Genomic DNA, 72,089 nt, shown 5'->3' on the forward strand with positions numbered 1-72,089 from the left:
TACCCTTTACATGTATCCTTTACCATTGAGAAATCTGCAGACTGCTTCTATGTTCATTTTCAGTTTCTCCTTTTCAGATGAAATACCAATTCCTTCAGTCTTTTCTTAGGTATAAAGTATAAAGATGATTCAGCCCATTTGCTCTTATAATATTTGTTCTATAAAGTGTCTTAATTGTCTCTTAAAGAAATTCATTTGCTTCTAGGACATGGCACATATCTTCTAAACTTTCAAAGTACAGTATGATGTTTCTGAGAAAATATTATTTTTCCAAGCTGGCAGGTACCTTATAATTCGGAGCATCACCCAGAACAGATCGGTGCAAATTCCCCATTGATTTCAAACAATGCCTCCCTCCTTCTTGACATCAGGCAAATGAGCAAGACCAAAACAATAACCTAATCAAGGAACTATAAGGAGAAAAATGGGCAAGCAACTGCATATAAACAGGGAAAAATCCCACACTCACTACAATTATTAAATTACCTTGTGGGGTGCTGAATTATCCTGCAAACAAGCAAACAAGTTCAAGATAGCATCTAGGATTCCATAGTTCAACCTATATTGGAAGAAAGGTTATTGTTAGGACACTGTATGTGAAAGCATATTAAGTATTTTAGTTATAATAGGTCTATGTACTAAGTAACCCACATTAATAAATCTATACTGTATATTCTACTTAAACAATTTTATATAGATAGGTGTACATATACCTATAGATAAAATGTTTTATTTTGATTTTACTATTTGGGGAACTTGTTAAAGAGCAGGTGTCAATTATGATGCTATTTTTAAATGTAGAATTAACGTGGCCTACCTCAATTTCTGAGGAATGCCATTTGATGTTCTCTTAAAAATCTGCCTGAACACAAACATTTATTTGAACACAAATAAAAGATTGCTGTGTTTTTTTCCTGTAGAAACCATCTTTACCTGCTTTCAGATGCATTAAAGAGATGTATTTACCAGCCAATTAAATATTGATTCCATCTTCATTTTAAGATATAAGGCAGCATCTTTCATAGATTTTGCAAAGAAACATGAATATGTATTTACTAAATATTTAATAGTCTTAAAAGCTGCAATATCCACTCACAAAACAGATTTGAAATTTGACAGACTTGAATTACAGTAGTCCCATGTATTTTTGGTATGTTCTACAAACTAGCAGAATTGCACTTATATCCACAGTTACTAAAATATGTATAGTTTGACTTTACTTTCAAGTTAGAAGTCAATATAGAAAGGAAGGTCAGCGTTTTCTCCTTTCACTGTTTTCTGCAGCTGCTGGCCAATAATAGAGAATACAACAATGGATATTATGGTAATAACATGTTTTATTATATATACCATTGTGTGTGATATGTAGTAATTAGGTCATCACAAAAGACATGTTATATTTCATGTTAATTGTGAAAGTGCTTTTAATGGAGTAAGTGGTTGAATGTGTGCTAATACAACAAGTGGTGGGATTCAGCCAGTTCGCACCACTTCGAGAGAACTGATTGTTAAGTTTCTGAGCAGTTTGGAGAACTGGTTGTTGGAAGAAATCATTAGGCAGAGAACCAGTTGTTAAATTATTTGATTCCCATCACCGAGTTCCATTTTCCATATTCCATTTTTCTCACTATGGATTATAACTATGCCTTAAATTACTATCCGAGGGGCATTCCAGAAGCAATTTTTAAAGTTCTGTGCACGATCTTCTGGCATTATGATGTCACACTCTTCTACTGTGCTTTATTCTGTCATTTCTGACTTAAAAACCACTTTCTAATTCTAGTAACTAATCTTTAGAGCAGCATCAACCTTTTCTACTGCAACATCTCTCAGGTAACATTGTTATGGCTATTCTTTCTATATTGAAAATAATCAGAATGTAATTATTACATTTATATAATATATAACACTACATAATTTTTCTAATTTATATAGCAAAAAACAAATGGCATATTGATAATGTATGGTATATACAATCTTGGATGAATAGCTACATAAACATCAAATGTCACAAATTATTAGTTTTGCAAGAGTAGTATCAAAATAAATAGGAAGGCAGAATTAACTTTGGAATTTGTCACAAAATCTGGTTCCTATTCTGAATTACTGTGTGGCATGACGTATTGTTGTTAATTAGTCATTCTTTAAAGTTTAGTTATTATTTGTATATAAATCCAAACCTACCATTCAGATCTACCAGGGTGGAAATTGAGGGTATGCTGGTGTTGTTGAAGAGAAATGTCCAGAAGAACTGGACTAGGTTTTGAATGAAGGCAAGGTGAAAAATATTCACATGCTGATCAAATTTAATCAGACCCTCATTTTCATACTAAAGATGTGAATGTATCTCATATAAAAAAGAGCATTTGGGGGACAGAAACTATGAGTTTAAGTGCCGTAGCTAATTTAAATATGTATGTTAACCTTCACACCAAAAGTACTACTGTACTTGTGGATGAGTACAAAGTAATGTAACCAGAGGAGGGCTGCACATACTTTAACAACCGGTTTGCCAAAAATGTGAGCGCAGGAACCTTCTGCACGGGCACAACACCTAAAACAAGGCTTTTTCGATGATGGCGTCTTCCTGCATAGGTCAGCCATGGTTAGTAGAATGAGAGAGGTGTGCAAATCAGCTTGGCTGCAGGTGGGGTGAGCGAGCTGGAAAGTGAGATATCTAGGACTGGATATAGAAAATGAGATATCTAGGACCAGTTCTCGGATAGCGTCGGGGTGGGTGAGTGGGGCCAACCAATGCTCAGAACTACTGGTTCGAATGAACCAGTCCGAACCGGCAGCAGCCTACCACTGAGTGTACCTTAATCACTAAACAGAATTTAACAATAACATAATATTAATTGGAACTGTACATTTACACTTTTTTTAGTATTCACTCAAAACTTTCTAAATTATTGTAGCCCGATTAACCTATTGCAAGAGTGTCAAACTCAAGGCCTGCGGGGTGCTTAGATCTGACCCGCAGAGCCGCCCTGGAAACAGCAAAGGCCCACAAAGCCTTTGTTAGTGAAAATGAGGCCTGGGGGAAAACCGTATGAGGCCCTCCTGGGGTCCGTTTTGCTGGCAGAGGGCTAGCAAAGCAAAGCAAAACCAAAACCAAAGGAGAATATTGTATTGTATTGTATTTGTATTTTTGTATTGGTATTCTCATTTATCAGATCAATATTATCTATAATCAATATCTGCACTATCTGCTGCTTAGTTTCTGAGTCCAAAGTTATGGTCAAATATTTAAAGCTAGAAATCAGTAATTAATAATTTTATTTGGGGTTAAGGGCCCATAATTGGCCTCTGAAGATATGCTATGAGCCAAACTCCAAAACGTTGTAGGGCTAAACCCATAAATTTGATTAAATACACTTAATATGATATTTTAAAATGTCACATTAAACATTGGTGTGGTAACACCTTTTGGAAAGCCTGTGTGGGCCCCATTCAAGGTTAAGGGGCACTAATGTATATAGCCTTGGAATTGCAAGCTGTGTTATCTCAAACATGGACTATCTCAGCAGCCTTGTAAATACTGTCAGAAGAATAATTTGGGGTTTCAACTTGAGTCAGGGTTGTGCAAGAATAAAAGAGATCCAGACAGCTGTGAAAAAAGAATATTTATTCCTAAAGGCGAAGACTTTGCCTTTAATTAAATGTCTATGGAGATTCTTAGTCATCCAAGAAAAAGTACCTTTGGGACAGTTTGCCTTTAGGGGCAGCTGCAGAGAAATGAGGTACAGCGATACAATTTTATAGGGGAGCTTGTCCTGGATATGGAAGTGTCTATGCTTATTCTAGGGTGATACTTGAAGGGTATGTGTATGTAGATATGTCATCTACAATGTTTTTGTGAACATGCATTTCTGCTGGGAGACCCAATTTAATTAACTCTACTTGTGTTAACAGACTTTATCCTTTGATATGTGGATTAGGTCTCTGTAACTTATATTGGGGTTTGAGGAAGTTTAAGTAAAAGATTTCCCATTTGCTATTTTTATTTGATTAACTTAGTTTCAGTTTCACTGTCAATTATTTAGTGGAACCGCTGATTCTCAGTCCATTGTGGATTCTGTTAATGTTTTGATGGAAACACTATAAAGAATAAAAGATATTTTTATTAAATATCTTAAAATTTCTCACAATACTGATCATAAATGACTAGAATGGCCAAGTGTATCTTGGGGGCCTTTTTGCTCATTCCTGATCAGAGGGGTCATTTTCCTCTGTATTAATTCACTCCTACTTTTGAATGATATACAAATGTTAAAATAATGAACAAAACATCAAGATATTAAACAATAACATTAACAAAAATGTTTTGCAAAATCAGCTTTAATTTTAAGAAAAATTAAACGGCATAGGGTTTCCTGCCTAGGCAGGGGCTTGGACTAGAAGACCCCCAAGGTCCCTTCCAACTCTATTGTATTGTATTGTATTGTATTGTATTGTATTGTATTGTATTGTATTGTATTGTATTGAAAAGTACTGTGCACTTTTTAATGATTTCTGTTCCTAATCCAGTTTGTGGTTTCTCATCTACTTAAATGAGGCCATCTCTATTTATAGTATATAAAATATGCAAGGCATTACAGCAGTCTTCAATTGAGCTGGTGTACCCGGACTAAAATTATGTTTTGATTTAAAATTTGAGAACATTTTATAACATAAAATTGACTATGCTGAAGTTGACTTTTATACCCTTCTACCGCTGCCTCAAATGTTCCTCATGATTCATTTCCTCATATTGCACCTTTCTAAGAAACTATAGTTGCATTTGAGAAAGATGCTACTTTGAATATGAATCTTTCTTTGCAAGAAAGTTTTTAACTCTAGCTACAGTACAATATATAATAAAAGCTTTTCAGGAATTTTATTGAAGGGCAATGGGAGACGCAGTCACAGCTTTTTTCCGCAGCTTCACATCTCAGGATTTTATTTTATTTTTTTGTTTCCTGATACCAAGAGATTCTCCATGACAAACAAGGCAGCCTCTCCAGATTAATTCAGACCTGAGTTTCACAGGGTTCGGAAGCTTTCAATTACGTGCTTAATATTGAAAATAGTGTAAAATGATAAAACAAAAGAAGGCGTTTTAGACATGGGGGACGTTGTGAAAAGAATGAAGCAGCACAACTGACACCGCGTCGGCAAACCCTACTCCGTACGCGTCACTAACGCTGCCAAATGTCGTTTTTGCCGACTCAGGTGCGCCAACAGGGCGGCAGCAACCGCCTCACAAGCGGCGCGCGGACACTCGCTAAGTATCGCGATAACCCGCGCGCGGGAAAGCTAGTTGGACTCCCTCCCCCACTCCCTTCTTACCGTCTTCGTTATACCAGTAACAGCCCCTCCCCTCGCCTTGGGACGAAAAGTACTGGAGGATATTCCGGTAGGCGGACACCTCCCCCTTTTCCACGGTGCCGATTGGCCAGTACTACCTCTGTCGTCGATGGCCTACGCGAAGGCATTCGCGGGTTGCCATTGGCCCCGCGCTCGGGATAGAGCCGTGCGCAGATCGGCAGGGCGGGTGTGTGGGGTCGTGTGCAAACCGCGTGTGGCGCAGCCAGCAGGGACTCAACGGTAGCGGGTGGCTGGTCGTCTCTCGCGCGTGGATTAAGACGGGAGGGGGGAAATCCTTTATAGCCCAGCCGGCCATTCCGGATCGAGCCGTCGACGGGAACGAAAGTCCGCGAAAGGTAACCGAAGTGACGGAATGGTTTGCGAGTGAGTTCGTCGGTTAGTGGGGCCTCTGTGGGCGGAGTGAGTTGAGGGAAGGAGGGCGCTGGCTCGTTCCGGCCTACTGCGCGGGGAAAAAAAAGCGCCCAGCTTTAACCCGCGTTTCTTTCCAAGTAAGCGCGGGATATCGACGACCCATTGTGGCTCGGCGGTAGGTAATCGCTCCTCGTGTGGCGGGACATCCTGGAGTTGCGGGAAAAGGGAACAGGCAAGTCCCGCTCGCGGCAAGGCTCTCCTATCTACTGGGATCCCCCCGCCCGGCCCGGGCCTGTATGCGCGTCAAGGGCGACGGGATGTGAAGTTTTACGGGCCGCGTGCGCGTTGGGAGGAGAGGCCTCCTCCTGCGGCGGTATAATAGTGCGTGTGACTTGAAAAGAAAGCGAGGTGGGAAAACATGGTAGGCTGAGGCCTGCATCCAAAGCTTGATTTTCGGACTCGCTTGTCGGGGGGAAGCTGGCGCTCTGGTGGCGCCACGGCCACCACGTGACCTGCGGCCTCCACGTGTTTGCCTGCCTAATTTTTCAGCAGCGTTTTCCCAGGGCATTATGGTTCGGGGTTGGCGTGTGTAGTAGCCCATTTAGCTCACCTCGTCCTTTTCTGGAGCCGATAGATATTGGTATGTTACTGAGAGAGAAAGAAATACGGGTCTCTCGATCCTAAACGTCTTTGTCTCCAATCCAGCCCCATTTGGTTCGTATCTCTCTGCTGCGCCTTTTTAAGGTCCAGGCCGCAGGCAGATTTTGGGAGATTTTTGCATGATTTGGGTGGTACGTTCTCTATTCTAAAATTAAGTGTAGGATCGGTCAGAGATAAGAATTTTGTCGTAGCATTCTATATAACCTGGATTGGTTAGGGCTTTCAAATAGAATGCAGAAAAATTTAGATGAGTCAAGATTAATCGGTTTCAAAAATATTATCAGATAATAAAGTCTGAAATAGAAGTGATAGTGGAATATTAATTAATGTAGGAACCTAGATAGCCACAACTGGGCAGTGGTAGTAAGAATATCATGTCCAATTAAATACTGGATAAAGTATTTAATGTTGGCCTAAAAACAGCTGGTGTTTATCTGTTTAGCAGTGACTGCAGATCCTTTGATAACAAGATGATGGCATACTTGTGTATGCTAGCTATAATAGCTTTATGCTAGAAAATGTCACAGAATTAAACATTTGAGAATTCAATGAATTTGCAAATATGGGATTTTTTAATAAAGCAAATAATAGAAGTAACATAAATTGCATTCTCTCCCACCCTCATACATTACAATAGTCCTTAAGACGTTTAAAATGGATCAACTAAAACGTCTATACATATGAAGCTAACTTTCCCTATACATATGAAACTAACATATGTTACTGCTTCACTTTGAAAGAGGCAAAATATGTTATTGATGGATAATTTGTTGCTTCTTTAATTATGATTTAATTATAAAGTGACCAGCTCTGATGTATGCTTAATGTGCAGTTAGTGCAGTTATTTGAATAAATCCTCAATACTAAAAGTTGCCCTACAGGCTTAGCAAGTTAAACTGTACAAAAATTGAATTATTTTTAGTAGCAATTATAATGCTTCATTGGTTTCCCTAGTAAACTTGTGACAAGTTGTTTTTCTTGCTGCAAAACAAGCAAAGTCCTTTATAAGGGAGACTGACAGGGCCATAACTACACCTGCTCAGTACAGTGTTGATGTAAAAGTGGTATAAAACAATTGCTGTGCCTTTGCACTGAAAGCAAACAAGTTCTGTGTATATTTTGAAAGAATGACTGTTGAGTGTTAAAATTACCTGGGAAACCTTTGAAGAACCTGCCTGATTTGTCAGATTTGTGCAGTTTCACCTGGGCTGGCATTTTTAATAGCCATTACTGTGAAAATTGTTGGAAACAATCATCTTGAAAAACAACATACCTTTTGTAAGGAAGATCACTGATGCATCAAAAGAATGATTAGGACATTGTTATAGATATACATGGGTATATCTGTAGATCCTCTGAATTGTGAGGACATAGGTTTCAGATGCAGAGAGGAAGGATTGCTGGTTTGCTACTGTGAAAAATGTGTAAATATTCTTGGTTGGCTGTGTATAGTAGCAGTAAAAAAATCCCAAAAGTTAATATAAGTACTATCAGTAGTCAAAGTAAATGTCTACAAAATATATATTTCTGATTTCTCTCAAATCAGCTCATTGGTAAGGTAATAAAATATGGTTTGGAAATTGAGACAAAGATATTATTTGGAGAAATTACATGTGTAGAAATAGGGAGAAAAACAAAAGGGTTTATTAATATATTGTCAAGGGTTTACAATATGGGAATGTTATTTGTTTTCTAAACAGCAGAGATTTTTATTTATCATCTAAATTATCTTAATTTCATACTTAGAATTCATACCAAAACACAAGGAAAACTTTTATTTAATAGTTATTGATGTATATGTGTATGTATTTTCTTAGCTGGTCTTGTTTCAGATCCAGTGAGCATCTATACTGGAAAATAATTATAATTACTGGTATAACAATGAGCCTGAAGGAAGAAATTAGATTAAATGAAAGTAAGGAAAAATTAGGAACCAAAAAATAAATGAGAATGAAGCAGCAAATAAAAAGAACAGGATGAGTTGAACATTGGCAGTAGTAGTAACCAAAGAAGAGATGCAGAAGAGATCATTGATTGTGCTTTATTTTAGATAGCTGTCAAATGGATTGCAAACATTTTTTTATCCATTATTTCTGTTGACTGTAAAAAAGAGCTTTATCTTACCTTCATTCTAAAAAATCGCTCTCTAAAAGTGGGACTTGGGTAGGGATTACTTTAAGCATTCTTAAAGTAAAATAACAATAGTAAATCAAGGTCTTTGAACAGTATGAAAGTGTGAAGATATGTGTACCTATTCATATGGAGGCCCTGCAGTTTGGTATTTTGAGTAATTGACTGTAGAAGATACATAGCTAGTTTCATCAACCATTTGTGGGGCTTAGAGAGGCAAACCAGTTAAACGAGAACATTCTTTTAAATCTGAATACATTTCAGGTTTGTGATGGTAGAAATAGACAAAACACCCATTTTGTATTCATTTGTTAACATTTGTTGCTATGGCTATTATAGATTTAGTAATTTAGAAATTATGAAAGTAGGAACTGGAATATTTTTGGATCAGTTATACTTGTAAACCATCTTGCTCTTTAGATTATATTTTAAAAAATATGATTTTGGTAGTCATCTTTCAAGATTAAAAAGATGCTTAGGTGGCAATACCAGATTTTTTTAGTGTGGTTTTTCCCAGTCTGTCTCAAGTCACTGCAAAGCTTAGACTGCAACGAGTCATATTCAAGGGAAGAATTTAGAGTCCAGCATTCTTTATATTTATTTTTAAGTGGGCCTCCACCTGTTTTATCTATCCATGTCCTTGCTGTCTGATTTACTTTAAATCATAGTAGTACAGCACCGTGTTAAACTGACACCTCTGAAATATAGAATCAATGTTAGTCAATGCAATTTGAGACAAGACTTTTAAAAACTATGAAATAAGTATGTAAGTATTTAAGCTTTTTATTTAATGGTGGGCATATGTCTTCTGACACAATTTTTTGAAAACGGAAATGGTTCTTCCCTAGAAAATCTTAGTAAAAATATGAAGTGAGTTATATTCTTCCAAATACTGCTTTTTTCAGTAGTTATTCTGTATGCTTTTTTCTACTCCGGGGAACAATTAAATATTCACAGAGATGATTATTTGATCTGAACATCAACAGTAAGATTGTATATGTCACAATTTTATACTGGACTGTATTAAGCAAAAATACAAATTTTGTTGCAGTAGAAGCGGAAGGGTGTGTGTGTGTGTGTGTGTGTGTGTGACAGATATGACAGGCCAGATGGAATGAAGCAAGAGCTCTCATTTACTACCAGCAAAGGCGTGAATAAAGAACCAGGTCTTCCTGGCCCCTCTAAAAATAGCAGATTGGGGATCATCCAGATCTTGGGAAATACATGTTTTGGAATTGCATGTGTCAGTATATCTTATATGTGCTTGTATGTGTATTCTATACAATTCATTTCCCGTTTGAAAGTTGCATTGTGGATTAAAAGCCCATTAAAACTATGGATGTGTAGAATATTTAACTGTAATTTGAGATAACAAATGGTTAATAGGAAAATACTAGGGAGGGGGGAATTGAAACTTTACAGCTCAGTTTTAAAATAGTTTTAAATGATAATTGAATAACAATTGCAGTTGTTGCAATCCCTTATTTTTAATCTGCAGATTTTAACTAAGCATTGTTTGACATTTTACATATTGATGACACTTGACGTTTTACATATTGTCATAAATGTGTAGTGTTAATTATTCTCATAATCTATGTGGCAAAAATAAGCATTTTTACACAAATAAACTGTTCTTATCAATGTTTTTCTCTTGCTTAGAGAAGCTAATTGGAGCAATGAGCAGTAACGAGTGCTTCAAGTGTGGGCGTACTGGCCATTGGGCTCGAGAATGCCCTACCGGAATTGGTCGTGGCCGTGGAATGCGAAGCCGTGGTAGAGGTATCTTTCCTAACAATATTTTTTTCATGAGTTTGAATTCATAAATCTACCTTAATTGTTCTCTTCCTTTTTGCTGTATGCAAGATTGAGTAGCAGTAAAGTAGAATTGTAGCCTTATTATAGGGATTTGAATTGATTGAACTGCTAATATTGTCTTTCTCAACAGGCTTCCAATTTATGTCATCATCACTTCCAGACATCTGTTACCGCTGTGGTGAGTCTGGCCATCTTGCCAAGGACTGTGATCTTCAGGAGGATGGTAAGTATTAATAAACAATGGAGAATAAATGCATTGTAACAGTTAAACTTGGTTAAGTACATGTCCCACAGCGCTATCAAGGTTTTATAGTCTTGTTTATATTCTTTTTCTTATTGTGGAAGCCTGCTATAACTGCGGTAGAGGTGGCCATATTGCTAAGGACTGCAAGGAACCCAAGAGAGAGCGAGAGCAGTGCTGCTACAACTGTGGCAAGCCTGGCCACTTGGCTCGTGACTGTGATCATGCAGATGAGCAAAAGTGCTATTCTTGTGGGGAATTTGGACACATCCAGAAGGACTGCACCAAAGTCAAATGCTATAGGTAAAAATTGGTCTTGATACTAAGATGGGCATTAATCCTATACTAATATTTCAGCTCGAAAGGACTGATTAACACACTAATATGCAAGAGCTTTTTCAGTTGCTTGTTTCTGCAAGCATCCCATGAATTTAATTTGGATACTTTATTGTAATCTCTACCCAGAACTTTATGAATACTAAAATTGCTATGTTGTACTTTAATGTTCAGTATGTGTTAATACTGCAGATGTATGGGACATTTTGTCTCTTGACAGGATTTAAACTACTTTTGTCAGAAATGCTGCAAGTGGTTCCTGTACATGTATATTTCATGAGGCTAATGTTGGTTTTGTCTCATTTCAGGTGTGGTGAAACTGGCCATGTAGCCATCAACTGCAGCAAGACTAGTGAAGTCAACTGCTATCGTTGTGGGGAGTCGGGACACCTTGCACGGGAATGCACAATTGAGGCTACAGCTTAACTGTTTTCCTTTGTCGCCCCTCCTTTTTCTGATTGATGGTTGTATTATTTTTCTCTGAATCCTCTTCACTGGCCAAAGGTTGGCAGATAGAGGCTACTCCCAGGCCAGTGAGCTTTACTTGCCGTGTTAAAGGAAGAAAGGGGTGGAAAAATCAACTTTCTGCATTTAACTACAAAAAATGTTTATGTTTAGTTTGGTAGAGGTGTTATGTATAATGCTTTGTTAAAGAACCCCCTTTCTGTGCCACTGGTGAATAGGGATGGATGAGTGGAAAGAGTTAAGTCAGACCAGCAAAGCCTCCCTGGGTTCCATGGAAGTGATCGCATGCAGGAGGAAATATGCTGGAAGTGTCTGAACTTCCACAGTAATTAATTCTATTACAATAATGGCCTTGGATTGTCTGACCTCAGTAACAGTTATAACACCCAAGTATTTATATCAGGCCTTACCAAAAGCATATAGCGAAGTGGGATAAACAAAACAATGCACATGCCTGTTAATGGCCACAAGAGTGAGGGAGAAATTGAAGTAACTGTAATACAATAAATGAATGTCTAATGCGAGGTAACAAGGGAATGGGAAACATTAAATATTTCAAACTAAATCAAACCCAGAACATCAGTGCTTGAGTATACACAATTTGGAGCTATTCAGGACTTGAAAAGAACTGCATTTTCACAGAAATCAAGATGTTATTTTTGTATACTATATCACTTAGACAATTGTTGAGTTTCATTTGCTTGTAATCAGTTTTTAAAGTCAGATGGTAAAAGCAATTGAAGTCCTAGAATATAGAAATGTAATTTTAAACTATCAATAAAGCTGGAGGAGGAAGGGGAGTTTGACTGAAGTTTTTTTTGGTTTGGAGTTTATTTTTCAGGTACATGATAATATTACATAGATAAATGTAGAAAATGCTGAACAATTGACTATTGTACTACTAATGTATAAACAAAGTTAATTCCTGTATCATTTAAACTGTAGAATTTGTTAAATATATCACTTCAGAAGCAGTATTTGCATTTTTTTCTCAGGTGACAAATGTGATATAATTAGGGTGCTTATTTACTCCTGTAAGTAAAGTAAACTACAGCTCACAATATTTAGACAAAAAAGTGCATTTGGGAGGATTAAAGCTTGCAGTTTTAACACTGGTGGAGTGGTGGAAGGAATACTGATATCATAGAAAAGATAACACTGTTGAGGAGGACATAGAAAGTATCTTTATATTCTTCCCTGCTTTTCAGTACCTGACTCACTTAAATCAAACAAGCTATCAGTCACAAAAAATAACACTGCATAACACTGAAAGTATAGGTGCAGCATATAATTTGTATAATTTATTGTTTTACATAGGTGACAAATCAATCTTTTAGAACTGACTAAACTAGCTGTACTGTTTCTTAATATCAGAACTTAATTTGTGACATTAATAGACATAAAATTTTTGATATTTGACAAACACATTGAGTTGAGTTAACCCTGTCTTTGTTGGGAAGAGAGTCTGCAGAGCCTTAAGATAAACAGTTCTAAAGGTTGAAGTTCACTCAGATGATTTTATGTTCTATAAAACTTTGGTTGCCATCATCTGTTTCCCCAGGATGCAGATGTGAAAGGGCATCGCCTGATCAAGAGACCTCAACCTCAGAAAAATGGTTATTGAGGATGATATAGATCAGTGATGGCGAACCTATGGCATGTGTGCCACAGGTGGCACACAGAGCCATTTGTCAGGGCACGTGAGGCACTGCCCTGTCAGCTGGCCAGCGCACATGTGCGTGCTGGCCAGCTGAGTTCACCCTTTTTTAAAGCCATTTTTCGCCCTCCCCAGGCTCCAGAGGCTCTATAGGAGCCTGGGGAGGACGAAAAGAGCCTCTCCCGCCCCCTCTGGAAGCTTCATGAGCTTCCCTGAAGCCCCCGGAGAGCAAAAAAATGGCCCCACGGGCAAACCGAAACTTTGGGAACGGACTTCATGTTTGCTCGGAGGGTTGTTTTGACTGCCCCGGAGGCTTCAGGGGAGCCTCTTGAAGGTCCGTGAAGCCTTTGGAGCACTTAAGACGACCCTCCGAGCTCCGGTTTGCTCGGAGGGTCATTTTGACTGCTTCGGAGGTTTCAGGGAAGCCTCTGGAGGGCTTCCAGGGGTGCGGGGGAGGCTGTTTTCACCCACCCCATGCTCCTATAAAGCCTCTGGAGCCTGAGGAGGGCGATTAAAGCATGCAAAAACGGGGTTGTGCCTGTAGTGCATGCATGCGCACTGGGGGGGGTGTCACACATTGCATTATGGGTGTGGCACGCCTGCACATGGCCCCCCTGCGCTACCCCCACTTATGGCACGCGAGCCAAAAAAGGTTCGCCATCGCTGATATAGATGAAGGCTATAAAGTCATTGCCAAAGAATTTGGCCTCCATCAATTCAGTCACACAAACATTAAGAAAGTGCAACACTATCACATTCTTTAAAAATGGTATGTCCAACAAAAGGTACCCCAATAAGATACTGTGGAAATTCACAACCTCAATAAGAGCAAATGATTTGCATGTTATTCATATGGCCTCATGTCAGTGGTAATAAGTTCCCATCAGCATATTTTCCAGGAGAATGTTAGGGAAGTCAATGATCTGAAGTTTAAATGACTTGGTGATTGCAATAGAGAGATCCAAACAGCTACATCTTATGGTTGAAGCATTTTTGGAATGACCAAGTCGCCCTGACCTTTATCCAATTTATGGTATGATCTGAAACAAGAAGTTGATGTGAAGCAGCCCAGTACTGTAAAGTGAGAAAACCTACTAAATCCAAAATCTTACGTATGTTTTCTAGCAAATACATGATATAGTACTCTTACCTTGATTAATAGTGCTTAAATTCAGATTACATACCATATAGCACAGTGCCGCGTGGTTAGATACTTGGAAGGATTTCCAATACATCTCACCGCTATATAGTGGGGTCACCCAGAGTATGACAAATGCTGCACATTTAAAGGTTGAGGGCAACACCAAAATTAGATTACATTAGTGACAAGGACCAGGAAATGAATCAGTTGGAAAAATAGTGCATCTATAAGAGTAGGATCCAGTTTCATATCCTGCCAGTTAAGCTTACAGCCAGTTATTACTGAACTGTTTAAAAGTACTTTCTACCTATTAATCCATTAATTATAGTGTTACCTTTATTTCAGTGATCCATGATTAGAAGCTGGACTAAATGACTAGTAAAGAATTCTTGGAAACTCAAAAATTGCACTTGTTAGTAAAACTTCAAAAAATAGAGATATTAAAAGCAGTGACACTGCATTTTTATGCTGCTTTTTACACGAAATTATCTCTGATTTACACAAATAATACAAATAAGAGTTTATAAAATACAGTAAATTTAATTTTATTTTTAAAAGGGAAAGGAAAAACAGTTAATCCAGCCTCAGGTTTTCAACAGGCAAAGGTTTTCCTTTTTCCTTGAGTTTTCTCCTAACTTCCTTTTTCACGGGGCGGATAGTTCTGTAGACCTCAGCCCGCCAATTCCGCCAAGTTTTAGTTTTGGCTTCGCTACGCCTAGCAATCACCGTCAGTGTTCACTCTTAGGCATGATGGCATTTAAGGAATTGGTCGAAAAGCAAATATTGAAAAAATGCACCAGTCGCTCTGTCGAGGCTAGAATGAGAGGCGAACACGACGAAATCGCTAAGCTAAGCATATCGGGGCTCTGATATAAAAGCCTATGTACGCTGTTAGCGCTTTTGCCTGTTCATGGCCGCCTACGCAAACTGCAATAGACGACCGGAAGTCGCTCTAAAGGAGTACGAGGCAGAAGGAACTGCTATCAGTTACAGGTTAAATCTCTTCCGGGTTATCTTGGGGTGTTTTTTTTTTTTGAACATACATTTCCGGTCGGGTGTCGGGGCAACATCGTGTTCTGCAGCGGCTGCAACTATGGTGAGTGGGTGGGAGTTCGTGTCGGATGGTGGGCTCCAGTGTAGCTTGTCATATGCTTGTTCTTCACGGCTCTTTGGGTTTTCTGCCAGTTTTTTATACGGCCGGGGTTAGGCACGCACACGTGAAGAAGGAAGGCTCCCCTGGGAGTTAGGCAAGGGAGAGAATCGAACAGAAGACCTCGCCCTTCGCTGTCTTATACAATTATTATACCACTGTATAATGGAATTAGATTTGGAGATGATTCAAATGTATTATAAGAATGAGTCTGTAGGGCTAAAGGAAAATACAAGGCTTACAATTGAAAATTGCATGTAAAAATATTGTGCAGCAACTCAGAATAATATTTGATTTGCCAGCAAAATAAATACATTAAAAAAAAAACTAGTATGGTTATGAGTGCATAGTTTATTACTAATGTCCAGCACTGTTTTCTTTAAGCCCTCGGATTCTTTAAAAAAATGTGTATAACTGGATTTTTCATAGCAATTTTACTTCACTATTCTGTAGATCACACACACTCATTACATTGTTTTCATTTGGGAACCAGGCTATTGCTCTTTTAAAATTGCAGGAATGAAACTCATTTTGAATCCTCCAATTTATTTCCTATCAACTGTCTTGTTTCTAGATTTTAAAAAGAAATAGTTCTGTCATGACTATCACAAAAACAGTTAGTTGCTTGGTTCTGTATGTTTTTTTTTTCTTATTCCTAGTTGTTGATTTCTAGTTCTGTAGACTATTATGTTCTGTTGGATACCTGATCATGTGTGATTGACTGCTAGAATGGCATCAATCCAGTTTTCCCATTAGTGTCTTTAATTATTTAGTTATTTTTATTCATGCATTTATATTCTACCCTTATTTTAAAAAATAACCCAAGGTGATGAACATATCCCACACAGCTTCTTTCTATTTTTCCCACAACAACCCTGTGAGGTGAATTGGGCTGAGACAGAGTGACTAGACCAAGATCACCCAGCTGGCTTTCATGGATAATGCAGGAGTTGAACTCATGGTCTCTTATTTTCTAGCTGATGCCTTAGCCACTAGACCAAACTCTGAAACTCCTTAGTTTCACATCAAATGTGACACTATGAATGGCTGGAACATCAACTCACAATTAATTCTCAGTGATGACCAAATCTATTTCTCAAGAGCCACATATGTGAAATTATAATTGCAGCTCTTAGCACTGGAAACATTGGATGTTCATACTGAATTGATCTAACAGGATTTTTAATTTCTTGTAAAATTTCTCCAAACTTCATGTTATTAGTATTCCTTTAAAACAAACAACAATTCTCTCTCTTCTTTAAGGCTCGAAATGCAGAAAAGGCTATGTAAGTACAATTTGAATTTTGCTTTTTTTAATTCTGAAAAATTGTCAGCCTGTTTTTTTCACAGTTGAACTAGTTGCTATATTTGTTCTACATATAAAATCATTTTAATGATAGAAATAACCACTTTATATCTTAATGAAAATCCCACTTCCTTTCAAATACTAGTGGAGAAAAGCAGGATATCATTCACATGCACTATAGTTTCAGTGTCCTTTGATTAAGAAAATATGACTGGTTTGTAGACCAAGTAGACCAACATGTCTTTGCTTTTAATCTCCATCTCCAAAGAATAAAATAAACTCTTACAGCATAAAAAAATACAGTTCCAAAGATGAATTGAAAGCTTTTTCTTCAGGCTTAAATGTGTTGGATAATCTAGCACAGAACATAAGTGTGAAAGGATTAGTCCAAAAGATTGTGGCATTCTTTCATTTTCTATATTAATAAGGCTTAATCACATTGTGAGTTTTGTTTTTCTTTCCTCATATAATAGGACTTACTTGATATTTGTTTGGTTTGTTTATTTAGAATTTTATATTTAAAATATTTTTAAGGAACAAGGACACTTTTTAAAAACTTAAAACAATGATGTTCTATCTTAAAAGGTTCAGACTATAATCATAGTCATTTTTCTATGTTTAGTAACTAAAGTGGTTACAATTTTTAAGATAACTAATGCAAACTGCTTTACATAAATACGTTGAACTTTTTATTTACCCAGTACTAATAATCTAAATTGATGTTTGTAAATCATTTAAAAAAACAGATGTTGAACTAAGCTTTCTTCCTTTTAGGACTGCTTTGGCAAGGTTTCGCCAAGCTCAGCTAGAAGAAGGAAAACTTAAGGTAACAACATAGTTAAACATACATAAACAACTATGCATTTAAATACAGAGACCACTCTCCACTGGGAAGGCAAACATGCAAATTGGCTCTTGAAAATAACATTAGCAATTAAGGCCTAGAAATCCAGACATTGGTCTTGGCTGATTGATATGAAATGCTTTAACTTAATTTCACCAAAAAAGCTGGGATTACTAGCAAAATATTTTTCTGTATAAATAGCCTTTCAACATCTTCACAATATACACCACAAAATTATTGATTAAACTCTGGTAATGATTAATATGGTTAATATTCTAGCTGTTTGGACAAACCATTTGAAAGAATACTTCACAAAGCACTTGTCCCAACTTGCTCAGTTTATCAACATGGCCATCCTCTTTAAAAGGCTCATGGTGTTGTTTTTTCCATCAGGATTATTTGTGAAATATTGCTTGTACTGACATTAGTTTTGAAACTGGTTATTTAGAGACTTCTTGCTTTGTTTGTATGCATGTGGAGAACATTGCCTGGATTAATAATGTGATGTCTGAACATCAAACTGAGTTCAATAATGCTCTAATATATACATTTATCTTATCTTCCGTGCTTTGTTGCTAAACACAGAGTAACATTTTATCACAAAACAGACAAATTTAGGATTTATGTAAAATTGGTTCTAAAAAGTACTTCAGAACAAAGAGGATATGCAAGGCTGCTTGTATTTGAACTGTTTTTCTGTTATCTGTGAGTGTTTAAAACTTCTTTTGTATGAACTGCTACTTGAATTGATTTCAATAGAAATGAAAATAAATAAATAAGATCTCACATAAATCACGGGACAGGTCTGAAATAAGTAATCTCCCTGACTATAACATAAAATATGAACAATTTTTTTTTAAAATGCTCAAGTAAAAAGAATGGAATGGAGAATGGAGGCACAGGCAGTTTCTAATAATACATACTAGTCTCTTGTATACTACTATACTAGTCTTTGTTTCGGTACTATAAGTCATGTGCTTTATAGAAATCAAGCTTCTCTGAAACACTCAACATTCTGACAAATTTAATTTTACAAAACAGCTAGAGATATTCATATGTTCTCACTTGTTATCAATAAAGGATCTCTAATCTTTCAGCCCAATAATTTTCTTAGTAGCTATTTGACATTTTGATCTGTGCATAAACATTAAAATAGAGAATCACATGGTTGTCCATTGATACAGTATGCTGTCATGGGTTGAAATGTCATACCCACATCATTGGATAGCCATGTGATCCTTAATTTTAACTTTCGTGCAACAATGTTTCCTTTCAATTGGTTGGTAAATTAATATAACTATTATGTTTGTATCCGACCTATTGTGGATGTAAGAAAGCATGTACATTAGCTATGTAAGTAAACAAAAATAAGTCATCGGAAAGTACATAGCTTAATGCTAGGATAATGGTAATTAATACATTTGCTTGTTTCAATAGGAACGAAGACCTTTTCTTGCATCAGAATGTAATGAATTGCCCAAAGCTGAGAAATGGAGAAGACAGGTATTTCTCTTTTGAGATTGTGTATCAAATTTAAATCTGAATTAAGTTTGATTGCATATTTCTATAGATAGTCCTTCAGTTACAATTAATTGTTCAGTGACCATTCAAAATTATACTGATGCTGAATGAAGAGATTTACAGTTCAACTGGTCCTCAAAGTTCTGGCTGTTGTAGTGTCCCCGCAGTTACATAAACAAAATTCAAGCACTTCTCATCTAGCTTGCACTTGTGATTGGTTGCAGCATCCATGCTTCTTAAAAACCTCCAGTGTTGAAGCCCCTACAAGTTGTGAGGGCAAGCTGTTCCGCTGGTTAATTGTCCTCGCTGTTAAGCTCCTTAATTCCAGATTGCTTCTCTCCTTGAGTAGTTTCCATGCATTGTTTCTTGTCCTGCCCTCTGGTGCTTTGGAAAATAAGTTGATCCTTTCTTCTTTGTGGTAGCCTCTCAAATACTGGAATACTGCTAATACGTCCTCCCTAGCCCTTCTTTTCTCTAGACTAGCCATACTCAAATCCTGAAATTATTTTTGCGCAACTGCAGAGTTTGAAGCCTTGTGTAGTATTATATGTAGCTCTGTGTTTGCAGTGTTCCTGATTTAATGAGCTGTACTGTTTGCCTTGGCCCTCAGCTCAATCATTGCAAGACAGAACAGATACTTCAGACATGACATAAAGACAAGTGATGTAAGAAAGCCATGTTATTTTATACATAGGGAAACTGGACAGATCTTCTAGTGAATTAAAGAACTTAATTTATGGGAGAGAGTGGTTTTATGGCCAAAGTACAGTGAGATAATGAACATATTAATCAGTTATAGTAACAACAACAAAATATTCAGGTCTGACAGATGGCATAAGCTTTTATGAGCAACTGCTTGATCAATGAGGTAAAATACAGATATTTTGTTTATGAAGGAAAATCAGAATAATTATTAAAAGGCAGTGGCTTTGATCCAGAACATTTTTTAATTCAAAAGAAATAATTAATAAATGAATACTTGTGTTGCATTCTTGGACATATATATAGTATTCAAGTGTCACTTAACTGTTCAAGAACACTAAAAGCACAAATGGCTAAAACCAGGTTGGATTTGATTTAAATCAACTCTATTTAAATCATAATTTTTAAAGAGCAACTGTCATCTTCATCCTGCAGCAACTCCTCCTCTGACCTGCTGTTGACTCACTGACAGTCCCATTCACTTTTATGGGACAGCTGATGATGTGACAGGGACACAAGGTGTGGGATGTAGCAGGTAGCACGTGAGTGGATGCCCGCTAACAGGCGCTGCCATGATGGATCTGAAATGGCAGGTGCTCTTTAAATGTAAGGACTCATTCTGGCTAGTAGTTAAAATCTTTAATATTATTTGCAAACAAAGTGAAGGTTTCCTATTTAGCTTGCAGAGCTTGCATTCATTGAATGAGTTTACCAAAAATGTAAATATTGCAGAATACACCGCCTCATGCTACATAACTAAGTTCCATTTCATGCTGAATAAACTAAATTACTAGTGTATCTTAAAAATAGAAAACTATTTTTAGATAGATTTTTATTCCAAAAGCATTTCATTAAAATAAATATGATTAAAAAAAAATCCAATTTTAATTTTAAAAAATCCAATTTTAAAAAAAATCATCAATTTTTTTATCCACTCTGGCTAAAACTAAGACTGATGTGATATTAGAGGTATTGTTTATATTTACTCTTTCAGAAAATTCTTTTTCAGAGATTCAAATGGAGCAACAAAATTATAAAGATATAAGTTTGTATAGTTAGCGCTTTAAACCAATCAGCATACATAGGTTGAGGAAATCTTTCTAATTAATGTTTAATATTTACAATCATCCCATTTGGGTGTTTTGCCCCACGTGGTCACCAAAATAATTGGCCTCCCATCTATCAAACTTTACAGACTTTTAACAAAGTAGAATAATGGTGCAGATGTTAACCAGTATAAGAGGAAAACTATGTCTATGATATCTTATAGTGCATCTGATGAAATGAGCTGAAGCTCACAAATAACATTTTAATAAAATTTGCAAGGTGGAAAAGATGTTACCACACTCAGATGTTAACCAAAATCTTACATTTCTAAACATGAGATGTCCAAGTGTAAAACAGGCTACTTTTTCAAAGAAAAGAATTAACATTGTATATTGTCTCTTTTCCAAAGATTATTGGTGAAATTTCTAAGAAAGTGGCCCAAATTCAAAATGGTAAGTTCCTAATGATGGGAGTAATCTTAATATCCTTCTGCAACTGCAAAAGCTAGTTTTCAATAATATTTAAATTTGCACTTTTTCCTAGTTGATAATTAAGGAGTATGGTACCAAATTTATGAGGGAAATTGATGCCAGTATTCAAAAACATTTATAAAATGTGTTATTTTGACCTTTTCTCCCTCTACTCTCCTTGGCCTGATACTGTTCTTGTGTTCAGCAAACCTATATAAATATTTAAATTGGATTTGCCTTTTTATTGAAAACATACTATTTTTAAAAGATAATTTGAAGGCCATTAAAGTTATCACAAAGCAAAGAGAAGTTATTGAAAGGAATAAAGCAAAATGAGAGATCTTTTATAATTCCCACAGATTTTCAGGATAGAAAAAGTATTGTTTCAGTTTTAAAAGACTACATGATAAACTGTATTTTCTTCTTTAAAAATAGCTGGTTTAGGTGAATTCAGAATTCGTGATTTGAATGATGAAATTAACAAACTCCTAAGAGAGAAGGGCCATTGGGAGGTCCGAATAAAGGAGCTGGGAGGACCTGATTATGCAGTGAGTATACATTAATATGTAAGAAAATGCAAAAGTATAGACATATTATTCCTAAGTTGTTGGTAAAATATTTGATAAAGAAAACCATTCAGATGCATAAATTGCTAGTTCAAGTATTTTAGTCTCGCTATTGAAATAATTTCTTTGAATACTTCCTGCACAATTTGGGCAGGTCCTGGTCACACCAGTTGGTTAAAAATATCTGAAGTCATGTGAACTCTTGTCTGCAGAGATAAAAACAAAAACAAAAACACTTTTAAACTTACGGCTCATGTTCCTTTAAAAAAAAACTATTTTATAGAGAATTGGCCCTAAAATGCTTGACCATGAAGGAAAAGAGGTTCCAGGAAACAGAGGTTATAAATACTTTGGAGCAGCTAAAGACCTACCCGGTGTTCGAGAGCTTTTTGAAAAAGAGCGTAAGTATTTGCACGTTGATTGGGCTATTACTGTAATGCCAACCAATTGCATGTAAAACGTCTGTGTGTGTTTAAAGTTCTTTTAAGATAAAATGGTTTTGTTTCTGTTTTTTGATCTTGTGAAACCAGAGTAGTTTTGGAGTTGGGTGACCTAGAAAACAAACAAGCAAACAAATAAATAAATTCTTTGCATTCCTTGGCCCACCATAAGTGTGATTAAATTTACCTGCTCCAATACAGTCCCTGCGTTGACCCATGATAACCCATGCTTATGAACAGGCTGCCTGTTGCTAAAAATGGCAGGCAGTGTGTTTACTTGAGCTGATGAACCATTGAAGCCGCACAATTTTTTTGTTTGCTTGTTTGTTTTTGCATTTCTGAACCGCCCATTTTCCCCAAAGAGGAACTATGCAATAAAATGTCAAACTATAAAAATATTAAGCTAGACTTAAAATTTCAAAATTAAATTTTTTAGAAGGAGGCAAGAATAATTAAGTCCTGTTAAAAGTTAATGTAAAAGGTGAAGAGAGGATTCTCAGGGCACCAAACAGCCCCGTGGCTATGTATTCCTTTGGGATTCCCATATTAGGGATTCCCACTGACACATGTTTTAACTCTTTTTCGGAAGTCCGGGAGAGTGGAGGCCTGTCTCACCTCCAGGGGGAGGGAATATTCCACAGGGCAGGAGCAATGGCAGAGAAGGCTCTTTTCCTAGATCCCGCCAGTTGGAGTGCTCGTTTCCTAGACCCCGCCAGTTGGAGTTTGTTAATGCAATATACCTTCCCTGCCTTCCTGGTGGTGTGGGTGGGCTGACATGATGAGATGAAGCCAGTTCCATAGATAGCCTGGCTGTGAGCCATGTAGGGCTTGATAGGTTAAAACCAACATGTTAAATTGGACCCAGAAGTAAAATGGCACCCAATGCAGTTTGTGGAACAGAAGTGTGGCATGTGCCCTTCTCTGAGCATCCAATATAGCTTGTGCAGCTTCATTCTGCACCAGCTGAAGATTCTGGATACAAGGGTAGCCCTATGAGTGAGCGAGCGGACAGCCTCCCTATCCTGGAAAGGATATAACTGGCACATATCACAGAGTTTGTGGGTATAGCAATAGCATTTAGACTTATATACCACTTCATAGAGCTTTTACAGCCCTCTCTAGGCGGTTTACAGAGTCAAAATATTGCCCCCAAAAACCTGAATCCTCGTTTTACCCACCTTGGAAGGATGGAAGGCTGAGTCAACCTTGAGCCGGTGAGATTTGAACTGTTGAACTGCAGCTAGCAGTCAGCTGAAGTAGCCTGCGGTACTGCCCTCGTAACCACTGTGCCACCATGGCTCATTAGAAATGCACAGTTTCAGTGGTTCATTAAAATGTTGCACAACTTCAGCGGTTCATCAGCTCAAAAAACGAGACTGCTGTCCACCATTTTTAGTAATATATTGCCTGTTCATAGGTACAAATTCCAACTTATTTACAAAGTTGAGTTAAAACGGTTAGGAATGGAATATATTCTTAACCCAAGAAATGCCTGTAATATTATCTTTTATTCTTATTCTTATCTCTTCCACAATATAAATATATATAATCCATTATAAATCATTAATTGGTACATTCCTGGACTATTTCAAAGTGAACATAACCATATTTGTCAGATGTGTATGGAGATTCTATATCTCCATATAGAATCTCCATATAGGACAATTGAATATTAACCTCACCGTGCATTTAAAAATTGGAATGTTTCTATTAAGTGGTGCATGGGTGGTGCAACATCTTAATTTTTTAAAAGATAAGGTTCAGGTTATAATAAAACGGTAGAACATTTGGACTCAATGTAACAGTAGCAAACGAAACAACTGCAGTTTTCAAATCATCCCAAAAGAAGAGAGTTTAATTATATCTTGAGAAGGGACTGGAGTTAAAATAAGTACTTATAGGAAGTGCTCTGTCCAAGAAGTCCTTTAGCTTGATTAGACTGATTACAAGCACTAGTAAACTTTTAATTGAATCTCTGGCCTAAAAGCTGATCATTGATGCTTCTATTTTATTTTTTTGAAAATGATTTAATTTATTCCATTAGCCCTTCCCCCACCACGGAAAACTCGAGCTGAACTCATGAAAGCTATTGATGCAGAATACTACGGCTACAGAGATGAGGATGATGGTGTCCTGGAACCGCTGGAACAGGAACATGAAAAAAAAGGTATAGGAAATAACTGTTGGCTATTTGAAGTGCCCTTTACAGAATATTATTTGTAATTCAAATCAATATTATATACTTTAACAGTTGCCAGAAATGGATTTTAGTAGCCCCAAATGGCTTGTATTAAATATCCCAGTTCTTGAATATGTTCTTTGAAAATCACTCTTCATTTTACTCCAGTGATCTCTTCTGTTACTTAATTACCTGGAGACCCCTAGTATCAATTAAAAGCAAGGTCAGTTGGGAGTAATCATATCAAGAGCTTTGCCTGCTTTCCGGTTACAGACATTGATCAGATTCATAACAAAGTTGCCTACCAGATGGTTGTATTTTCTATTTCAGTTGCCAAATACTTTTCGTAAAAATATATAATTGCTTGGAATTTAACTTCAAAATTTTTGCATTTAAAGTATGCACAACCACCATGTCCCATTCCAAAAAGTAAAGCACTATTGGAATCTGTTGGAGCTCTTTTGATAATTTAGAAATCAGACTATTCATGTATTTTGTACAATCATGTTACCCACTGTCATTAGTTTGGACTGGCATCTTGAAGTAAGACTTGCATTAGCCTGAAGCCAGTGTGGTAGTATTAATCTGCAACTTCTGTGTAACTTTAGCAAGATGTCAAAGCACAGATAGTTCCTAACTCCCACGTATGAGCATTCCAATGGAATATTCCATTCCACAAATAAATGGGGCTCCCAGGTGCAGTAGCAAAAAAATCATCTGTGAGTTGAAGTTCTTAATGGAGCCTTCTATTTTCAGTTTGTCATGGGGATGATTTATCTGTGAGAGCATTCTGTCAACTCCTAAATATCTTGATTATCAAAAATTAGATTGAGAGTACACTTCCAAAACATTCTGGAATTGGTTAAATCCCCAACTATGATAAGACACCAAAATTAGATGCCCCCCTAATACACTAAATTTAGAATTAGACACTGTAAGCTCAATCAGCTTAAAGCTCACTTCAGAAATACATGGAAGTGTTGGGTAGTAGATAGTGGTACATCAGCAGAAACTCAATGTCTTGATGGTTTATCACAAATGTGTATATCCAGATTTTCAGATACAATTTTTCAGTAGAGATATTCATTGGATCATGCACGCTCCTACATTTTTGAAAAGAATTGTTTTAAGTAGACTGAAAATGTCCTCACTCAGCTGAGAGTGAGCAGTCCCACTTATTCATTCATGATTAAATTGTGAGTTAAGGCGTTCTTACTAATTATTGTATTGGATTGAGAAGTAGCATTTTATGACCAAACAGACCTATCTTAAATAAGTAGGAAGCGCTTGGTCTTCCTGAAGCACTAGCAAGCAGTAGAATTACTAACCCACAGAAAACCTATTAAAAGTCCTGGCCCAAAACTGCTGATATCTCCCTGAAAGTATATCTCTGTATTCACTGTTCTTTTCTTTGTTATTGGGATACCAAGGAAACAAATTGTTTCTTCATTTCGTAAATATTGTTCCAAAGATCTAACATGAAGTAGACATCCTATCTGAAGGTGCAGCTTCCACACTAATACCACCCACACACATTAGGAGTGGGGAAACTCAGCTTGTGGCCTGCCTACAGCCATAGAATTCACTGGGTGGCTTTGGGTCTGTCACTTTACTGTTAGCTCGAACCTGTTTCACAGAATTTTGGGTTTGGGGGGAAAACAATTTATATATGTTTGTACGTATTTATTTCCTGCCTTTATTATTTTTACAAAAAACTCAAGGTGGCGAACATCCATCACACCTTCCTGCTTCTATTTTCCCCAAAGCAACAACTGGTCAAATGGGTTAAACTGAGAGTGACTGGCCCAAGTCACTCAACTGGCTTTCATAGCTAAATCAGAACTTGAATTCATGGTCTCCTGCTTTCTAGACTGGTGCCTTAACCCAGGAGGCCAAACTGGCTCTCTACATTTGCTTCTAGTTTTAAAATATAACCTCTTGTACCAAACATTTTCAATGCCATGGCTGATAAGTGAGATTGGAAGCTTAATGACTCTTATTTTCCAGCCTAATGCCTTTATTGTATAGTCTTTTTCTGGAAGGAAATCAGAAGTTTTTGTTCCTGCTATTTAAGACAGTTCAGTAAATGCTGCGGCCATTTATTGGTAGGCCTGGCTGAATCTGGTTTCATGGTAATTAACTCCAGATCGTGGATCCTCATTTATCACATGGATACAGAGGAAATTAATGCATGTGTTTTAGAAATGAATGGGACTAAATAAAACTAAATGAACCAAAATAAGGAAATAACTAAATTGCCCCTTTTAATTTTGTTAAATTACTGTAAGTGAATGTGAGTGATCTCTCAGTAGTACTTCTTGTCAACAGAGTGCTTTGCTTTGTTGCTTTTGAATTCAGAATACTGTTGTGTTTTATAGAGGGACACAAATAATTAAATGAGATAGATTTAAATAATTGTGGAATTGGAAAGGGCCCCCAGATAGTCCTTGAGTTATGACCAGTCACTTAACGGCCATTTAAAGTTATGGTGGACTTTTACTCATGAACCATCCTCAAGTTATGACTGCTGCACCTGCCCTGCCATCATATGATTTCAGGCATATGGCAGCTGGTTCAAATTTATGACTGATTGCAGCATCCTGGAGTCACATGATCACATTTGGCAAAATAACCCCACCCTTTGGATAAGTTAGATTCAGATTTACAACCATATGATTCACTTTACAATTGTGGTGGCAGGTTTAACAACAATTGTAAAAACAATGTTAAATTAGAATCCAATCAATTTCGCCTGCAATAACCTACCACCAAAATTCAAGTTTCAATTTTGATTGTACAGTAAGTTGAGGGCTAGCTGCATTTAATCCAGTCCTCTGCTCAGTGTAAGAATCCAGGTTAAAGCACCTCCAGCAGATACAATAAATATAATGTCTACATAGATCACTTGAACACAACAAGTGAAAGGGAGCTTACTTCTCTTTTGATACTAATTCAATTTTAAATCTACATTTAGTCTTAGGATTTTTCTGCCAAAAACTACATTTCTGTATTTTATACATCCATAATTCTATATTCTGACCTTTGGACTGATGGAAAACAGATTTTGCTTATACCCAGCCTTCTCGTGTCAAGACTATACATTATCGTTTTCCTTCAAAAGATGTAGTTTCTGGATCATGCTTGTTGGCTTTCACTCTAATCCTTCATAGTGCGGAGCATAGAACTAGATCTAAAAATTCATTTTGCAATTGACTATTATTCTAAGGTTCTTTTCACACCTACGCCAATACCTCTGTATGTATATGTATTCTTCAGCAAAGAAATTGGCATTTGTTTTTGTTAAATTTCATTTAATTTTCTGCAGTCCATTTCTTTAAATGTATCAGTACTGCTTGAGGTAGGAGACCAAGGACTGAACTCTAAATACCTCACTACAGTATGATGAAGAAACATTGGAAAGCACTGAGTACAGCTTTCACTTCAGCTATTTAATGCCATCCAGTCCAGTATAACTACTGTAATTTTTGGAGTATAAGACACTCTCCCCCTCCTACAAAAGAGGATGGAAATGTCGGTGCGACTTATACACTGAATACAGCCATTTTTGGCCTCCCCAAATCCCACCCTGTGTGTCCCGTTTTCTGCAAAAATGGGGCGCGCAGAGGGCTTGGGAAGCCTGCAGATTGCTCCTGGAGCCTGGGGATAGCAAAAAAGGGATGTATGGGGGGTTTGGGAGCCAGAAACGGGCCCATTTTAGAAAAAATGGGGTGCACAAAAGGTTTGGGAGGCCTGCAGAGTGCTCCTGAGGCCTGGGGAGGGCAAAAACTATTTTTTTTTCTTGTTTTCCTCTTCGAAATCTTAGTGCGTCTTATACTCTTCTGAGTCTTATAGTTCTGAAAAATACGGTAGTTTGTTAATTTGGTGTCAGAGGATACTTTGTTAAATGTTTTGCTGAAATCAAGAAACTATGTCTATGGCATTTACACAGTTTACTCAGGAAGTTACCTGATCAGAACATGAGATAAGACTAATCTGGTTAGACTTGTTTAAGACAAATCCATGATTGCTTCTTTTCAAGATGCATACGGGTCAGTCTCTTTATGATTCATACAAGAATTTTCAGAGGTCCTCCTGTCAGACTGACTGATTTATAATTCCATGGATCTCGCTCACCCATGTCTTTTTCTTTCTTAAAAATGGGAACGTGTTCTGTCTTCTAAACGAGACATTAGCAACCAGAAGTATTATTTGAAGGTAACACAGACAAGATTCCACCTGCTGTTATGTTTCAATATTGCTGAATCGAGCACCTTTTGCCTAGAAGAAACAGCTATATACTTACAGAGGTATTTGCTTAGGTGTGAAAAGAACCTTAAAATAATAGTTAATTGCACAATGAATTTTTCGATCTAGTTCTATGCTCCACATTATGAAGACAGCTAATGGCTGCCAGCAACTCCTTAAAGCAGCAGCAGCAGCAGCAGCACCTTTTCCTGGGACCCCATGGCTCCCCTCTTTATCTGCCACATGATCTTAAGCAGTGACACATTTGACCTAAGGAATTGAAAAATGGTGCTACATTCATGTTCCCACATCTTCCAAATAATCTTTTGCCTTCAAATCTAAAATGCTTTACGCCTATATAGACATTCCTTCACTAATTTTAACCAAATGCATTGTATTGCATCATCAGGTTAATTAATTTGGATTTCCAAGCAGAATGGGTATTTTTAATATTCTGTGCAACTCCTCCTTTTGTGCAACTCCTCCTTTTCTGCTGTTTCTCCTTTGAAGAAAAAAACCCTGCCCCCCTTAACTGTTACTTTATTGGGTCTTGATTATAACTAATAAATTATATTTGCCTTCTTTTACTAAACGTTCTTGTTCATTTGATATATTATTCTCTTTCAGATTTTCACTGTTTAATAGATCCTTTTAGAGAAACTGTCCAAGATGTGAAAACTTACATTTTTTTCTCCAAATTCTGGGATTGGTGTGCTCACCTGGCTGATGTATGTTAGGGTTAGATTTACTATCACATTTACATTTTGTTCAGAATAGGCATTTGCTTTTAATGTATATGCCACTCAGAGTCTATGTTGAATTGAGCAGCCATATTAACTCTTAATCACAGATAAAATTAGAAACATCTCCGCCTCTTTTTTACAACTTACAAATGTCTTTTTCTCCAGTCACCACAGTATTGATCTTTTCCCTTTTATAAGTTTTGAGTTGCACAGCTAAGTTGCTTATATTTTAGTGATAATATGTAAAACTAAACAACGCTGTGATCCACTGGGTCATCTTTTAAGGGAAAGATGGTACAGTGTGATATGACCAGAGTGAATATTAAATGTTTACATAATCAACTACAAATATATATCATAAATAGAAAAATAATTATAGTGTCAAACAAACTTCAATAATTAGTAAACATTTATTTATCCTAAGGAGAATGTCCACTATAACGATGAGTAGTTGCTGTATTTTCGTAATTGCGGTTTTCGATACAACTTTCAAATGTGGCTATTTTGCTTTTCCAGTTATTGCAGAAGCAGTGGAAAGGTGGAAGGTAGAGAGAGAAGCACATCTTGCAAGAGGTGACAAGGAAGAGGAGGAGGAGGAAGAAAACATCTATGCAGTAAATGACAATGAGGTAGTATATCTGTTTCCAGCCTTATGCTATATATTATATAGTCTATATAGTAAACTAGTGTACTCCATCATGACTGATAAAAAGATTAATAATAAATGTGCAGCTATATATTCACAAGTTGATAGACCTGCATTTTTTAATGTTGTCTTATACAAAATGAATGTAATTAACTCTGATTTCTAGCCGGACCCTGGCTGAAGTGCAGTCAGGAGAGCAAGGATTTATTCTGTTTATTTTGAGGTGAAGTTCTAATGATGTGCTAAGAAAACTTAGAATTCAACATTTTCTCAATGCTTTCCAGTCTGATGAAGAAAATGGAATGAAAACAGATGGTGAAGATAGTCAGCAGAAGTTTATTGCTCATGTCCCAGTACCATCACAACAGGAGGTAAGGACTCGCACATGCAGAAAATTCATAAATTTGAAAGATGAGGGAAGAGGGAGGAAGGAAGAGAAAGAGTGAAAGGGAAGTATAAAGAAAGAAAGAGGGAGGAATTAAGGAGGGAAGGAAGGATATACAAGAAGCTTAACTTTGAAAGAAGTAGACTTGTGCACTAGTTGCAGCAAAACAATTAGTGTACTTCAAAGTAAGCAGATTTCCTCAGAATATACTGTAATGGGCCATTACTGTTGATAGTTGGGTATTCACATACACTCAGAAATGAAGGGATGGTAAAAGTGCCACTGAAATAATTTCTATGGAGATTCTCAGTCATCCAGGTCATGGTTGTCCCAATGGTGCTTTTTTCAAGAGGCAGCTGGACTTTCTGATTTTTCTTTGAAGACGTTTTGCTTCTCATCTAAGAAGCTTTTTCAGCTCTGACTGGATGGTGGGGAATGGAAGGATTTATACTCCTTGCAGACAGCTGGTCATTTGCATTCTTTTTAGCAGGTTTCTGGAGATTTATCTCTGTCATCAGGGTCACCTGAGTGGTGTAAATTGGTGTGCAGCCTTCTTGGAACTGTTGAAAGGACTGTGTTGTAGATTGGTGATATATAATGTCGTATCCCTCCTCCTCTGTTGAGAGAGGGCTGTTCAGTTTTGATAAAGCTGGCCTCTTGAAAAAAGTACGTTTAGGATGCTGAAATTCACGTTAGGAATTTAATTCATTACTAGACAACCTCTGCCCTGTTGTGTCATTGTTTTCAATATGTTTTTAAAACATAGAAAACAGAATGATCATGGGAGCAGAATCAACATCTGACTTCCTGTCGGCTTCCCTATTAAGTTTCCTTTCCTTTCCTCCCTGTCATTCTGTCATTATATTCTTTCATTCCCTCCTTCCCTTTCATTCCCTTCCAACTTTCCATTGATATGAAAAGCTGTTTTTCCATTATAAGGATACGTATGTTTGATTTTTAGGCTCACTACTGTATTAGTGAGGAGGAAATTAGGACCTTTAAAATGTATTCACACAATGCAAATCATTAAAATGTTATCTAATTGGCAAGTTATGTTTTGAATGTTTGCATTGGATGAGTGATTTTAGTAAGTGCATTTGCAAGATGCTGCAGTTGAACAATTTATCAATTTTCATACTCATTTCTGAAAAATAGTGTTGTAACTTGTATTGTTTTTATTAAGTGATGTATCAAATTCTATGGCCAAAGTAATTTTTGAGCTAATCAATTCTGTTATGGTCAGTTTCTTAAGTTACTTTTACTAAAGAATTTCCCATTTGCAAGTTTTCAAATTGAATGTTGCTCATTTAACAGATTGAAGAAGCTCTTGTCCGAAGAAAGAAGATGGAACTTCTTCAGAAATATGCCAGTGAAGCTCTTCTGGCTCAAAGTGAAGAGGCTAAAAAACTTCTAGGACTATAGTAATTGCCCCTTCTATTTTTTTATAATCTAATTTGATTCTACAGAATCAGTATCTTCTTGATTCTATAGAAATAAGACTTTGCGAGTTCTAGAATGAAGATGGTCCTTTTTTCCAAAATACATTTTATTACACATTTTTCACTCTATCCTAATTTATGAGAGAGTATTCATTTTCAGTTTCCATCTTCAATCTCTAAATAGCTAGCCTGTTTTGAATTTATATTTGTCCACCTATTTTCCTCTTTGTTTTATTTTACCTTAGTAATAACTGTTAAATTAGAAAGTAACATTTTGTATGTTTTTGTACTTTTGTATGTTTTGTATATTTTTGTACTTTTGTACAAAGTGATTTTGTATCACTTCAGTAGAATGTTGAGTAAGTCTTAGAAGATTTATTATATTTAATTTTGTTTATCATGTGTGAATCTTTAATTGTCAGACATTTCTACATCTGTGGAACAGTATTTAATTTTGAGTTTTCAGGAACTGAAATGTTCAATATTGTTAATATGGAAGTACGTATTATGTTACTGGAAAAACACTCACTTGGCTGAGTTTTTGAAATGCTGAATATTTCAGCAAATAAAATTGTAAATACTTTTTATAAAAATCTCTCCTGTTTTAGTAAAACTTTATGTAGATTTAATTGTTTATTGCTTTTGTTAAAAATACTAAAATTCCTCAGCTCTGAATATCATAATTTATAAATATTATGAACTCTAGAAACATGAGTATCAACAAGATGAGTAACAAAAAAAAATCTCAAACACTATGTAAAAAATTTTTTGTGTGTGTAAAAAAAACTAATTTTCTAGGAACAGTTTGGAGGTTTATGAATGTTTTTATCATAGGCTTTTTACAATGATACCTAAATACAGTACATTATTATATAATTAGTCCACGTCATACAGCAACATGGAGTTTCTATAATGTAACCCATTTTTCTACTACCAAACTAACAAGTGTGAATGCTAATATTTAGCAATTGTAAGACAGAACAAAACATTTTTAAAGTATTAGTCAAATATACTCTATATCTTATTACTGATAAGAGTGGAATCTTTAAATACACTTTATAAAATCATAGCATAGTATAACAGCTATATATAAACTTGGAGCAAAATTTCAATAATTGGAATAAGAGAAAAATAATATAAGATTATAGATTTTATGCAGATACACCCATTACTGGCAAAGCGGACATACTGTAATTGGCAAAGCCAATCCTTTAAAGTTTAAACCCTTCCCACCATGGTAAGTGAGATTGGCTGTAGAGATTTGGATGCCCTAGACTAGAGGGTTTGAGGAAGAAGCTGGGCATTAGCTTCCTCAAACCCTCTAGTCTAGGGCATCCATTAGAGCTTTCAAGCAAACTGTTGCATTTCTCTGAAAATGTAGTTTTGTAATTTGAAAAGTGCTTCTGAACCTGAATTTTGGGGGGCATATCTGGGGGACAGTGATTGCCAAAATACTGTTTTGAAAATAAATGTATTCTACTCATAACCAGGAACCATATAAATACAATGTGTAGAACAGCCCAGTACACATATATTGGAGAGAGAGAAGTTTCCTGATGATGGACTCTAGCATGAGCCCGACAGCTTGAAAGAATAAACCTTTGGTCTCATGATCAACTCAGATTAGATCATGTTATTTTTTCTTACAGAAACAAAACTCGGCCCTTGCATGTTCCTGTTATCTCCTTCAGGATATCACTTATATTGGTTATATGGCTTTTTAAAGGATGTCTATCTCTCATCAAGGACTTAGCTTAACTTGGCTCAACTGGGAGACTGCCACATTCAGATTTTCACTCCTGATCATAAAAAGGCCACCTGAATACGTGCTACAGCATTATGCGTACCTCTGGGGTGTAAGCAATAGTTCATGGCTTGAAAAACAGCCTCTAAATTAAGAGGTTCTAGTATGCATAGAGGTGGTTCAATGGCTAAGACTGAGCTTGTCGATCAGATGTTCGGTGGTTCGAATCCCTAGCACCATGTAACGGAGTAAGTTCCCGTAACTTGTCCCAGCTTCTACCAACCTAGCAGTTTGAAAAAAAAAATGCAAATCGAAAAATAGAGACCATTTTGGTGGCAAGGTAACAGCATTCCATGTGCCTTTGGCGTTTAGGCATGCCGGCCATATGAACATAAAGACATCTTTGGACAGTGCCGACTCTTCGGCTTAGAAACAGATGAGCTCTGCCCCCTAGCGTCGGGAACGACTTTCACATATGTGCAAGGGGAACCTTTACCTTTAGTATGCATAGAAAATAGCATGCTTGGGGTGAAACTGGGTTTGAGTTATACATAGCTTTCTAGCAAAATATGCCCGAACCAATCATATAGTCCTTAGCAGGGACAGCTGAATTGGCACAGAGGTGACTAAGGATGGGATCTCATCAATAGCTTCTCTATCCTATTGCATGAAAACCTGGCTTGGACAACCAAAGTCACCATACACTGCCCATGTGACTATAACTGGCATATATTGTAGAAGGTAGTGATCTGAAATGTAAAAGCAGTAAATGGTAAAGAGTATAAAGAAAGAAAGAATGCTGTATGTCTGAAACTAAGTGAAAGGGTAAAGATGTAATTTGAAAAAAGGCTCTGAAGTGGGCCACTGATCACATGCTAATTAGGAATGAAAGATTTAAGGTATTTCACTATGAATTCATGTTATCTAGTTTCTTGTGTGGTGTATATAAAAATAGGAATCTATGAGGTGAATGAATCTATAGGATTTTACTTTCTAGTATGAATGGTGATAATAGGAGAACCAGATATGAGTTTTGGGGAAAACTGCAGTGTTCTACATAAATGCAATTCTGAGAAACATACTGTTAGTTGAAATGAATGGGTAGGTGATGGATGAAACAGGTGCAAAAGAAATGGGTTATCTGGTGACTGAAGAATGAAAATGTAGTTGATTTTGCACAGAGGTATAATGAAATGAGCAGAGTTTGTATTTGCTTGTTAAATATATTAACAGTATATGATGGAGGTATGTCAGGAGCCGATGTAGAAACAAGTCCACATAGGAAGGTTCAATTTAACTGATTAATTGCTAAAGGCATATGCACAAGAGTCTTCTCAACTAAACAGTCATGCACCCTGTTAGAACTAGATAAGGTTTAACAGCAATTAAGGGGTAGGACTTAGTTCACTTATGGCTACAGAACCACTCTAAACTGCTCCCTCTTTACCCTTCCCCTGGTCTGCCAGTCCTTGTCCTACAGTATATATGTAAATAAATGAAACTGTTCAACACTGGGCAGGGAATAGAGCCCAGGATGTGTGATGTTCATTATTTGCTGAATGTATTTATAGATAAATATATCAGAGATGCTTATGGTGACAGTAGATAAGAGTACATTGATTGGGTCCATAAGTGTACTTTGTATGCAGATGCCATGTTGAGTGAGAAACTGAATATATTTGTATATTGTTGTATACAAATAGTATTGTACGATACAATGAGGAGCATAAATTTCAAAATTAATACAATACAGAAAAAGAGAAATGAGAGAAAAACATAAATTGACTACCAGTTTTATATAAATGATAAAAATCATAGTAAATTAAATTGTATGCCTTGGGAAACAGACTTTTAAACATTCAAACGCTGATAGAATGTCAGTGCATTGTAAACACTTGATGTTTACTGAAAGAAGCAAAAATAGTTTAGTGTTTCTGTCAGTATTATTATATGGAAGTAAGAGATGAATACAAGCAGTCTTCAAGTTACAACTAATGGAGACTGCTAATCACGATCATAACTGGAGACAGTTGTAAAGTCACATGACTGACCCAATTTTATGACATGACATTTGTTGCAGCTGTTCTTAAGTAAACCAATGCTGGTTTTCAGCAAAAACAAAAAGAAGTGGTAGACAGCCACTGTAAACAGCTATTAATATGACCCAGTTGCCTAGTGTCCAAAATATGGTCACATGACTGCAGGGAGGCCTGTCAGACCTTTGAATCTGGGTTTAAAATACCTCCCAGGTATGTTCCACCTTGAGTTTTAAAGAATTGCTGAGCAACTAGTTGTAAATTAAGGATAATCTGTATTACTAGGAAAAACAAAACTAAATTGAATTCTGTAAGATCATTTAGAAGTGTGTGTGAAAAAAGCAGGAAGAGCTGGACAAGGAAATGCAAGTGCTGAAGGAATGTGGGTTGAATACAAAAGTGAGCAACCTCTGCACTAAATATGATGAGTTTGTTAGATGCATAAAATGAATGAAGACTGAGTCACTAAACAAATATATGAAGAAAGAATGGGTGAACTAAGAGGAGGAAAAGACTGAAAGTTGGGATTGGATGAAGTTTATCAGATCCTCAGTAAAAAGTGATGTACAAAAAGTGGTGGAACTCTGAATGCATTGGAATGACAGAATGTTATGGAGGTACAGTAAATAGCATTTGTACAATCTAGACTTAGCTGAATTTCTATTTCGTATTTATTTCGTATTTGTTCCATTTTCTGTAATTTACCAAAAGGAGTGTCCCAATGAGAATGTAATGTGTGTATAAAAGCACCAACCATTCAAAATTATGGACCAATTTTCCTCAAATGCCAATGATGATATAAAAAATAAATAAATTGCTGAATAGTTTAGGTCCAAAAGGACCATCCAGGAACAGAGATATCGACAGCAATCCTGGAGCCCCAAGATTGCATGTCTATCCATGCCTACCTCAAGCCTGTAGTTGAAGAAGCTTTTATGTTATATGTGTTGTGTGTTTGTTTGTGTTTGTCTGAAAATAAAAATTTTATTAAATAAATAAATAAATTTATTTTCATTAATTAAAATTTAGATATTGAAAATGGGTTCAATACAAATTCATTTTTGTGAAAATCAGATTGTTGCTGCTATAAATTTTCCCCCCCAAAATGGAAATTAGATTAGGAGTATCTTTCTTTCCTGAAATCCCTACTTTCGGATAGCGATTCAGCTTTGCATATACTTGTTAATCATTTTATCGAATTTAGGTAAAACAGTGTTGCATATACAGGCTCGCTACCTTTTCTAAAAATCAAAATCCAGCAATATCTTTGTTTTTCCGACCAACGGGGCAAAATTGCAAAAAGGGAAAAAATGACAAGCCCTTATGTAAACTGTCCATCACCCCCCCCCCCGCCCCCCCAAAAGAAAGGCGAATAAGAACTTGAGTTGCGTAACCATCGGCAAAGGGCAGCGGAGCGGCGATTTCTCTCCTCAGGGTCCCCGTAGAAACGCCGGAGGCGACGACCTACGTTCTACGCGAAAGAGTAGGTCGGTGGTGCCTAGCAGGCTCCGCCTCTTGGAGTGACGTAGAGGCAAAAGGGGGCAAGCCCCGTAGAAAAGCATTAGGGAGAAGCCGGCGTCGGCTTTCTGGCCGTGGCCGCGCTGGCGCTGAGGCGCTCGCTGCTCTCCTGAGAGCCCCTCGGGCAGGAGGGCTGCCTGGGTCTTGGGCGAGCCCGCGCAAGGGACGGGCGCTATGAGGGGCCCGCTGCCCCTCCTCTGCCGGCGTCTTCAGAGAGCTCTGGCTGCGGGAGCTCCGGGGAGGGTCAGGCTTTGCCACGAGGCTCCGGCTCCCGCAGCTTCCGGAGGGAGCAAAGGCAGAGCCCAGGTAAGAGGGACTCGCCTCGGGATGCCGTGGGGGGGGGGGGAGAGCGTTTTGGGAAGCCCCTTCCCCCTGTCGCTCCCTTGAGTCCCGCACATCCCCGACCCAAGTAAGCCCCGAGAGCGTTAAGGTGTAGCGGGGGCTCTTTCTCTCCGTGCTGGAGTGGCGTTTCTTTCAAACGGGAGCAGAAGGGGAGGGGAAGAAAAGCCGGGCGCCATCTGCTTTCGGAAGACCCTGCCGTACGCGGGGAAGGGGGTGGGGGTTGCTTCGCGCTTTGGTGGGTCTGAATGCCGGGATTGAGGTGGGAAGGGAAGCAAACACCGAAGGTCTTGCCGGTTAAGATCACTTTTCTTCTCGTTTTCATTTCACGCTTACTGCCACTTTCCCCACTTTGGAGGAAACGGGTCAGCTAGGGAAAGCAGAATTTGTTACTTTCCAGCTCTGGCTTTCTCAGAAGAGAGCTATGCCAGGGCTTCACCCCTTTTTCAAGCAGCCAGAAATGGGTTCTGGGGACCCGGTTGTTTTTGGTTGTTGTTGTTTTTATTCTTTTTGCTCGGGAGCAGCCATTCGGTTCCTGTCAAATCGGGTAGGGGTGATGATTGCTTCTGCTGCTGTCCGTTTTCTTTAAAACTCTTGTCCTTTCAGCATGGGCTGGCTGGACTTTTGATGAAGGAAAAGTCTTGAATTCCTGACCAAATACATGAGATCGCACTCCTGGGTAGTGTGAAACTTATATTTAATGAGTTCTTGAGAAGTTACACCAAACTGTTAACGTGCATGCTCTGATTTGATTGGTCAAGAATTTGTATTCCAAAATATTTGCTGTACATTCTCAGTTCATTTTAAGCGGGGTTATCTTGTTTGAAACAATTCATGCAGAGAAGAGTTTGCCTTAAATGATAAAGGTTGCTAATGTTTTCTTTCTTGGTCGCCCTGGTTTACAAGCATGTGCTTTTTTTTAGTCATCCCTGAGTTAACCAAACATAGGAATTCTGTGTTGTTTGCTAGCTGGAGAAAGCCTTCAGGCTAGGAGTTGTATATAAAGCTTCTTAACATTTCAAGTTTAAGCATAGTTATTTGGGCTCAAGTAATCTGTCTGAACTAGTAGCGCTCTTTTTGTAATCATCACTACTGCTGTAGTTCCCTTAAGCGAGGAACTGTGTACTAGGTAGGGGAAAGAGTGCATAAATTAATATTATCTTTAAGTTTAGAGGAGGAACAATGTTAACTCTAAATATTAAGATCCATAAATTATCATTAATCTTTGCATTCATTATCAATAGCCATATATGAGAAGGGTTTAGATGGGAATAATCAGTTGATAAATGTTTGCTGCAAAAACTAGGATAATGACAAACTCAAAAGAACGTGCAGAATGCGGAAATCCTTTAAACCCTTTTAGAGGCAGTGGTCATTGGAAACATCTCTTTTAACATCCAAGTACCAAAAGAACATGCTGTACCTCTGTTTCTGTTCTCCTTGTATAGGAACACTGCAGGCTGCAAATGCTGCTTCTTTGAGTCACATGATGGGGGGTGGGATTAGAATGGAACAGTGGGCAACATTAAAAGCTGCTGCCCTTCTGCTTGTCCTATAGGGAAACACTATATTTTTCTGCTGTCCTAATCCTCCCCAAATTTTCTTTTTGTTTTGCCAACTTCACTATCACACCACATTTGGTATCATTCTGTCTTTATGGAGATATCCTGCTGATGATCAGAGAGGATCCTAGTCCCTTTACATATCTTTTCCTATATTATTTTGAACCCAGGGATGTTTGTTTCTTTAGAGAAAGCATAATGAAAAATACAGTAATGTTTGAAGACACTACTCTCCTGTTGGAAGGCAGGCACAAGTAAGAGCAAATCAACTTGGGCTGCAACTTTGATATTAATGGTGATGGATTAGGCATGAAGGCATGAACTTTCAGGTTTTTCAGAAACATTTCATTGTTTGAATTATAAGTCATAATAAGGTATATGAGGTGGCTATATGGTTTGCTTTTGCAATGGGTTTATTTTGCAATAGCCATTTGTTCATTCAGTTTGCTTTCATGTACAAAGAGTAATCCCAAAGATAAAATGTGGGATTGTGTTCATACTTGCAGCCATGTATAAATCTGAGCCATCACTACTAGCACATTCAAGCTGACTATTTAAAAATTAGATTGCTGGACTTGTTATAGTCTTTTATTTTCCTTTTTGATTTTACTTATTTTAGCAACATGTTTCTACCTTTCAAAAGATCAAATGTGCAGGCAACAGGTTTTTTTTTCTGTTGCACTGTACAAAAGTTGGACTTTGAAGAAGCAGGATGGGAAGTGTACTGAAACTTTTCAAATTTGGTGTTGGACAAAACCTGAAAATATTAAACAAACCAATAGGTCATCAAACAAATCAAACCAGAGATCTCACTAATGGCACACAAATGAGCAGACTGAAATGGTCATACTATGGACACATGCTAAAGACCTACTTACCTGGAGAAGCCAGCGATGCTGGGAAAGAAAGAGCAGAAGATGATGAATTACATTGATAGCAGTAATAGGTGTGCCATTGAAAGCCTGAAGAACCAGGTTGGGGGCATATTCTCATGGAGATAATCTATCTACAGTACATGGTTTTGTTAAAAATTGATAGCATCTTGATACATAATCAATTCTACCCTTCAAACTGCTGTTTATTTTTTTTCCCATCAGTGCTGTGGCAAATGGAATGCAGACATTATGCCAACAGTTTCTTTCTGGTTTCTGGGCAAAGCCAAACTAAAATGACTAATAATATGTTATTACTATCTCCATATTCCTTGTGGGCAAATGTGTAGTGAAATAATTGGGCTTATAAATGCCAGTATCTAACTTGGCATAAATTTTTAATTCTCTAAACTAACTACTTAAACATCTAATCATATAAAATATGGTTGTGAATGGGGGGACTCAGCCTTTATATGTAAATACAAATATTGTACACTGGAAATTATGATTTTAATGATCCTTCTGTCCTTGATGCATAGAGAGGTTTGCCCAGTAGAAGTTTCTAATTGTTTACACTTGGTCAATTTTGGTAATTGTACAAGTATATTGTAAAACAATTTCAGTAACACCATCTAGTAAAAATGGCAAAATAAACAAGTGCTGTCTTTCCTACATGTGAAATGGCACTTATAATAGGAAAACTACGCTACATTCCTTTCAATTGATTCATGATATATTTCATATTTCATACCAATGCATATTCTACTGTCATGACTTAATTCCCACTTATACTTTCCTAGCATCTAGTATTTGTGGAGGTAGCTAACACCTAAACAAATTAAAAAGCAATATAAAGAAAGGCTGCTAATGGAATCCTCAATAAAAATGTAAAATATATGCATTGTTGGATCCAGTTTTTGAACCAGAAAAGAAGGCATTTACAGAGAGAAACTGGAATTCTTTTATTTTTTATTTCAAATATTTCAAACAATGAAAACCATAAAAGCATTGTGTACTTTTATTTATTTTATATGCTTATTCTCTTCCCTAAGACTTAGCTTTGATTATATTAAAACTTAGTATATGCTCAAATTATTGCAGTATGTGAACTATTATACACTGAAAAATCTAATATGATTCTTGTCTTAGCTATGCCATAAACTTCCACTGGGAACATTTGAATTATACATTCATGTTCTCTGGAACATGTATTTTAAGACATTTTAAATGTTTTTATTTTTCTCTGAGAGAGTATATCTCTTTTTTGTAAAGTAAGAGTTTTGTAAGTTAAAACACGCCAAAACATTAATATAATCCAATCCCTAATAAGACTTACTGTATAGAAATAACAGTTTAACAAATATATCTGAGTCAAAAACATAAGAAGTGAGTTTGGTTTTTCCAGTAGCTAAAATTAATCTCTACGTGATCCCTTTTTCTAATCTAGTTATTTAGTTAATATCTTATGTCACATGATGGACAAGTAGTCTTGGATAGATAGTTGCAAATATCATTATCTTTCTCAATATAAAAAATATTTACTTTTTTTGTCAAGTTATATTAAATAGATTAATACAGGTAAAATTGTGTTTTCCAAATCTGACATGCCTATGCCCTATTGCTTCTACAAGTCAGCTGTCTAAGGCTCAGAACAACTTAAGGAACTTGGCACCTTACATTTTATAGCCTTGAGTTCATTGACATTGTATTATTACTAGATACCCAACAAAGGAGTATGAGAATTACAGCATACTATTCTTATGAAAAAAATCCCCCAATATCCATCTTGACATGCTGCTCATGAACCATTTTTTTAAAAGTTTCAGTGCCACACTTAATTTGTAATATTAATAATTTGTAATATGGCAATGTGCTGATGATCTTGGCGTGAATATATAGAATGTACAAATGCTAAAATGAGTTTCCTGGAATAGTAGAACTAAAATCCCAATTCTGTTATAAAGCTTACTGTATTGCCTTGAGCTGAGCATAATCCTTGGTGTAAACAGCCTCACAAGATAATACTAGTTACTTCTAGCAATTTCACATGATTGCTGTAAATATACAATGAAGGGGAGGAGGAACCATGTATTTAAATGAAGTTGCTTGAAGCAAAGAAGAGTAACACTATACAAGCATTTTATGAATCCAAGCTACATGATGTCTGGTTAATAACAAGATTTTTCTTTCGCTTGTAATTCTGTCTGCCATTTCAGCTAGGTGTACAACCTACCTTTGGCATTCTGTTTGATATTGATGGAGTATTGGTACGAGGAAGGACCCCAATTCCTGCTGCCCGAAAAGCCTTTCAAAAACTACTTAATTCTCAGGGACAACTTTTGGTGCCTGTAGTATTTGTTACTAATGCAGGAAACTGTCTGTGTCAGAAGAAAGCAGACCAACTGTCCCATCTTCTTGAAGTTCCAGTAAGTAACTTTATTCCATCTATTGAAATTCTTGTCATTTTCCTTCTCTACAGTACATGAATTGGAAATGTCGTATATTTGTCTATAGCTTAGAATTTTGCCTTCAACTGATAGAAGCAGCTTTTTAAGCTTCATTTTGTCATTTTTTAAAATTAAAACTAGCTGATAACCTGGCATTGCCTTGGTATTTATTTAGCATAATCCTATATTAGACAGGAAACCCCCTGATTTCGACGACAAATTAGTTACAAATGTTTTCCCTGTGCCCCCAGAAGCGTCAAGAAAAGTGAAATCTTAATTTAACCTTAATTTGTAATGTTAGATTTTCTCCCTTACCAGAGGGAGCTCCCTTGTGGAGTACTGTGAAGCGGTTACCATGGTGACTTCATTGCGCTGCACAGTAGAAGCCATTTTATGGCAGTACAGTAGAAGCCATTGTAAGGCACAACAGGCTGTATCTTAGCAGAACACATACACTGAATGGTATTAGGACTGTCTTACCCACACAGTATTTGTTCCAGAGGGTAAGTAATCTGTGTCCCAAGTTTGCTTGAAATTGCTGGAGGCATTCCAGAGTTATGCTGGAACATACACGCACAGCGGTTTTTATATATAGATATAGAACGGATGGATGGATGGATAGATGGATGGATGGATGGATGGATAGATAGATAGATAGATAGATAGATAGATAGATAGATGATAGATAGATAGATAGATAGATAGATAGATAGATAGATAGATAGATAGATAGATGATAGATGATAGATAGATAGATATTGTTCTACATTTCCCATTTCTTTTGGAAGCAATTTGGGGGATGAGACTTCCAAAGCACCACAAGAGTGGCCTCCATTCTCTCGAAACTTCGGAAGCCTTATTCCCCAAATCACTGTAATTTCAGTTACTAAACAAATGGTAATAATTCAAGTGCTATCTGTACAAGAATGAAAACAGATTATCCACTTGTTCTCTCTCCTAGATTTCCAAAGACCAAGTTATGATGTCCCACAGTCCTTTGCGTATGTTCAGGCGTTATCATGACAAATGTGTTCTTGTATCAGGACAAGGCCCGCTCCTTGACATCGCTAAGCAGTATCCTTGGAAATACTGGGTTTATTCTGCATTGGACTGAAGATGCATGATAGGGGGATGTGCTAGTTAAGCATGTGGTGTGTATTGTTTTTTCCTCAAGATTCAAAGATACATTTTGTAGAGAAAGCAGAAAAGTCTCCATTCAACTCCATGAATTTAGGAAATCTCAAATGGGATGATACACAATGTAAAAAGATAAGACAAGCTAAGAAGGGGGAGTAGATCTCCTTTGCCTCCCGACTCCTTGAATCATTTCCACTAATTCAAAATTCCTCTTTCTTTGAGCACAGTTAAAGATTTTCAAAGCAAAGTTCCTAGAAATAAGTTTGAAGCCATTTATTAGGAACTCTCATAAATGTTTCAGATTGGAATGTACTGCAAATTATAATGAGTTAATAAGAAACTTATTCTTGGACATTGTTGTACTTCTGAATAAAAATTAGCTTTTGTAAGAGTCCTAAATGGACTGAGTGATGGATAGGTTCTGAGTGAACCAATGAACAAAGATTGTGTTTATCTCTCTCCCTGTATTTTATGTATTCTCCCAAAGGATCTGGAAACATTTCCTGTACTTAGAATTTGTCTGTCGCTGCCATTTAAATTTATTATTTGGGGAATGCAAAACAAATATGCCTTTCATTAAAACATAGATGCATTGCTATCCATAACCAATATGTCATTAGTCTTGGATTTTGTCAGCCTATTACAATTGACAGGTTGCGAGAAACCTATCCCTTATTGGACATGGTGGATCATGACAGAAGACCTAAAGTTTTGGTAAGTGTACTGTACTTTATCTCTTTTTCTCTTTAATAATTCCTTTCACATTTTTTATATTGTAATTACAGTAGTCTATTGGGCTGCTTGTCATGTGAATCAGGGATCCCCAATCCCTGGGCCATGGACCGGTTCATGGCTTGTTAGGAATTGGGCTGCACTGGTGAGCAAACAAGCGAAGCTTCATCTGCACATGTTCAAGATCTAGGATGTGCATGAAACCATCCACACAGGTCCGTGAAAAAATTGTCTTCTGCAAAACCTGCCCTGGTGCCAGAAAAGTTGTGGACCGCTGTTATAAATGATGTTCTTTCCAAGGATAAATAAGGCTTTCATTGATTCTTTTTGGTCTAGTGGTTTAGGCACAAGATTAGAAAGCAGGAGATCATGAGTTAAAAGTTCCTCCTTAGCCATGATATCCAGCTGGGTACTTTGGGCCAGGCACACCCCAACCCATCTCACAGACTGATTGTTGTGGGAAAACAGGCAGAGCGGGCTGTGTAGGATATGTTTACCAACCTTCAGTTATTTCCAAAAAATAAAATCAAAGAAATAGATTCAAAACTAGAGGAACTGGAAGTACACTTATTATGAGTGTCACCTGGGCAATTGTGATGACCAGGGATTAAATACTGTGAGTATCACTTCCTCTAACTTTGGGCTTCACCATTCTACAAATCAAAAGAAGTAATATACTGTCTAACAAAGCTGTTTCAGCCCATCTCTTCTCATAAACCCCTTTGGCTCTCTGATCCAGCACTCCATTCCGAGGCTAAATGTCTGCTGCTTCCACTCTCACCTAGATGGTGCCAGTTCCTCTTATTTGCTACTTACTTAGTAGCAAAGCAGTAAGCAGAGCAATAGGTGGGGGGGGGGATGATAGGAGAAGCAGGAACACAAAATGGACAATACCACATTGTTGTGATTCAGACTTCTTTATCTGTTCCCAACCAAACCAGAAATGCTTGAAACTCTTAACCAGTTTTGAAGATGTGACTTGAGCGTGATAGAAAAAACAGCAACCTTTCAAGTGCTAAACACCTTCCTGAATAGGTTTTAGAAAGTGGCAGTATCACTTACCTTTTCTAGACTCAGAAAGTAAATAGTGTCAGTTTAGATTATTAAAATGGGTAAGAAATGACAGTGCATTACCAGTAATGTAGTCCAGACCAGGAAGTTGAAAAACACCAGGGAGATTTAGCAACAACATCCTTTCCCTGTTGTTAAGAAAACTACACGGATACATCAATTGCCAATAATCAAGTTGACTAAAAGAAGACTTCACTCTACCTAGTCAGATGATCTTTCATACAGTGGTATGGAATACAATAAGTATAAGTTAATATAAAACTATATTCAATAAAAACAAAACATGCATTAAAATGTGCTGAGGGATATATTTCCAACATTCATACCAAGAACAGATGGATGTTGATGTTCTATGTTATAAATAAATTAACTTTTTGACTTTTTGTCACCAATTCTCTTTTGTACCAGTAGTAACATAGTGAAGGTGGGTTTTAGTTCGGATTATAGCATAGCGTGGGTAAATAGTTCCCCATATGCACAAATTAAAAACAGTAATGTAGTGGTGTAAGTCTGATTGCTCAAATCTTATTGTTTCCTTGATGCAACATGTTCTGCTAATTTGGTTGTCAAAAGTTATGCACTGTGTACACAAAGGATGTATTTAAAGTATCTTTCTTTGCATCGTTCGTAGCACTTAAAAGATTGCACTCTTTCTTCTTAGAGTTTCTCAATATTGACTGATCCTAGAACAGATTTGATAGCAGCTAAGAGAACAACTGAGGAAATGCTACCGATGACTAATAACACAAAGGCTCAAATATTGTAGTAGGGAAGAGTGTAAAGAGGGCAGCAGCATTGGACTGATCCAGCTTTGTTCAGTTGAGTCTCTCCTGACATTTGGAATTCAGGTCAATTAGCTATACAGGCTTGCTTGTTTTGCAGGAAGGAGTGGTTATGGTTTGTTATTTTGTGATGCAGCTGTTTTGCTCTTTCTCTGGTAAGCACATTATGACGTAGATGTTGCTGGTATACCATTTTGCAGCAAACACACATGCAGCTTCAGAAAAGAGAAATCAGAGTAAAATAATTTAATAGAGTGTTGAAAGTAATTGACCTGGTCAGCCAATTTTAGGATATAGTTTAGTTTAGGTGTCCCCAGTCTTTTCCCATGATTACTTGAAAGCATTGTCTTGAGGAAGGTTGGTGGTGTTTGCTTGCCAGGCAAAACAACTGAAGTTACCCATAGCCTTTCATATGATGTTCCATAATCCCCAATCAGCCTCTTCATACTTTTAGACAGTAAAATTTAACTGTGAAGCTGAAATTCACCACATTCAGCTTATGTCATCGAATGTGTATGTTATAAAAATATTAAAAATTGAATACAGAAGAATGCATGGATGTGGTTTTCATCTTCACATCTGTGATATTGTGCTGTTGAACATAATGCAACTTCTACAGACCAAATGAGCTGCAATTGAACATGAGGAAATGACATGAGGTTAATAGTGAGAACTTTCAGATGATCACAGGTGTGCAGTCAGGAGAGTGGAGGAAGAAGCTCTGGTGGCATGTTGAATTAGGCCTAAGAAGATAAGTGATATGTTAGAGGGGATTCTGTGTTATAAACACAGGAGACATTTCTAAGACACATTGGCAATTATATGGACTTCTTTTACAGCAAGATTATGGGAGGAAACATTCAAGATCTAAGACACAAGTGTGCAAGTTATATAAATGGGAAGTATCTCATCTCCTTATATTTGTGATGACTGATTTTAATTTTTTAGAGGTGCTGGGAATTTAATCAGAACATGGGCTGTGCCCATAATGGCGAGGGGTTTGTTTACTTTGTTTCTTTTTTGTGCTAATAAAGGATACTTTTCTTAGTAAATGTATCTTGTTTTTTTAATTGGTAGCACTTACCCACAGTGGAATTCCCCAAGATTGAAGGTCAGTATGTCTAGATGTTTATGTTTAATTCTGAAATTTACTCCCAAGTAAAATGGACTGCTTTGTGATAGCTATGAAAGCATTTTGCTAATTTTTGCTAGCTACTGGGATACATCTGAATAAGAATGTGACAGTCATAAAAACAATATGTACATCATTTTACAATGATGCTGACAGTTTGTTCATTTTTACTTGTTTCTTTGATTTTTCTACTATCTACATTATAAGCCTACCATTAATGTTAAGCTGTAAAGTTTCTAGTTCTTTACCAAACCTCATTCTTACAGTTTCAATTTCATATGAGGTTTAAAAACTAACGAAAAAGCCAGTAATGTGAATTTTAAAGTAGCATCATCATTATTATTCCGTGCTAATTCATGTTACAGATGTTGTTTGTAATTATATTCCACTGGCAATTTACATTTTTTAAAAAAATGGTTTTTGTACAGTTTGATTTTTTTCTTGTGTTTTTTCTCTATTTCTAAGAAGAAAAAGGACATTAAATGCAAAGTAATTATTTTTAAAAAAAATATCAGTGGACACACATCAATGTAATGTTACCCCAAATGGTTTTTGTGATACTTTAAAAAAAATATTTCTGCATTTTAAGATGTGCTAATTTTTTATTTATTTATTTGCTGCTAAATTTTGATGGCATGATCACAGCAGCCTTTATGGGCTGATTAAAAATAGATTCAATGATTAAATGCAATCGATTCAATGATTAAATGCAGCCCAGGCTCATGGTTTGCCTATTCTTGTTATAGCGTACATGAAAGAACTAGTGTGCATGAAATAAAGTATGTTGGTTATTTTGCACTAAAAAATAGCTTAAAATCACGTTGATATTGTACTTATCTTGCAGCAGTTATTTTGTTTGGTGAGCCAGTGAGGTGAGAAACCAACTTACAATTGATAACACATTGATATTGTACTTATCTTGCAGCAGTTATTTTGTTTGGTGAGCCAGTGAGGTGGGAAACCAACTTACAATTGATAATAGATGTTCTTTTGACAAGTGGCTATCCTGGAAATCCTTATCAACGAACATATCCACATATTCCTGTATTGGCTTGTAATATGGACTTGATGTGGGCAGCTGAAGCTCAGTCCCCAAGGTAAGGCAAAGATGCTAGTTCTAGAGGTATTTTCTTTAGGTTCTAACATAGATTCTCAACTACTACCATAGTCAAAGATGTGTCGTGTCATAACTGTGTGATTAGAGACAGAATTGGTGATTGTTCAATGGATATATCCAAAGCTTGAATTAATATTTGGGTAGTGACAACATCTTCCCTCTCATTTAAAATGCACCTATTGCTTTGTCAGCCACCTGGAAGAATGTAGAAATCCATTTTATGTGTATAATGCCATTTTGGCATTTCCAAAGATAACCGATGCTTGGGATGCCATCCTGATAAATCCTGAAAGAAGAGGCAAAAGGGAGGCTTCTCATAAGAACAGCAATTCAATGGGAAGAGGCTTGGCTGGAAATACTACTTCGAGATGCATTAAAAGTATCATTGAAAACACGAGAATTCTAGTTTTTCTGTGCAAGTATACATGGAATAAAGTTAATTGTTTTATTTATAGTAAATGAATAGCTCACTTTGTCAAACCTAATTGAATTGCCAATTAGACTACTGTTGTAGTAGTTGACTGCTACTACATATAGTATATGTAACTTCTGCTTCTGAGTTAATGTCTTTCTCTCTTGAAATTAAACTGTTATTTTTATCTGATTCTAACTATAGTATTGGTGTCAGTTGGTGTTTTTTTTTTTTTTGTGGTCCTGCCCAAAGCATCAAGATAATATTCTCACAGTAAACTTAATTAATTCAGCCTTATAAACGTTTTGTGGAGGCTATCGTGCCCAGATGGGGTTTTTTTCTACACAATTAAAATGTTTTGGCATGTTTCTTCAACTTTTAAGTAACTGCCAAGAATAATGTAGGCAGGTGAAAAAGTGAGTCAAAACAATCTTGCCTTATAATTTGCAGAGGAGAAGCTAAGGATTTGGATAAATAGTATATATAAAATTCTTCCTTTTAATGTAATACATTACTTTTATCCAATGTAACTCTATTGACCAAATTTTATTTCTGTGTTTCAGGTTTGGGCATGGAACGTTTATGGTTTGTTTGGAAAATATTTATAAGAAGATCACCGGCAAAGAATTGAAATATGAAGCATTGATGGGAAAACCTAGTGAAGTGACATATCACTATGCAGAGTACCTCATTAGGACTCAAGCATCTGCAAAGCAGTGGAAGAGCCCTGTTCAAACATTGTATGCCATTGGGTAGGAGATTTATTTTCTTCCCTCTCATTTGCTATCCTGCCCCCCCCCCCCCCCCAACCACCAAAAGTTAAATTTCAGGCAAGCTATTTGTTCCAAGTTAAATGGAGGTAGACAATTGAGAGGAGTATTTAGATAGCCCATTGAAAATATGTTGATTTCTAAAGTAATTGTTTTGCAGGGTGCCAGTTCACTCTTGCTCTTTGAGACAGGTTAGACAGAAAATTAATAACAACATCTGTCCCGTACTTCTACATATCACTACCCAATCTGCCAATTAATTTGAAACCTTCTTTTAAGATCTCGCTGCCTCTAGCAAAGAAAAGACCTGCTGCTTTGTACTTAAGTGTTACAATCATGTTTTCTTAATGGAATTGATTGGTCTCCAGCACCAGCTAAGGTTGTCTTGTAGTTCATGGATGTCATGCTTGAGATTTCAGTTCAAACACTACAGATTTCACTTTGGAAGAGCTATATGAGAGGACTTTTGAATAATTGGTTACTCGTGTAATTGTACAGTTTCAGCTAAGCTTCAAATTGATTTTGAAAGTAATTCCATTGGAATATAACCCCGCCTATTGTAAAATGAGACTATTTAGCATGAAATGCCATTGCATGGCTGCCAATAAAAAGGCAGCCTAGGAGTGCTGAAATGATCCAGCTTCCTTTATCTTCTATTTCTGTATCCCAGCTTACTGGGAATTCAGAACTGTAGTAATCCCGACACGATAAATTAAAGAAGCTTGCCCTGCGCCTTACACCATGTGTGCATTTCAGATTGTATTCATGCTTGTGGAAAACAGTTTTGGGAAAAAAACCTTTTCAATTGAAAGTTAAAATTCTGAGATGTCAGATTTTTTAAATTTTAATTGTCATTTTGTAACTTTTGGCAGTCTTGAGTGAGTCAATTTGATGTTGGGATATGCATGAATTGGTTGCACTGTAAGAATACTTGTGAGGCTGTAACATGCTCACCTTCAAAATAATGTTTTTTGCTTGCACTGAACTATAGTTTCTGTCATCTCCCATTGAGGAAATTGAAAGATGACCTCAAAGACATTCCACTGGCGACAGATTAGAAAAGATTAGGTTCACACTTGCAGCCTTAAAAAAATTATAAGTTTTTAAAATTTATTATTTTAAATACTTAAAATAATACAGCCAATTCTCAGTTAACTACCACTTGTTCAGCAACCAGTCAAAGTTGTGACCAGGCTTATAATCAGTCCTTAGTGTTCTGGCCATCGCAGCACCCCACAGCCACTTGATTGCTATTATAATGCTTGGCAACCAGCTCACACTTATGACAGTTGCAGCATCACAGTCATCTGATCAAATGCAGTCATTTGATCACCATTTGCAACCTTCCCTATTAGCTTCCCACAAGCAAAGTCAATGAGAAGCTGACACGGAAAAGCACAAATTGCTCCTTTAAGTCAATTCTTCCACTTTTTCTCCCGAGGAACCTGCTACGGCAAGAGCTGTGGTGACGTAGTGGTTACAATGCAGTACTGCAGGTTACTTCTGCTGACTGCCAGCTGCCTGCAATTTGGCAGTTTGAATCTCAATGGTTCAAAGTTGACTCAGCCTTCCGAGGTTGGTAAAATGAGGACCCAGACTGTTGGGGCAATATACTGACAACATCCCCCTACCCACATTCCCAATTACTTCCTCTGCCCACATTCCCAATTACAATCCCAATTACTATCATTATCCAAGGACTATCTGTACTCTTTAAATATTCCATTAAACTTCATTTGTCCAAAAGAATAAGAAGCCCAGTGCAATGCCATGCAGTAGGATTTGAATTTAGAAAACTGCTGGATCAGGAGTAAAATTCAAAGGGAGCTTTGACATATATAGTTTCCCATGAAGAGAGGGTGGCACATTATGCAAAGAGTAGTCTATTTCTCATTCTAAGCACCCCTCCAAATTCATGGAGTTTTCAACTTCAGTCATGACTGAAGTTGAAGACTTTTGATAAAATGAACTCTGCTGCCCTAATAATTATACTTATACCTTCTATATTTTGGTTCTATTGGAATTTTCCTGGGTTTCTAGGGACAACCTGATGACAGATATTTATGGTGCTAATCTTTACAACCGCTACCTTGAAGAGAGGATCTCAAGAAGTTCTAAGGCTCATGTCCAGGCCAAAGCACTAGGGGGCACAAGATCTGCCACCGTTTCTGAGGAAGAGGAGGTTGAGAATTCTTGGGAAAATGAACTTGCATCAGCTACTGCCACGAGATGTACGTCTGTTCTTGTTTGCACCGGAGTTTATAACCCTCACACAGAGGTGCCTTCTGATACAAGGGAGAACATCACTGAGACTGTCTTTCATGGTCACAGGGATTTCAGATTTGATCCTGCTTTAGTAGAACCAAACCACGTAGTGTCAGATGTTGAAGCTGCTGTTGATCTCATCTTCCAACTGGAAAACTTTGCACCACATAAAACCTGCAGGACTTCCTAATGACTTTGTAATGCTGTTATATTCCTTTTCCTTCTGAAAAACTAAGAGGGTACTTAATATCAAACAGTCTCTAACATACTAATGTTTTTTATATGTAACATTTCTACTACATTTCTAAAAAAAAACAACCCAGAAGAGTACACCCCATATATTTGTTATGAATTGTACTTTTTATGAATTTTCTTCTAAATATTGACTCCTGGTTCAGAGATCCCAGTTTTCAGATTTTATTATTAATGTTAAACAGGTGTGTTTGGCAGTCAAAATTGTAAAACAAGTATGTTATTAAACTCCATACATTGCACTTAATTCCCAAGGAATTAAAATGTCCCTTTCTGTAGTATCCAACTTTTTCTTTATTTCATTACCTTCCCTTGGGTCAATGCTCTGTGTGAACCACGAAAGCTGCATGTTGATGCTTTCCTTTTGTAATTTGATTTGAGATTGAATGACCAAATTCATAAGTGAACAAAAAGGCTTTCCCATGGTAGGTATATGCAGAATTGATTAAAATGAATGGGGTTTGCAGGATAGCAAATACAATTTTGCTCAAATCCCACTTTGAATAAGCTGCCTAAAGTTGTTTCTGTCAGACTTTGCCCTTTGGGTTTTATTATTAATCGTTCTGGTGTTTTTGCTGCACTGAACAGCAGGATTTAGTAGTTCCTTGAGCTTTTAGTTTTAACTTGAAACACCACAAGGGCAATCAGGTACTGATAAGAGAATGTTTTCTCTTCCTTTTGCTACTAATTGTTACATGCTTAATTTTTAAGGACTATGTATCTCATAAATGTAAACTATAAATTTTATGTCTTCTTTGAAACTTTCTGTTAACTGCAGCAGTCTGTCCAGTAAAATATTTTCTATTTTAGAAAGCACAAATTTTTGTTCAGCATTATAATCCCTCTTTAAAGTCATTTTAGTTGGCAGCTATCCATTATCTCCAATTTCTTCATTTTGTTCTTGAGACAGTTAATGTTCCTATATGTATTTTCTTATCCTGTTTAGTTTTTGTTATAAATCTGTGGAAAGGAACTTTATGAAAACCTTTGATAGTGCAAGCCCGTATTGTCTTTTCACACAAACATTTTATATGTGTTATTCTTAATAAGTTTTAATAGGAAACCCTGCTAATCCCTTTTCTAGATTTTTTTTCTTCTGCACATTTTCCATCAGTTTATTTAGAACATGGCCTCCATCCTTATAATTTTTTGGCTTCCACACTTCTGTTTATACTTTGTTATTAAAATGGCCTTTGTCCACTTATTAAATATGAAGGGCAAACACAGAACTAATTCAATATTTTTGTTATGACAGTCATTTACTCTTTCATGCAAATCTTTATTTACCCAGGAGGTTTTGAATATCATCAGTATTTAATCAATTTATACATTGCTTTGCATAGCAAGGAATATACTTTTTTTGGAAATCCCCTTCTGAAGATTTGTGTTTTGCTAAGAACACAGTTGTAAATAATTTCATTTGGACTTCGTGTTTCTCTCCTTCACACATTCATTTATTGTGTTTTCCCAAAAATAAGATAGGGTCTTATTTTCTTTTGACTCCCAAAAGAAGCACTTGGCCTTATTTTCGGGAAGGTCTTATTATTTTTGAAGTGCGGGAGGTGGCGAGCATGGTCACCTCATGGCTGCTGCTATGTTGCAATATTTACGGGGAGGGCTTATTTTAGCACATGCGCTCAAAAGCCCAATTAGGCTTATTATCCAGGGAGGTCCTATTTTCAGGGAAACGGCGTAATCTATTTCAGACACTTCTCCAATTTTCTATGGATTTTAAGGCATACTTGAAACTCTGTAAGCTTTTCAGATTAGTTTGTTTCCTTTTTTCTTTTTCTTTTTTCAAAGTTTCAGGTCCTTTTTGTTTCACTTAGGTAAGACTTTTTTTTTTTTAAAAAAAAGAGTTCTGCTTTCCATGCTGGCATAGTTACGGACTTGGTGATAGTTTTCCTGACCTGCAGCATATATACTATCTGAGTTTCAAACTTTGCAGTATGGAAAATGCTCAGGCATTCTAGAGAAACTGAACTTTCAATTTTTCTTTTAACCTAACCCTAACCCTTTCTTTTTTCATTTTTTTTTAATGGGAAAATGTTTATACAAATGGCTAATTTTTTCAAAATCTCGTTTAAAAAGAAAAAAGAAAATTCAGTGTTTTAATTGGCGGTTGAAATTGCTACTGCTGGACAGCCTCCATATGAGCAACCTTGTGAAAGGTATTATGTTCTCCCAAAAAGCAATCCGGTCTGCTGCAGACTACTCCCGCAAACTATTGCATCACTACAAGGAAGATACTATTTAATCACTGGTCAATCATTAGTGTTCTGATGATTAATCTTTACAAAACTCTGAGTCTATGGAGTCCTAGACTAAATAAAGCTATCGGACAGAAATTTATCTGAATATACTTTGTTCCAGTTCAACACTCACTCTTAAATGCAATCTGTTTTACCTAACTCTATGCCTAACCCTAAGGTCCCAGAATTTTCAGACATTGGCATGCTGATTTGGAAGCCTGGGAATTTGAAATAGTGATATATAGAAGAGAGTGGGATGTCATCTTGTATGCAGGAGTATAGAACTGAGTGAGAACCTGATGATATCAGATATCAAAGAAGTAAGACTGGTAGTTTCTGACAATCAACAAAAGACAACCACTGGGATGGGGGCAAACCTTGATGGATATGGCTAAGAAATAAAAACAGTGAACAATCACAGACTATATACATAACAGTACATCTAGAGCAGGATGTCAAACTCACGGCCTGGATGCGTCACACGCTGGCCACCCCCATCCCCAGGTTTAGCAAAGGGGGAAAAGTCGTAATATGTCACTGATGACAACATGACGTTGCAAGTTTGACACCCTTGATCTAGATGGAATAGAAAAGCTTTCGGCCTTCAGAACTGAGACCAAATGAGATTGATGAGGGATGATGATGATGAACAAAGGAAGAGAAGGAAATCCAACTTGAATGTAGCAGAATTTGCTACCTTCCTGTAATTGTTAGTTGGCACTTGACTCTACCACATACCTGGATAATCAAGTGTCTAGAAATAATTGGAATCAGTAGGCACATCAGAGGCTTTGTGCAAAGATAAATGGAAGAATGGAAGACACACTTGCTGGTCGATAGTCTAGAAGAAGTTAACATCAGGAGAGGAATCTTTCAAGGAGACTTAAACTACTACTGTTTGTCATTGCATTGATTCTTCTTTCAACAATGCTGAACAAGTCATTGGTTACAAACCCAGCTTCTGTGAGCCTCATATTTATGATTAAATTTGGTGTGAAACACTAAGAGAGAGAGAAAGGAGCCTACCTCCTATCATATATAGGACCAGGATTTTTATTCATCAAATACTTTTCAAGGTGTTTACTCATTTTTTTGAATGAACTAGATAAATGGATCATTTTTTCCCATGAGCCAACATGATTTTACATTGGCATCCTTCAGTCTCAAAAGACTATGGTATCGTGCTCTGGAAAGAGGACCTAACGCCGCATCTGGGGTGGCTAAAAAGTCCAATTCAGGAGTGGCAATCCCTTCTGCACTGAGGGCAGATACATTCTGTCCCTTGCCCAGCCCCCAGGTTTCACTAGTTCCGGGATTGTCTCTTTGCCTCAACCTGCTGAACAAGGGTCTCTTCGAATTGGAGAAGGTCATGCTGCGTCTTTATCCTCCAAGCTGAACAATCAGAGGTCAAGGTTTCCCAGCTGTTTATGTCAATTCCTAAGGTTTTTAGATCCCTCTTTCAGATATCCTTATATCACAGCTGTGTTCTCCCTCTGGGGCACTTTTCCTGCACTAGTTCTCCATACAGGAGATCTTTTGGAATCTGACCATCAGCCATTCTCACAACATGCTCAAGCCAGCATAGACATTGCTGTTTCAATAATGTATACATGCTAGAGATTCCACCACATTCAAGGATTGTGCTATTTGGAACTTGGTCATGCCGGGTGATACGTTGCAGACAGAGCATATGAAAGGTGTTCAGCTTTCTCTCCTGCTGTGCATAAAGGGTCCACGACTCACTGCAATACAAGAGTGTGCTCAGAATGCAGGCTCTATAGACCTGGATCTTTGTACATTCCGTCGGCTTCCTATTAAGCCATACTCTCTTTGTAAGTCTGGAAAATGGGTTTACCAATGCATTTATTCAGCTCAGTATCTAAAGAGAGAGTGTCAGAGATAGTTGAGCTGAGGTACACAAAGTCATGGATGACCCCCAGTTCTTGTGCTGGAGAAAATTTAATTTAAGAAAATGAGTAACTTTATCCCTGGGAAAAGCATTGAAGTACAGTAGATATCCTGACCTAGATCAGGTTGTATATTCTTACAGACTAAAGCAATTCCTGAATCAGTCTGTGATCTGAACTAAAAGCCAAAAATGAACCAAAACCCCAAACTTAAGGGATAACTGATACCCTATGATAATGATAAGGGTTATATAGTGATTTAGAATTTAATGTATTTAATGAGACTTACATAGACACACAGTGACTATGTATAAATTGAGAAATTTTTTGAAGTGGAGGTGTCTACATTGACCTTTTGAGTAGACAATGGCTATAGAAGTGGGAAAATGACACAATATTCTATTTTTTAAAGGGATTTTAACACAAGTAAGCATATTTTATAGTAGTTTCACATGTAAACAGGAACAAATGGGCTATTTCCAGTAGCTTTTTTCTAGTCTTGCAAGCATATGTTCACACTTTTTAGAAATTAACCAAATTCAAAAAGAAAAATACGCAAAATTGTGAAACAATGGTTGGAAACTAATCAAAGAGAGAAGCAACCTGGAATTAAGGAGAAAATTCCTAACACTGAGGACAATTAACCAGTGGAACAGCTTGCCTTCAGACATTGTGGGCACTCCATCACTGGAGGTTTTTAAGAAGAGACTAGACAGTCACTGAAACGGTATAGGTTCTTCTGTTTGAACAGGGGACTGGACTAGAAGACCTCCAAGGTCTCGTCCAGCTCTATTCTATAATTCTAAACTTGCACGCATGATTTTATCATTACTTGCATCCTTTCCAGGAAAGGACTTTTAGTGTGCCTGAGTGTATTACATTAATTGATTGATTAAGGGCCAGCAGGATGGTGTTGACCATTAGCAGTCAATAGTGGTAGATTCTTTATAGGATGATCTGTCTTCACTTCAGCCTTTTTGACTTCTCTGTGGTGTATTCATCCTTCTTTCTCTAGTCCTCTTCATTCCATTCTTCCAAGCATTGTAGATTTCTCAAGGAACTGGGTTTCCACATAGTGTAACTGAACCCAGCTGTAAATAGTTGTCAAGGACAGCACACAGCAATTGTCAGTCAGCTCCAGTGTTCTAAGCTTGAGATTCTGCTACCACTATAAAAAGCAATTGACCCACAATGTCAGATTCATTAAATACAAGCATCTATGCTTGGAGACATCCCACCCCACTTCTGAGCTCCTGAAAGCTCTCGTTTCAGACGTCTGTAAACATCTGTAGAGATTCTCAGTCATCCAGGTCACGGTTGTCCAAAATGTGCTTTTTCAGGAGGCAACTAGACTTCCTTTTTTTTTTCTTTTGGAGACGTTTCGCTTCTCACCCAAAAAGCCTCTTCAGCTCCGAGAGGAAAGTGGAATAGATACGTAGATCCTTCATTCCCCACTATCCTGTAAGAGCTGAAGAGGCTTCTTGGATGAAAAGTGAAATGTCTTCAAAAGGAAAAACAAGAAAGGCCAGTTGCCTCCTGGAAAAACACCTTTGGGACTCTGCTGCTTGCATTACTGAATTTAAAGTTGTGACTGTTGAAAACTGGCAGCAATTTTCCAATTTGGGAAGAACACGTACAAAGACTATATATCATAAATTGTAGAATGTTTTTGATTATATGCCATTCAGTTGGTATTGATTCTTAGTGACCATATTAAATAGATTTTCTCCACGGAAGGGATCTCACTCCAATTTGATTCTTCCAGTTTTTAAACTGTGCACTGATTGCTGTTTGAGTCCAGCCACCGTGTTGCTGCCATCCTTTTTTAATCTTCTCTTTGTTATATAGATTCCTGCAGAAAACTACATTTTTGCATAATATGTCCCGAATGTGATTTATGTCATTTCTGCCTCAAATATGGTTGATCTGTTTGATGAGACATTTGTTTATTTTTAGGGCAGGGGTGTCCAAACTTGGGAACTTTAAGACTTGTGGACTTCAACTCCCAGAATTCCCCAGCCAGCCATGCTGGCTGGGGAATTCTGGGAGTTGAAGTCCACAAATCTTAAAGTTCCCAAGTTTGGACACCCCTGTTTTAGGGCTATGCATGGGATTGTCAGGAGTCTTTCCCAATACCAAAGTTCAAAAATGTCAATATTCATTCAACCCTCTTTCTTCAAAGTCCTACTGTTGCATCCATAGAATGTCACAAAGAAAACCACTGCCTGTTTCATTCTGAACTTTGTAATACAGACACCTCAGGAACAGCTTTTACAAGGCCTTTATTGATACTCAGCCAAGTGCTAGTCCATGGTGTATTTCTTGGCTGCTGGTTCCTCTACTGCTGAAAATCACATTACGATTGTTAAAACAAAACATAAAAGCAGTGGCGGGTTGCTTTTACTGTCGCTACCGGTACGCTGATCACGCACTTGTGCATTCTGTTTGCGCACGTGCTTGTCTTGCGCTGTGCGCACATGCGCAATGCACCGCCCCTGCAACAGGCAGCTGATTGTTGGGGTTTGCTCAGGCACCACACTCTGTGCAGGTGCGTGCACTTTGCCGTTTGTCATAAAAACAGGTATAGAGCGCGGGCTGGTGGGTGGGCCAAAAGAGCCACCGTACCAGTATGCTCTCAGCTGCTCTGGGCCACTACCTGTACAACCATACCAGGCCGTACCTGCAAGAGCTCACCTCTGCATGAAAGTGCTGTACAAAATGTGGCTTCTGTCTGCCTCCAAATTATTAAATATTAAGTGCAGATCTCATCTGTGATCCTTGGCTGAGTATAATGTGTGAACACAGTAATTATTGCTGCAATCAGCTGGATTGATAAAGGTATTTATCACTATGGCCATTGCTTGATCCATCCTCTTTCCCAATGGACATGGGTTTTTTGGGGAGTTGGGAATGGAATTCACGTAATTATTTTGATTTCAATATTTATTTGCTTTGCTGACAGAACTGAATAATGTGAGGTGGCAGTTAATTAAGAAACACACAGTGTAATAGTCAAATGCTCATTTTAATTATAGACAGTACAATGTATTTGCTACAGATTTTGCTATATTTTACCCAAAAAAGTAATTTCATAGTTTTTAAAAATAAACTTTTTTAATAAATCCATAAATAGGTGCCAATCAAATGTCAACATTGATACTCTGTTCCCTTGTTATCTTGTTTTCACCTCTTCTAGTAAACTCTATGTAAGGGAAAACATGACAGATGGGCCTCTATGTCTGTTCCCAGAAGCCTTATTACAAGCAATAAAACTGTTTTCAAAAAATGGAGAACAATTCAATAACATCAGAATTCTTCAAACCCTTTGGAAATGAAATAGTGAATTCAATATGAATTGGTGCTTTATCTTACTAAGTGTATGAACCAGCTAGTAGAAAAGCTGCCTGTCCTTAGGACAAGAGATTTTAAAAGTCAGGCTATACCAGTTAGTTAGGCACAATTACTGCACAGAGCATATGACAAACCTTTATTAGCCCACACCACTAAAAGATTTGTCTAAAAAAACAGCCCTCACTTAAAATTTTGTGCAGGTACTCTATCGGATTTCAGACAATGCTATATTCAGACACAATTCTCTACCATTACAACCCAGCCTAGAAATACTTGCACCTGTCCTATTATACCTTTCCACAGATTCTGCCATTGGGTTATAGCTAAGGTTAAAAGCAATAAGGTGATAATATACACATAAATGCTGAAATCTTATTCTTAGTAAAAACAACCAACATTAACATGTTTCCAAATCGTATTTTCAAAAGTAGGAAAGCAATTGAGGAAGGAAGAGTATTTCAGAGCAGAGAGACGGCAAGATAAGAGCAAACCAGTTATTTTCTTCCTCTCCTTTATCACTCATAGGTTCTGACAGCATTAGAAGTCATATTAGCCAGGATATGTAAACTAGGGATGCTACTAGGATTACCCCAGTCATGCCAGTACTTTTATTTTAAACATGCACAATACCAATCTTAAGGGACTTGGAGCTTATTGATCATGGCAGAAATCAGTCAATTGCAAATAATGTGTCCAATCTTTGTTAAACTCGGGCTCTGTGTGTAGCTATGCAAAAAAATATGTATATTTTACATCTGGCCTTTCACTTTTAGGCAGAACCATTTCTAAGGCACAAACTCCCTATTTCTAATAAAGCTCACTCCATTTCTCCAGATCACAATTTTGCATTTTTGAATTATATACACTATGCTGGCCAGATTTTTAAAATGGCGACAGTCTGCACATCCTATCCCTAATTGAGAGACAGATGTGTCCTCTCATGTTTGAAAGTGGAGGAGGTATGCATTTTATCTGTACTGCAACATCAGTATCAGCTTTGAACATTCATTTCTACGAAGATGCACATTTGGTCATGGAATTCTCCATGTAGCTCCTGATTCAACAAATAAATCTACGAAAGAAGGTTTGATCCAGCCCATACATCTAATTTATGGAATTTAGGGTAGGGTTGTCCTCAGGTGATGACTGTTTATTAACTGAAACAAGAAACCTAACAATTTGAGAACTTGAGAAAATAGGCAGATCTTAAAAACCCAAGATGACTCAAACATTATTTTTGGGAGAAGAAATAGGATGAGCTTCTCTACACTTTGTTCATCACAATTCAAATACCTGAAAATCCCATGTTAAATTTTTAGGGCAGCCATTTGCTATAATCGATATAACAAAAAAATGCCTGTGAATTATGCATGCAGTGTATTTCCCAAAATGCAATGAAAGGAGGTAAGTTACGATCTAATAAGCATTTTATGTAACCATAAATATTTCAGATTGCCTCACTATTTATGACAAACTGAAAATGTCTATACTAGCTATAAAGATAAATTGGAATTTAGGATTTCAAGCACCATGAGGGAGGCCGATAGATTCTTATACTTTGTTATATTCACAAAAAAGTCAAATGATTTACAAAAGAACTAATCTTCAAGTCTGAAAAGGATGATGTCACCTCCCTGATTATATAAGCTAGAAATCAATGCACAGAACCAATGCCATTATCATAACTGGGTCAGAGAATCCAAAGGTGGAATAGGGAGATTGACAGAAGGCAGACATAAATTCTGCTGTTGCTTAGTTTTAAAAGGAAAAGACTTCAGAGAAATTGGTGCATAATCTGACTATATTTACATTTTTAAATCTTTGTCAAAGATGTGATAAGACATTGTACATTAAAAAGGGGGAAATAGGACAAAGTTGTTTCTTTTTCCTTGCTCTATGAGCACTATACAATTTCTCTCAACATTTTATAGATGTGCAAAGAGAGGTGTGCAAAGTCTCTTCTACATGCTTATGTGTAACATAAAAACTGAGATTGCATAATTGGTTATATGTAGATTAGATCATCTGCTATGCCATCTGATATTCTTTTAATCTGTTGCAGTAGTGATGTTGCAGACATAACTAGACATATGTGCTTATGTACTTCTGACATTTCCCAATTCCAGACATTTTCTAAAGCCCAAAGGGAAGGGGCTAAATGAAATACATTTTTTCAAATTTCAACATTTTTGCATAGACTATGAATTAAAATACAGTATTGTAAATAAATACATAAAGCAGCCATCTTTTTTAAAATTCAGTTTTTTAAAAAAATTAATTGAAATGTTAATATTTTTATAAATGAGAACAAAAAAGCCCAATACTGATTAATTGTATTTTTTTTCTGCATTGCTAAGTCTAAATGTCATCCTATAAACAATTCAATTAAGAGTTAAGTGCACATTTTCTGTAATTTACATTTTCTCCTGACCTCATGATGGTGGTAGCAGGGGTGCATTCCAAAGAGGGTAAGCAAAGAACATTGGGGGTACATGCCAAGAGCAGATGCTCCCAGCAGAGTAATTCAAGGCATGAAGGCCACCCACCGGTCCAGCTAGTGACAGAAGGCACCTATATCAAACAACAGTGATATAGGAAGATGCTGGAGGTGGATGATCACTTTAGTGCCAAGAACAAAACCAGTTTCAAAATGCAGAAGAGAAAGCAATGGTACACCAATCTTGTACTTTACCAAGGAAACCATATGGATAGACAATGTTGAATGATGGTGGACCCCTCAGATTGGATGACATTCAACATATTACTGAGAAAGAGCTGTTTAGCAGTACTAAGGTTTTATGATATTTATAAAAGAATTAAAGTCTTTGGGGCATCTATTTGTAGGTGCTTCTGTGCAGAAAGAGAAAATCTAAAACTGCAAAGACAGAATTATGGTAGGAACAATGGAAATAAGCACAGGACAACTCAACACAGTGGAAAATGAAATTAATCAATTATACATATCCTAGGCATTAGCAAACTAAGATGGACTGCAACTGGACAGTTTTTCAATCAGTTACTTAGGTACAATGAAATAAATGACCAAATAATATCAGGCAGATTTATAGATAACCCTTTTAAAATGACATCCAAATTATACTCCAATCACTAATGCAAAACAAGAGAGAGGAGGGGTGATGGGTGTTATGGTCAAGTCCAATTGTTCAATCAATTAATAGAATATGCAAGCAAAATATGTCAGTTGTGGCTGGAAACCAAGATGCCAAAGCTAAAAAGAAAAGCAGAAAATGTACTGTTTCCCCCAAAATAAGCCTTCCCAGGATAATAAGCCCAATTGGGCTTTTGAGCACATGCGCTAAAGTAAGCCCCCCCCCCAAATAAGCCCTCCCTGAAAATATTGCAACACAGCAGCAACCATGAGGTAACCATGCTCGCTGCCTCCTGCACCTCAAAAATAATAAGACATCCCCAAAAATAAGGCAAAGTGCTTATTTCGGGGCGGTCAAAAGAAAATAAGACCCTGTCTTATTTTTGGGGAAACACAATAGTTGTACTATGTGACCTAGAAAACTGAATAAAGCAAAAGAATGACTTATCAGTCAATTTAGTGATTTATTTATTGCTTACATGGTCTTCAAAACACCAATGGACGAAAGCTACCATCAAAATGTAGATTGGAAATTGCCAAAAAGGGAAGATAAGCCAAAGCCAAGAAATCCAAATTCTCAGGAACAAACTTAACAAAGATGTCTATGGAGATTCTCAGTCATCCAGGTCATGGTTGTCCCAGAGGTGCTTTTTCAAAAGGCAACTGGGCTTTCTTTGCGTGTCCTTGAAGATGTTTTGCTTCTCATCCAATGAACTGAAGAAGCTTTCTGGATGAGAAAAGAAACATCTTCAAGGGAAAACAAAGGAAGTCCAGTTGTCTTTTGAAAAAGCACCTTTGGGACAACTTAACAAAGAATTTCAGAGAACCATTCAAAGAGATGAAGAGTAGTTTTACAAAGATATTGGTAAAGATACCAAAGCTGGAAGTTTAGAAATCCAAGGAATACCAAAATAAACATGCTTATTTACATTACAAAAAGACTGAGATCTCTTGAAAATCCATAATGATGGTAAAGGTGAAAGGAACAAGAAGACAAATGATGGCAAGATGAATTGACTCGGCAATAGTTGCAGAGTTGGAAGTCCTGAAAGGTCAGGCTGGAGACCTGGAGAGATCTATCCATTTGGTCACAAAAAGTCAACACCAATTGAATGGGGCACCTAATCTGCCAATCAATCATAGTATATGGAAAATGAAAGCATTAATTATAAATAACATTTAAAGTCTGGAACAAGCTGGGTATAAACTATATAAATTTCAATTCTCTCAGCAGTTGTGTTAAAGGATTTCCCTAGAATTTAGATTATTAGAATTTTTTTTTACAATTTTTAAAGCCATAAATTGTGTCTTCACATTTCTATCATAAGACTTCAAAAGTATTATTTTGGAAAAGCTGGAACCAATTTTAGAGATAACTTAAGAGTACTTTATTTTTCAAACTGTCACGAAAGGCAGTCTGTTCTAAACTGCATGATACATATGAAATACTATCAATTATAATCATATTCATATTCCACTGCATTTTACGCAAAAAATAGACCATAAAATTTATCTGTGTAAGAAAAGTAGTCCATATGAAATGTTTAAAAAACTGGTTTTCAGTAAAACAATTAGGCATTGAATATCTCAAACTGAATCTGGCCCGTTTCATGTGCTTCATTTTATATACCTGAAACCTCCATATTATTTTATGCTAGACATTGCCAGATAAATATAAATCCATGGAATGTGATGTGTGTGCATGTGTGCCTGTGTGTTTGTATGGGCCTCTATGTGGGTGCCTGTGTATTTGGAATGTAAATAGGTAGTATTTATATCAGAACAGGCAACTGTATTACTTTTAATTTGCAACTGTTTTATAGTATTACATTAAAAACAGATTTAGACAATTATTTTTTATAAACATAATTAATTCTACAGATCATCTACATTATGGTTAAAGGCCAATGAGATTTTTTAGCATTACTGGAACAGTCAAAAAGTGATCCACAGCACATAAAGGTGCTGTGAAGAGCCCTGAGTCTTTAAAGAAACAGGCATGGAGTTTAAATTCATATTTTTGCTGCAAGTAAATAAATGTTTCCCACTCCTTATGACATACAGCTATTTTTATATTTTACTGGAAAAATTCATTTGAAATATGACTCTTTTCCAAACAGGTTTCTCCATGCAATACTTACATTCTACTCAAAAGACGAAAGAAAAACAATGTTGTTGACTGAATTCTTAGTGCTGATAATGGGGTCCCTAAATATTTTGACAATTTCGTCTTTTAAAATGTATGTTCAAGCCACTAGCTCACACAGGTTCATTATTCAGTATTTCCACTGAAGATACCTCCAAGGCTGTTACATTGTACACTACTTAAGTTCTTATTTGTCATTGCACAAGGATGATTGTCTTTTTCCTTCTATCTTTCCCAGAAGATTGTAATGAATCCATATGTATAGCCTTACCACTTGGAGAGGCATCCTATTCAACTACTCATATAAAGAAGGGCCCAGAAGATTAACTTTTAATTGGAATTTGCAATAGTAATATCATTGCCACTTTTTTCACAAAAGTCTGCAAAATACAGAAAAGTTTGCAGGGGTCCAGACAATGTTGCACTATTCTGTTTCCAATTTGTACATTTGCCAGAAATTCAATAGAAGTAATACAAGAGAGATTTGTAATATTCTCTAAAATCTGGTCTTTAATTCTCTTGTCCTTGCAATGAATAATTGAAGCAAGAGCTAGTCTTTGTACAATAATTACTGAAGTGCAATATCTAAGAGAAATATCTAAACTGGTAACCATGTCAGTACTATGCAATCCCATCGTAACAGCTCATAAAAATCAATTTGAGCAAAGCTGTTGCTTTCCAATCTTGGAACAAATAAATAAGCAGTTTACATTTCATTATAAAACACTGAAGAATCTTAGCTGCTAAAATGCATATTAGCAATACGAAGCAGCAAGTTAATTCTGAAGCAACTGTGTGCTCTCAATTACTTTTGGAAATGTATACCGAACTGTAGCCCTTACAAAACCAGTATGAGAAGAATTCTGCTCACATAACACTTGCACACATTTATATAAATAATGTAACAACCCCCCAAAAGATGTCATTTACAAATCCTTTAAAAAAAAAAAAATCATTATTGGCACACCGTTATATCAGATTGGCCTGAAATGCAATATCATCGCTTCCTTAGATCACTGATAGGCCGAGATCTTTGCAGCCCTTGGCAAGCAAAGCTTTTCTCCCTTTATGCTAGTCAAGAAAAAAACTCACCCTTTCTAAACCAACATGTCCATTAAATAGTCCACCCCTGCTGAATTCCTTCCTACCTGGAGTCAGACTGATACTAAATTATCAAGTGCAGGATTCACCAAGTGAACATACGGTTATATCGTCACAGATATTTGAATTTCTCTCTTTGGCAATTGCTCAGGTTTTGTCAAACTATATATTTGTTTTGTGGATTCTTTTTTTATACTTTCTGATGATCTTGCTATGCTGAAACCACACAGGCCTCTCCCTACTGGAAATAAATATTCTTAAGAATGCAAATGATGAATGACATCAAACTTTATGCTGCATTTTATTTTAAAAGAAACTGTTTTAAATTTGTTTTGAAGTTTTAATAACTGAAAATGGAGCTGATATACTTTTTTCATCTTTATCGAGTTGGGTATAATCTCTCATTTAATGCTTGAAAACTTAAACTTGTCCTTCTACATATGCATAAGAGATGCAGGAACCATTTGTAAACTGCCCTCTCTCATACATAAATGATTAAAAGGTAGCACTCATCAAATTCCTTGTGCAGGATTTTGCCAGAACCTCAGCATTTTGGAAAGAAGTTACCTCTGGCTTGAAAAGTGCATGGATGCCTGATATAAAAGCTAATATATGAGGAGATGAATTTAGGATCTGTGCTTAGTTCATAATCATGCTAAGACCATTCATTTTTTTCCCTTTCACTTTCATGGGCTCAGCTGAAGAAACTGAAATTATGTAATATTAATTCTTAAAGTATTGGATTCACAGTACAAAATCAACCATTTCTGTTTAATGCCAATGTTCTGTTAGTAATCATTGTTAGCTACTGCTTAGGAATCAGAGGCTGGATACAATAAACCTGAAGAAATCTGGTATAAAATAGTATTTAGAAGCAGCATCTCTCAGGCGTTCTCTCTTTTCTATGGAAACATAATTATAAAACTACATCTCACTGAAATTAAGGCTCCTTTCTTCTTTACCTTACAAAACATTCAACTCTAAAGCTACTATTCTGAAATTACAATAAAAACATTCATCAGGATAATCACTGGAATCAAAATTCGAGTAGTAAGGTAAATAATACAGCCAAATGCTTTATACTACAAAAAATTAAAACAGGTTCAAATGTTTTAACTTTCTCATACTGATCTCCTACAAAAGCAGTCTCTCAAACTAGAGTTATCCTAATCTCTGCTAACTGAACTGAAACTTGTTTCCAATCATAAAACGCTAAGTATTTTCCTAAAATAGGTTAGACAAATGCATTGGGAATATTCACAAGTTTGAAAGCATATTATGTTAGTTTCACATTTGAGCTTTTAAAAATAAGAAATCTTTTTTTTTAAAAAAATCAGATGGGTTAGAAAGCCTATGGGTACTCAGGGAGGTATTCATGGCCATAATAGTACCATTGTATCAAACCCGTTTTAACATAATTGACTGCAAGGATTTCATTCAAAATCTTTGATTCTCAGACAGGTGCATAGGGCCCATTAGAAATAATGTTAGACACTGGAAAAATTGCTTGGAAGATTTGCAGTCATTATAATTATTCTTCATTTCCCAGTTTAAGGTGCTCTAAAAAGGCAATTGTTATTACTATCTGCACTTCTAAACCACTGGCCAATGTAAACAAGGATATTTATCTTAAATTAACAAAATAGAAATATTTAAGCAGTTTTTGACTAATAAGATTGCAGACTCTTTCTACAGTATATGCTATTGATTTGTCCTGAAAAAAAATAGCGTGAAGCTAATTTGAAAATTGTGTAATAGCATGATGGAAGCAATCAGGAACAGAAGGAATAGGTAAGGACCGAACAGTAGGAAATCCAGGGCCTATGATATAAAAAAAGTATCTTATAAAATTAGCAAATATGCCTCATAATGATGGTCTTACAAAACAAAGCAACTGTTTGATGATTTTTAGAGCTCCGTACCGAGTGGTCAGTTTAGGAAAATGACCAATTATCTCCTACATATAATTCAACATTTACCATATACTCTTCAAAAAGAGTCAACTCAATAATTATTGAAAGTACCGAAAAATGGGGGGGGGGGAATCCTCTAGCTGGGATAATTTTGTAATATGCTCAATGGTAATGAAAGGAGGAGGAGGTTAGGATTGAAGGGAAAGGTATTCAAATAAACTGTTTCTCTAAGTATGAGAACTATATTGAAATTAACGAAGACAAAAATCACCAATCTATAGTGTTAACTAAGGAATCTATATCAATTGTGCAAAAGAAACTATTAGATCTATATTAACATATAATTTTCAGCCTATTTAAAATAAAGCCCTGTACAGTTTCAAAGGCATTTACTACCCATGGAATTACTATCCAGTGAAATGTATTCAGGATCAAGTCTTCTGAAATGAAACAAAACAAAACCTCTATGTATTATACGATTGCTACTGCTTTCTCTATTTTAAAAAACAACAACAATCAAGAGAGAAAAATGCTTGCTTTGCACGTCTTGTACCAGCAGTATTAGTATCCAGGAAAGCACAATTTCATAATTTAGGGATTTCAGCTGCTATATCCTATGCAGAAAATTGAGTATTTCATACTTGAAATATCCCTACAAAATTTACGTCACTATGTGTAAGTTTACTCCCCACCCCCATCCTGGAATGTGAAGAGTTGAAACAGGCAGCCTTTGCTGCCATAAAAGCATTAAATGTCATCCAAGTCCCTTACCAAGATGTCAGTGAATAGTAAAATAGCAGTTTTGCACTCAGACCATTTTGTATGAAGATATTTTAGTAGCTTCATTCTGTGCAACTTACTGCCAAATTGCACTAATTCCTCTAAAAAAAATCTAGTAGAAATTGCTACAGAATGACTGCCACAGTTTCAGATCTACATAAGAAAGTTCCTTCATATTAAAAACATGCTGCAAATGTCAGTCCCTTAACTTACAAAACACAAAGCTTGTGCAAAGTGTTTATGTATAGAGGAGACCCAGAGCGTAGGAGAGAGAAGGGAATGTATCCTCTAAATTCCAGTAACAATTAGAGAAATTGTATGATCAGCAGCCACAGCCCCACCCTTCTACCACATCCTTGCTGTCAAGTTTGATGCTGTCTGTGTTTTTCTCACTGAATACAGGGCCTCCATGTCTCATCATTAGCTCTGTGGCCATCTTCACAAAAGCTTCCTCCACATTGCTGGAGTCCTTTGCAGAAGTCTCTATGGCACAGGTGATATCATAGTGTTCAGCCAGGCTCTGAGCCTCTTCTAGTTGAACCTCCCGAAGGTCACTTAGGTCAGACTTGTTTCCTAGCAGAAAACAGAATTGTTGATAAGATTAATTTTTAAATGTGGATTCTGGAGATTAGGGAAAATGTTCAGTTGGGAAAGCCTAGGCAAAAAGACAATGGCAGGGATAGATAAAACTGTGTTGAAGGGCCTCAAAAGTAATGCAGATAACCAGCCTAGAGATCAGATACTACAGTTACCTCGGCGATGAGAAAAAACATCTAACGAAATATCAGCATAAAGAGATAAAAATATAAAAAATAAATAAATAGATAAATATGAGCCACTGGAAAGTATAACATTAATTTTTTTGGATCCTGGATTTATAATTCTAACTCACTTTGATGTTGACAAACCCTGCATTTCAACGTAATACTTCAATCTCAGGAAATGAGCTTTTTACCCCTTCCAACCTAGATATTTCTGTATTAACAGGATATTACTTATGTTGTATTTAGTTATCTCTGGAACTAAAGACAATGAATTTTTATATTATATTTGCTCACTTTCTGCCAATTGTTACATCAGAAACCTACCCAAAAGGGGCAGAGATACTGTATCTAACAGATGAAAAAGTTCAAGAGGTTCTCATTCTGAATAATCTGAAGGCCAATATTATGCATACTTTTCAACAGCTTAATACTCTGTGGGCCCTCATGGCATAAGCATGGAACACGCCCCAACAGATAGGAAAGCATAAACTCACAAAGTGGCTTGACTTGGTCAAAATGTACTGTTAAATAAAGATTCTTAAGGTACAGAATACTGAGACAACCATAAAAGGCTGAAGTAAACAAAGTAAACTGTAGAAGAGCTTGAAAGTATTTTTTCCCTGCTTCATCAATTATTATGCAGTAATTCAATCCAATCCAAAAGGAGGAAGAAATGTTTTTATTTTTGGAAGTGAGGAAATGCCTTTGCATAAGTTGCTATTGTCTCCTAATGCATAGGCATAATTCTTTTTTATTTCTGGCTTACCAAGTACACCTTTCCACACTCACCAATTAGCAACTGTACTATATTGGAGCCTGCATATTTCCTCACATCCTCGATCCAGCGAGGAATGGACTGGAAAGAGCCTCTCTTACTAATGTCATAGGCTAGAATAGCTCCATTGGCGCTTCGATAGTAACTCTGGGTTATAGTCCGAAACCTTTCTTGACCAGCCGTGTCCCAGATCTGTAACTAAAGGAAGTAAAAAAGAAGTAAGCCTGTAAGTTCTTCAGTCATAAGTTGTTGGTTGCCCTTATCAGATGACCTTTTCTTATACATATTGACTGAAAAACATCTAAACAGAGCACAAAATAATTTTACATCGATTTGAATTACAATACATTATTGCTGGGTTGCCACAGCCAATATGCCCAATCTATTTGGTAAGGGAAAATGTTGCAGCAAGTATAAGAGAACAATGGTGGATAAGCAGCCAGGACTCTTCAACATGACTGGTTCCCACAAAGGCAGGAAGGTTAGGGCAATTATAACTGTGATGTACAAAGAGCTGACCTCTGACCACAAGTGCAGTTGCAACTGGGACAATGCCAGGCTTTATGTCAGTTCTACTATGATTATTAAGCATGACATACGTGTGACCATGACTTGCAACTTTTTGCTTTTTATTTACTTCCCCGAACTGTGAAAGATTTATAGCCCTTTTTGGTGTACTGTGTCATATAATAAAGGAGTTACACAACATGTCTGTTAAAGTCAATTAAAATCCTAAAACTCTTTGACACAATGCCAATAACTTTTCCAGGTCAAATTACAAAATCCTACCAGGATATCTAAGTTCCTCCCCTTTATTTATGTACATGAAATGTTATTAATCCAGATTACAAAGCATGACAATTGTTTTTTAAAGTGTACATTAGAGACATTCATGTTTTCTACAATAAGACATGTTTATTGTACTGAGAGCAAATGCTAATACTTTCCTGAAATGTGGGCATTTTTATAAAATCTACCCCGAATAGTGAAGGAGGTATATTTAGTGTAATCAGATCTCAATGTCTACAATATATGCATACATATAGATATAAAAAAGGGGGAAAAATAAAAAAATCAAATTAGCCTGATTTAAAACATTACAAAAAGCTTCCCAGTTAATTTTACAATTTTCCACAGAGCTGGAATGGTTTATATTGTTTCCTGCCTGAGCAGGGGGTTGGACTAGAAGACCTCTAAAGACCCTCCCAACTCTGTTATTCAGTTTTGGAATGATACTTAAACCAGACTGCTCATCTTTAGCACACAAGCAGGATATTCACATGAGTTACAGGCCCTGTCATGACAAAAATACTTATATTGGGTTTGCAACCTAATGTCTATACAATACCAAATGAATCTTAAAACTTAGGAGATGCGGAGCCATCTCCTAAGTTAAGTAAAGAAGTTTGTCTCAAAGTTTGGTGCAAGTTTTCAAACTTACTATTACTCATCAGATAAGCAAAGTGGACTCTTATTAAAAGCAAAGTGGACTCTTTCATAGGCAAACAGGCTCCAAACCAAGTTCACGGAACTGTGTACCAACATATTCGATTACAAAAGAACTCCTGATGTCATCTTATTTTCAAGCATTACAAAAAAGCTCCTGTTTTATTGGAATAGGCCTGGAATATCACCATTGAAGTTCTCCAAGAAGCTTAAGAGACTTTTCAAACATTTCTTAAGCACTTCCAGAAAGAATATCCCTTGAAGCATTTTTACGGCCCTCCTTGCAGTACTTAAATGCTTTTTTTAAACTTTCTGAACTTAGCAAAGGGTGGATGGGGGGAGTGGGAGTCAAATTCTACTTCTTGTAATGGTTTTAAAAGGTATCCGAGCTGCAAATCCTGCAAGCACAAACTCTTCGGCATTTTCTTCATTGGGCGATGAATTCTCTCTCGCACCAGCCACGGATGTCAGCAGATCGGCTGCCGAAGACGTTGGGCGCCTTGAGGTC

At 36.7% G+C, this 72,089-nt stretch overlaps 4 protein-coding genes across 9 annotated transcripts in view; 3 read left to right on the top strand and 1 right to left on the bottom strand.

Moving 5' to 3' along the window:
* Positions 1-5,515: 5,515 nt before the first annotated feature.
* Positions 5,516-12,342, top strand: CNBP (CCHC-type zinc finger nucleic acid binding protein). 3 transcript variants are annotated; one of them, XM_081950814.1, is made up of 5 exons: positions 5,516-5,705; positions 10,171-10,290; positions 10,457-10,548; positions 10,668-10,870; positions 11,212-12,342. In XM_081950814.1, exons 2-5 carry the CDS (start codon positions 10,188-10,190, stop codon positions 11,327-11,329), a joined length of 516 nt encoding a protein of 171 aa, XP_081806940.1. In that variant the 5' UTR covers positions 5,516-5,705; positions 10,171-10,187; the 3' UTR covers positions 11,330-12,342. The 3 variants fall into 3 exon arrangements, with proteins under 3 accessions (XP_081806940.1, XP_081806942.1, XP_081806941.1); XM_081950816.1 differs by having other exon boundaries at positions 5,517-5,705; positions 10,457-10,549; positions 10,672-10,870; XM_081950815.1 differs by lacking the exon at positions 5,516-5,705 and adding an exon at positions 5,872-5,896.
* A 2,438-nt stretch (positions 12,343-14,780) lies between these two features.
* Positions 14,781-32,473, top strand: ISY1 (ISY1 splicing factor homolog). Its single transcript, XM_081936539.1, has 11 exons — positions 14,781-15,262; positions 16,580-16,602; positions 17,397-17,448; positions 18,904-18,969; positions 21,146-21,188; positions 21,642-21,754; positions 22,056-22,173; positions 24,257-24,379; positions 29,896-30,008; positions 30,310-30,396; positions 31,725-32,473. The coding sequence occupies exons 1-11, from the start codon at positions 15,077-15,079 to the stop codon at positions 31,830-31,832; spliced, it is 1,032 nt and encodes a 343-aa protein (XP_081792665.1). The 5' UTR covers positions 14,781-15,076; the 3' UTR covers positions 31,833-32,473.
* A 4,697-nt stretch (positions 32,474-37,170) lies between these two features.
* On the top strand, positions 37,171-52,798 carry LOC309384004 (haloacid dehalogenase-like hydrolase domain-containing 5). 3 transcript variants are annotated; one of them, XM_081937139.1, is made up of 8 exons: positions 37,171-37,453; positions 42,137-42,346; positions 43,329-43,441; positions 44,125-44,218; positions 47,167-47,200; positions 48,147-48,318; positions 49,314-49,502; positions 51,561-52,798. In XM_081937139.1, exons 1-8 carry the CDS (start codon positions 37,322-37,324, stop codon positions 51,973-51,975), a joined length of 1,359 nt encoding a protein of 452 aa, XP_081793265.1. In that variant the 5' UTR covers positions 37,171-37,321; the 3' UTR covers positions 51,976-52,798. The 3 variants fall into 3 exon arrangements, with proteins under 3 accessions (XP_081793265.1, XP_081793266.1, XP_081793267.1); XM_081937140.1 differs by having other exon boundaries at positions 48,150-48,318; XM_081937141.1 differs by having other exon boundaries at positions 44,158-44,218.
* Positions 52,799-65,748: 12,950 nt separating this feature from the next.
* The window catches only part of RAB43 (RAB43, member RAS oncogene family), a 6,985-nt gene continuing 644 nt past the window's right edge, over positions 65,749-72,089 (bottom strand). Inside the window, exons 2-3 of one of the 2 annotated variants that reach the window (XM_081943858.1) lie at positions 70,150-70,327; positions 65,749-69,169 (exon numbers count right to left, since the gene is read on the bottom strand). In XM_081943858.1, coding sequence (XP_081799984.1) covers positions 68,919-69,169; positions 70,150-70,327 — 429 coding nt within the window. In that variant the 3' untranslated portion in view covers positions 65,749-68,918. Of the gene's footprint in view, positions 69,170-70,149; positions 70,334-72,089 lie in introns of both variants that reach the window. The other variant, XM_081943857.1, reaches the window with a different exon arrangement.

Source organism: Natrix helvetica, assembly GCF_964273705.1.
Source record: "Natrix helvetica genome assembly, chromosome: 1".
NCBI lineage: Eukaryota > Metazoa > Chordata > Lepidosauria > Squamata > Natricidae > Natrix > Natrix helvetica.

Coding starts and splice junctions, on each gene's coding strand:
- ISY1 (XM_081936539.1), top strand. CDS start 15,077: ATGGCCGCCTACGCAAACTGCAATAGACGACCGGAAGTCGCTCTAAAG. Junction 18,970..21,145: donor CTGAGAAATGGAGAAGACAG/GTATTTCTCTTT, acceptor TCTTTTCCAAAG/ATTATTGGTGAAATTTCTAA. Junction 24,380..29,895: donor ACAGGAACATGAAAAAAAAG/GTATAGGAAATA, acceptor TTGCTTTTCCAG/TTATTGCAGAAGCAGTGGAA.
- CNBP (XM_081950814.1), top strand. CDS start 10,188: ATGAGCAGTAACGAGTGCTTCAAGTGTGGGCGTACTGGCCATTGGGCT. Junction 10,291..10,456: donor AATGCGAAGCCGTGGTAGAG/GTATCTTTCCTA, acceptor CTTTCTCAACAG/GCTTCCAATTTATGTCATCA. Junction 10,549..10,667: donor ACTGTGATCTTCAGGAGGAT/GGTAAGTATTAA, acceptor TTTCTTATTGTG/GAAGCCTGCTATAACTGCGG.
- LOC309384004 (XM_081937139.1), top strand. CDS start 37,322: ATGAGGGGCCCGCTGCCCCTCCTCTGCCGGCGTCTTCAGAGAGCTCTG. Junction 37,454..42,136: donor GGAGCAAAGGCAGAGCCCAG/GTAAGAGGGACT, acceptor CTGCCATTTCAG/CTAGGTGTACAACCTACCTT. Junction 47,201..48,146: donor GGAATTCCCCAAGATTGAAG/GTCAGTATGTCT, acceptor CTTATCTTGCAG/CAGTTATTTTGTTTGGTGAG.